Source organism: Labeo rohita, chromosome 3 (assembly GCF_022985175.1).
Source record: "Labeo rohita strain BAU-BD-2019 chromosome 3, IGBB_LRoh.1.0, whole genome shotgun sequence".
Taxonomy (NCBI): Eukaryota; Metazoa; Chordata; class Actinopteri; order Cypriniformes; family Cyprinidae; genus Labeo; species Labeo rohita.
The window spans coordinates 57173185-57245273 of NC_066871.1; the positions used below are offsets into that span (position 1 = coordinate 57173185).

Consider the following 72089-nt stretch of genomic DNA (forward strand, 5'->3'; position numbering starts at 1 on the left):
GTGTGTCATCAGTTTTGCTACTTAATGTTTAACTTAATTATTGTTAAACGTTTTGAGAAAGGTGTCTTTGTTTTTAGCACTGAATGAATGGTTTGGGAATATAAGCTAACTAACATCAGTGACATTGTGTTAACAATCGAGAAAACTCAACACGACCAGATTCTTACCTAACTCTGCTATTAGTTTCTGTGATCGGCATCTTCTTATTGATTTCATGCTATTATAGTTTCGTCGGATACAGCAAAAAGGTCTACAGTATATCCATGATGAACGTGGAGGGAACGGTCAGAGAATCCGATCACCAAACAATACGCGATGAATCTCAGACATATCCGGACGGGATTAGATTTCTCAGAGGATTTCTGAGTTAACCGAGAAGCAGTAATTATCTGATTCACGAACAAAAAGAAAAACAATTTCGTTAGTGAACTGGGCCGCGCTTTGTGTTTTTGACTCAAAATGAACCGGTGTTCTGACAATTTTTGCTACCCTGTCAGATTTTGCTACCTCCCATTAAAACAGATGGTAGCATAATTCAACAGCGAAAAATGCTACCTATCAGATTTTGCTTCCAGCATGATATTAATATTGTGTGAGGCTTTATTAACGTGTACACCTACCCCAACCCTAAACATAACATTACAGTATGAAAAACACAGTGCTGGTAGCACAATCTGACAGGTAGCATTATTTGTTAAAACACCGGTTCATAAGAGTCATTTGTTAATGACGTCGAATACACTGCAGCTATCGTGCACATTTTATTGAAAGACTGTTTTTTGCAGTTATTTTGCGTTACGCTGTCATCGCTGCGGCTGTAAAGTAGCACATGAAACACAGCTCACATTTATATTTTATTCTGTGATAATTCTGGGGTGGCAGGTGGGGTGCCACAGCTTTTTCTTAGGGTGGCAGTTGCCACCCCGTGCCACCCCGGTGGATCCGCCCCTGATTCTGCTACGTCATACTCCCAAGATTAAAATCTTCATATTTAGGGCCCTACCACCCTTCTCTTATGTCATTCTTATAGCAGATTTAAATAAAGCAGACCCTTACACAATATTCCATAAGCACATAGATGAGTAAAATGAATTTTTCTTCCGCAGTTGCGACTCTGTTAAATCGTGTTTGGCGTCGAGTGAGTTGCTCAATGTTGAGTTATAATGTGTTTATATTATGAGACCTGATTATGATCAGTTTTTTGTGTGTTCTCTTGTGTTTTATGTAGAAATGGTTTATTCCCTTACTGAATCAGTGAAACCCTATTTACTAGAGTTGGGGTACTGGGATTCGAGTTGGGTCTCGAGTAATTTTTAGGCGACTCGGACTTCGATGCATTTTTACTCGGACTTGACTCGGACTCGAGCCTTTCGGACTCGGAAAATATGCTGAGTCCGTCCGAGTCCAGAGACAGTTGACGGAAATGTCACTGACTCGATGCATTATCACAAAAGTCTTGTCCAGTAGCTACTTGAAAGCCGACGGGTTTATGCGCGCACACACTCAAAGCGCGCTCACAGAACGCGCCTCTCAGTCAGTGTGCGAATGCAGAGTTCTCTTTCGCTTTTAATAGGTTCTGTTATTGCTACACACATGCTCGTATTGGAGACTATTCATGTAAATGAAATCGGTTTTGTCTTAAGTAAACCTGAACAGCTGGGAGAAATACTGATGCATCAAAATATTTGATCTGTGCGTCAGATCTTAAAGTGACAGCAGCGTAAACCTGCAGCAGCAGACCACATCAAACAATAATCAAACAACAAAAGAAAAAGAGAAAATCACTCACTGTTCTTGACTGAATCACTTATTAACTGTAATTAGAATCATAATTAACATACATAATGACGATTTTGCAGTGTTTTATTTTAACATTTATTTCTTCAAGAAATGTCTGTAGTCTGTTTCTGTAATAGCCTTTAGATAGACCTACCTAAAAAAAAACAAAAAAAAAAACACGTGGACCTGGATTTTAAAAAGATACTATCTTTAAAAAAATATTATTTTTATTTGTATTTTTGATGAATATATTTATTTATCCTTCTGTTTGTAAGTAATTGGCCTACTTGGAGTGTTTACTTGCCTTCAGTAAGCTTGAGAGGGTTTTACTTACATTAGATGATTAGTTTTTTTCTTTATTGAAATAATAATTATTTTTTTTTAAACATGGTGGCATTTTCTAGCTTCAAAGAAAAAATATTTTTCTAACATCAGCAATAGTTTTAATGGGTCCAAAACCATCTTGGGTGTGCATGATTTTCTAGTAATTCAATGGTACATCATCAATTATTCCTTATATAATGTAATTTATTGTAATTAATGTAACTATAAATGCATTCAAAAATAAAACAGGTGTGAGTTTGCTGTGACTTATGGAAAGTACAGTACAGACCAAAAGTTTGGACACACCTTCTCATTCACTCATTCAAAGAGTTTTCTTTATTTTCATGACTATGAAAATTGTAAATTCACACTGAAGGCATCAAAACTATGAATTAACACATGTAGAAATTATATACATAACAAAAAAGTGTGAAACAACTGAAAATATGTCATATTCTAGGTTCTTCAAAGTAGCCACCTTTTGCTTTGATTACTGCTTTGCACACTCTTGGCATTCTCTTGAAGAGCTTCAAGAGGTAGTCACCTGAAATGGTTTTCACTTCACAGGTGTGCCCTGTCAGGTTTAATAAGTGGGATTTCTTGCCTTATAAATGTGGTTGGGACCATCAGTTGTGTTGTGCAGAAGTCAGGTGGATACACAGCTGATAGTCCTACTGAATAGACTGTTAGAATTTGTATTATGGCAAGAAAAAAGCAGCTAAGTAAAGAAAAACGAGTGGCCATCATTACTTTAAGAAATGAAGGTCAGTCAGTCCGAATTGGGAAAACTTTGAAAGTGTGAGAAGGTGTGTCCAAACTTTTGGTCTGTACTGTATATGTAGGGCTTTATACACAGTTTGTGTCATTGTAAAGACTAGGTTTATCCCTCACAGCCTCATTTTCATCCAAGAAAAAAAAAAAGTCATATAAAACCCAAAACAAATACAGCCACAATCAGAAATGAAAGAGGTGCATTTTCTGCTGTTGGCCCTTTAATTGTCACAGTTGTTTAATTGTCACTGTGGGAAGTTTAATTCATCATATTACAAATAAATCCTAATCTAATCATGACAAACTATACATCGTCGAAGAGGTCTAAGACTGCTAAATAGATATTTTACCATATTTTGTGTTACAAAGTATGTAGAAAAAGTAATAGATTAATATGTCAAGAGTGTAACTTAAAAAATCTACATCATAACATGAGTTCTGACCTAAAAAAGACTTTCTTCATTGGCTTTTCCCCTATCGCACTTTAGAAATCATATATCAGTTCAAAACTTAAAATCTTTGAAAGGCATTTTAAAATCAGAAATTACATTACCACAGAAAATGTACATCAAAATCATATTACAAAATGTTTTCATTCATGAATTATAAAAACTGGATAGTGCATTTTTATGTCTGTGTTCAAAAATGAAGTGACAGTTAAAGGGTTAAGGTCCCATTCACCAAGATACCTACTCCTTTACCCCCACCTTTGAATTTATACATTTACTATATCAATGAATAAAGTCAAGTCCCACCCTATAATTGATCACATTCTAAAACTGGTTTCACACTGAAATATGTCAGCATAATTCAGCCAAAACTTCTGTTGCATGTCTTTAAGTTTGCTAAGCAGAGCATGGACACTAATGAGATGTTGTGAAATCAAAAATCAAAATGGCAAGGTCCACTAGAGGTTTACATTTCTTACATTTCAACTGACATTGGATTTTTCCAGTTGTAAAGGTTAAAAACAGGGGTGCCCAAACTCAGTCCTGGTCCTTGGTTTAGCTCCAACTTGCCTCAACACACCTGCAAGGGGGTTTCTAGTATGCCTAGTAAGAGCTTGATTAGCTTGTTCAGGTGTGTTTAATTGGGGCTGGAGCTAAACATTGTAGGACCGGCCCTCTAGGACCGACTTTGGGCACCCCTGGGTTAAAACAATGTTAAGATACTGACAAACAGTAGTGTTTCCTTGGACTCGAACTCGACTCAGACTTGACTTAGGTGGACTTGAACCCAACACTACTATTTACACATGCTATCTCCATTGTGCAGGTATGTTGTGAAATGTGTTGTTAAATGTTTGTTAAAAAGTTTCTCAAGTTCTCCACTAGGTGGGGATGTTTCCCGTCACTGTGAGTTTTGGCTACCTGCAAGTTTGGCTACCTGGGGTGCGCCACTTCAAATGATGCCTTCCTAACAGCATTTCCTCTCTTTATTGCTTCACTGAATAAAGATTGCTGTTTTTGTAGTGTTGCTTTCAGCTGCTTCACCTTTTCAGTCCATAGCCCACTACCCACAGGAAAGTCTCGCACAAAGTTGCTGTGAACTTGAGTGAAATGGCGCTCCACATTACACGCTCCAGTCATTCTCAAACTCTGGGCGCCCTGGAGGCTCGTGCAGTGCAGACACAGTGTCACACCCCTGTGGACTGTTTTCTTTGGTTTTCTCCTGTGTATGCCCTTATTTGGTCTTTCCTGTTCCGTTTTCAATCATGACGTCATTGTGTAATCATTCACACCTGTCTCCCTCTGATTAGCCTGGCTATTTAAGTTTGGTTCTGTTCCCCGTTGGTTTGACGGTTCTTGAAATCATTCGTGTAAGTCATTCTATGTCATTTTACGTCTTTGTAGTTGTGTTGCGTGTGGATTCCCTGCTGTTCCTGTTCGTTCCTGTTCTGTTTTATGGATTATACAAATAAACTCTGTGTTCCTGATCTCCTCGTCCCTACTCATCATTCCCGCACACAACGCCTGTGACAAACAGGAGGGAGAGGAGAAACGCCTCCAGGGCAGAGTGGAGAGTTCAGGGATGGCATGGCGGGTCAGGGAGCTCGGGGAGCCACGGCGGAGCATACAGTCCAGGTGGCCATGGAGGATCAGGGAGCTTGGGGAGCCATGGCCGGGTACACAGTCCGGGCGGCCAAGGCGGAGATAAGGGTAACGCCGTTCATAAGGGTAACCCCCCCCCCAAAAAAAAATTTATTGGGGGAAATTAAGGTATTGTCAGTATTGTCAAAACCAACAAAATAGGCCACAGGGGTGTGACACATGCATACATACATACATATCTGGCATGAGAACAGAGAAAACATTTAAATAAAATAAAAACTTAAAATAAATGTGTATGAATCTGGAACAGAAGATTTATGTACAGACTTATAGTCCCTGTCTCTTTATACTTCACTAAAAAGTGTTTGGACGTGTATTTCTCCATTTTGGATGTCCAGTTTTTACGTTATTATTTGAATATTTCTAATAAAGAAACTAATATTAAACAATACTCTTACTGTTTGGATAAAGGTGTCAGCCAAACACACGATTGCATATGCACCGTGCTGAAACTACGTTATGATCTCTGCTATTATCAGCTGATTTTAGGTGTTTGGGTCTTTGTGTTGTTTCCCAGCAAATTAGGCAGGTCTCTTGGTGTTAACTGTATTTTTGGATGTATGATTTTTGTCTGGTTTTCATTCTCTGTTTTGCTGTTGTTTTTTAAAGATATGACGCATAGATTTGTGTGTTCTGATGTGTGCTGATGAAGTACACAGTGACCGATTTGTCTGTGACCAAGACAGTGAGTTTGCTTCTCTTATGGTGTCTCTGCTCATGTTTTCTGTCTCTGTGTGGATTTTAGAGTTTTTGTGTTGAGTGTATAATTGTGTATAATTTTGTTGCTTAAGTAAATGTTTACAAAAATGCTCAGGAAGAAATTCATATTTGCACTGTAAATATTTAGAATATAAAGGTGATTGTGATTGTGATTTGAAATTTGGCAACAGTGAATGAAAGAGCGTAACTGAGATGAAGATCAGCAGTCACACGTGAGATTGGATGAGTTTTGATGGGAGGAGCTGAGAAAGAGCATTAGAGAGACGGACAGATGATCAGATTGACACAAACTCATCAGAAATGGAGCTGGACACAGTGTTCATCACGCTTCTGCTCGCAGGTACGCATACGCGCCTTTACAAACACCCTTCAGAAGTTTGGGCTCTTTAGGATAAAGATGTTTCTGCTCACCAAGGCTGCATTTATTTGATCAAAAATACAGTGAAAATTGTGAAATATTACAGCAATTGAAAACAGCTGTTTTCTATGTGAATATCTGTTAAACTGTAATTTATTTCTGTGATGCGCAGCTGAATTTTCAGCATCATTACTCCAGTCTTCAGTGTCACATGATCTTTCAGAAATCATTCTAATGTGCTGATTTGCTGCTCAACAAACATTTATGATTATTAGCAATGTTGAAAACAGTTGTGCTGCACAATATTTTTTGTAAAAGCCCTGATACATTTTATTTTTTTAGGATGCACAGAATAGAAAGTTCAAAAGGACAGCACTTATCTGATCAGTTTAATGTATCCTAATGTATTAATAAAAAGTATTCATTTCACAGTGATGGTGAAGTTAATAAACATGAAAACGGTCTGAAACTAAACCTTGTCGTCCACAGCCATCTTCAGCTCACTGGCTCCTTATCAGTTTGAGTATGTTCAGACGAGCATGAACTGCACTGAAGCTCAGAAATACTGCCGTAACAACTACAGCGATCTGGCCTCCATCCGCAACAGCGCCGACGTGACCGAGCTGCTGAAGATCGTGAACGGAGCTAGTAGAGTCTGGATCGGGCTGGTGAAGACTGTCAGGAGTGAATGGAAGTGGTCTCTGGGTGACCCTGTGTTTTACACGGCCCGTGATTCACTGTATCGCAACTGGGCGTCGAATCAGCCGAACAACGATCAATATAACTGTGCTTACATGAGTCAGGACGGACTGTGGTGCAATGACAACTGTGCAACCCAAAGGTTTTTCATCTGCTACAATCGTGAGTCGATCAACTGATTTATTTTTCCCCAAAATTTAAGTTAATGCTATCGCTTTGGACTAAAATCTACTGACTTTGCTCACACAGGGTAGGACAACCTCACAAAAACCTGGAACTGACTGATCGTAGGCCTCACTGATCTGAGCTTATGCACAGTTTTGGTGCTCAGATCAATGAATCAGACAGTTTCAAACTTTTTTATCACGAGTGCATTTAAAGAATCGTTTGTAGAATTGTAATCCGTTTTGTCTTTTTGTCTAAGGTCAGTTTTTATATTATATTTTATAATATTGTTTTTATTATATTGCATTGTTTAATTTGTATTTGCCATGTAATATCCAGCGACGGGTCCAAATCATGACATTTCTTGTCAAGCTACTTTCACTGGATTCTAACGGCTGTGTGCAGCATTTACATCTGCTGCAGTGATTAAACCTCTCCAGTTTAGTTTGTTTACCAAAAAGATGAACTGTCTAGTGCACTATTTTCCATCCTAAGGCTAAAAAATGAACATTATGATAAAGTCTACAGTAGCACGTGTGCGATGCAGTTTTGCATATGTTTGAGTCTGTTTACAAACCTGTTGTCCAGCAAAGAGATCATTTATTGACATGCTTTTTCTCTATGTTAACTTCATAACATAGTTGAGTGTTTGAAATAATCTTTTGCGACCAGACGTGGCTTCATATCACAGAATGAGGCTGAAATCATACTATTTTATAGTATTGTAAAAGCTATATAGATTAGCATTGCATTATAAATATACTTTATCCTTATAAAAACATGCAAGATTGCTTAAAGAACACAGTCAAACCATATACTGTAGCAATCGTATGTTTATTGTCAAATTTCTTCAGTTAAAATTTCTCTACCTGCATTTTATTTAGCTACAGCGATAACTGGATTAGAGATTTCCCGTCCTATTACTTCTGCTATGAAGCATATGTGGAGTTTTTACCTCCGGCTTCCAGTGAATTAAACAGTCATTACATTGTATGTGTGTTCTGCTTTATTTAGCGTAAAAATAGGAAAGATAATACTTTTCTCTAAAGAAAAAGGATCTTTATCACAATAATACCAGAAACGATCGTGATACATTTTTAAGTCCATATTGTCCATCCCTAATTTCTATTGATGCAGTGTTGTTGATTTTCTCTTCACATGCAGACAGCAGTAAAGGATTCATCCTCGTGCAGCAGTCGATGAGCTGGAGATCTGCTCAGAGCTTTTGTAGATCAAATCACAGAGATCTGAGCAGTGTGAGGAACCAGAGTGAGAACCAGCAGATTCAGCAGCTCATGAACACTGGAGGAGTCACTGCCGCCTGGATCGGTCTGTTCAGAGACTCATGGGAATGGTCCGATAAGAGTAAGTCCTCGTTTAGAAACTGGGTATCCAATGAACCCAATAACATTGGAGGCATTGAAAATGCCACAGTGCTTGTAATAAGTGGAGACAGAAAGGAGCTGTGGGAGGACTGGCCTTGTGATTCACAATTTACCTTCATCTGTCAAGGTGAGAAGATGCTTGGACCGGCATGTGTAAAATGAGAGAACTTCATTATTACATGACACAAAAATTTTAAATTTCTCTTCCAGATCAGTTTGTACTCATCAAGCAGAACCTGAGCTGGAGTGAAGCCCTGACGTACTGCAGACAGAACCACGTGGACCTGGTGTCGGTTCCCAGCCCTCAGATTGAGCAGCGGGTGATGAGTGTGGCGAGAAGAGCCTCGACGGCGGCCGTGTGGATGGGTTTGCGTTACTCCTGCGGCGTGAACACGTGGCTGTGGTCGAACGGCGAAGTGGTCTGCTATCAAAACTGGGCCGCGGGGAACAGCACCGGATCGCACTACTGCCGCGAGCAGAGAGTCGGAGCCGTTCAGTCGGCTGGAGATCAGCGCTGGGTCAGCCTTCCTCCGACGCTCAGCCTCAACTTCATCTGCTCTGGGCCTTGATTGTGTGTCTCTCTTCTTTTCAATACAAATGTCTTCACTTCACCTTAACCCTCATACAGCATTTATATAACCATGTAAGACAAAAAATGATACACACACTTTTGGGGAAGAGTCGCTAAACATAGAATGTGATGAACGACTATTGACGAACCATTTCAACATTCAAACTTAATTCAAAGGGAAAACAAGGTTATTTTTCTGAGCACACTGACAGACATTTGTTCCTGTTATGAGCTTAAACTCGTTTCATTTTGATCACTTTCACAGAAGAATAAAAATCTTCTGACAGTTTGCCTTTCAAGTCAAAGTATCTTAATTCATGTAGTTCAGTGCGACAGTAACTTCATTCTCTCTTGCTCGGTTTTCAGTATTTTATTGGTTGTTTTTAGGGCTTAATCTGTGAGACTTTAAACAGCTTTGTGACATTTGTGATGTAGAAATCTGTAATAAAATGATTCATAATTAATGCGGTCATAATCAGTCATAGTTTGTGCATGCATTTCAGCACGACCTGTTGACGGCACTTTACTTTCTTAATATTTTAAAATTCTAAAAATAACGTTATTGGGTATTGTGCTCAGGTCAGTCTCTCCTGGCTGGCTCGCCAAATTGTTTGATTTTGCTGTATTTGGCCGAGCAGTGGATTGGGTGGCTTGCCATTGTATTCGATTTCTCTAATACATAAAATAAGCATGCTTGACCAGAGTTCTTGTGGGGAGAAGAATTTATTAAAGGTGGTAGTGAAGCAGTTCGTCAGTAGTGATGTTAGCATGAAAATTCTTAGAAATGTGGGTGCTACCTCTTAAAATTAAAGAAAAATCCTAGTAAAGAAAAAAGTAATTCAGAAAGCATCTTAATCCTTAAAAGATATCTTAAGGTCCAAAATTGTTAGGAGGACTTTTAAGAGGCTCAAGAGTTTCTTTAGCAGTGGAGAAAACTGACAAAACTTAAAGAAGCAGAAAAAAATATGTTGCACACAATGCATGACAGTGGGTTAATAAGACGCCACACATTAGTATATACAGCCTTCTATAATATACAAGCTTCAACCTTCTATAAGCAAAGAGATCACACAAACAATTACTTTATTGTGTCGTATTGTGTAATTTCCTATTAAATATGGAAAGTACAACATTATCAACATGGTAAATAAAAATAAAGACGTTCTTCAAAATATCTACTTTTGTGTTCCACTGAAGTAAGACAGTCATACTGTCACACTCCCGTGGACTGTTTGTGTTGGTTTCTCCCTTCTGTGCCCATATATGTTTTTTCCTGTTCCTGTCCTCGTTAAGTTCTTATTAGTTAATCACCCTCACCTGTCCTTGCATCATTAGCACCCCTGTATAAGTTGTATTCAGTTCAGTGTTGTTCGTCTGGATTTACCTATTGTGGATTTTATTAATGACTTGTTGTTATATTTTGTTATTTCTTTGTACGTCTCCTTCTACACACAATCGTGACACATGCACATGATTAAATGGTGATCGTCTCTGTACAAATGTGTCAAAGTTAGCTCATTAAGATATGCTTTAGTTGTTTTAAATACGTGACTGTGATTGGTCAGCGGTGTCATTCTGTGGTCTTATATTGATGCCTAATGACTCTAAAGCAGTGTTATCAAACCTGTCCTGCCGTTTTCAGTTTACCTGCACGCGTTTTCCCAGTGAGCAGCTTGGTTAGCTGGTTCAGGTGTGTTTGATCAGTCCTGGATCTCTGATATGAATTATGATTGTATGTTGATGTATGATTGACCTGTGTCTCTCTCATAGGTGGGATAGTGCAGTCGGCCTCCGCTTCACGGCAGGGTAGATCATGCGATTATTGGCGGTCTGACAGTACTTTCTCTCAGCAGATGTTGTCCAGAGACGTGATGAAAAGCAGCTTCAGATGAGCCACATTTGCACAGTTCCATGTAAATTTCTGGTGAAGATGGAGGGTCAGATGACGGGTTTAGCAGAAATGTGTTCAGGTATGTATTTACATACATTCATTTCCTTTCATTAGCATGACACAAAGGACTTTCTTTGTACTGATATCATCATTTGTATATCTCTCCTTTACATAAATGTAAAATGAATGGGTCTTTGTTAACGTGAAGACGCTCTCTGATGTGTGTTCTTGATAAATGTGGAAGGCCACTTCTTGCAAAACTAATCTCAGTTAGTTTCTTAATTTTTCTTCTATTACAAAGTCTTAAAAACACCAAAAACCTAAAACTTTTTTCTTGTTGTTTTGCAGTTTATATTTATTATTATATTTTGTAATATTACCTTATTGTAATTTTAAATTGTAAACTATATTTTGTTATATTGTTAATTAGAGTTTGTTTTTTAATATATTTACTTATTTTAAGGTTCAAGTTTTGTTTAGCCACTTCATGTTGTTGTTGTTGTTGTTGTTGTTTGTTGTTGTTGTTTTATTATTTTATTTTATTTTGTCTCCCATTTTAGGCTGGGCGCACACTAGACGATTTTCAAACCATGGGAGACCACAGACATGAAGACAGTTTCGACTAATTTTTAGCCATATAATCCTCTGAACGCGCACACTAGACGATTCGACCAGACCGCGAGACCACACGCTTGTTGACTGTAGAAACGACCAAAGTTGCATAGCCCTGGTGTAGAAAGTGGAGTGGGTTGAATAGGTGAGAGCTTATCACCACTGATGAACAGTGAATGTGAGAGTTCTGGAAAGTGATTTTGTGCCTCGTTGTGATAGGACAGTGAGCTCGTTCATCTCTAATGCCTCTAATTATCTTGCTCCAGACTAAAAGTCCACAAGGCAAGTGAAGATTCATGCAGAGCGACTGGAAGCACAGGTGGAGCTGCGTTTGAAACCTGTGGTGAAGGCGAAGATTCATCACGTACATTCATTTTGTTCTTCACAAACAATTACTGCAAGGCTCCACAAGACGGAATATAACACGCTTATGGATGTTCTGTTAACGTGCTGAAGATAGTCGTTGTTCATTGTGTTTATTTTTGACAAAACCACAGTTTTTTACTAGCATATATTATTTGCCATTTTGCCAGTTGCCACATTTGCCTACAAACCTACAAAGAAGTCACACTGACGTCAGTTCGATCTGCATGGCCTGCGTGTGCGGTCCCGATATCTGACGGTACGTGTAGGTCATATTTACCAGTTGAACACACATGAATACACCACCGTAATAAAATCATAATTGAAAATGCGTTCAAGTCCTTCAGGGAAGTTTGTATTTATGAGTTGGGAAGTCATAATTATGACATCAAGTGTGTTCAAGTCACTCTGGTGTACAGAGCAAGATGACAATTTACCAACTTTGCCTCTACAAATTATTATTATTATTTTTTTGCTTTTTTTTTTTTTAATTCAGTTTATAAAAGTGCTGTAAATTGAATCGTAATTTTACAATACTATAACGCTTTGTACATGCAACTGTATTGTAAATGGATATTTAAAAAAATAATTTAAACCAATTTTATATCAATCACAAGTCAATATTTTTTCTGATTAGCGTGTACTAACGATTAGTGTGTACTATTTTCTGCTTATTTTGATAAATAAAATAATTATTTTTGTGCAATAAATATACTGTCATTAAACTATGTTAATATAAAACATATTTTACAATACAGAAACAAAATTATTTTAAAATGTAAAGATTCCGAAAGCATTGAAGGAGAGCCCATAATAATACAATATTTATAGATTTATAGATTTTTAACAACAAATTATATTTTATTATATGATATGATTAACAGCATGTTTTTAAATAGGACGGTTTAATTCTAAACATGGGGATTATCTCTAAGATGAACGCCAGACATAATATATGATATTTACCATCGTCATATCAACAAATGCTAAAGTCAGCCTTCTATTAATGATCATGTTAATATTGTGCCGTTTAGCCCCAACAGAAGGGCTGCTTTTTACCCCAAATACCATACTTTTACATATTATTTTGTTATTTAAAAACTGCTGTTTTAATTATCTTAAACAAAACTGAAAATCATTAAGAAGGCCTTTTTCTAAAGATACGTTCAATAGTTTTAGCAATTCTCATTTGCTACTTAAATCTGCAACATTTTTAAAAACATCAAACATTAGATGAAGCAATCACAGAATCGATTTTGCGCTGCTGCTGCCCGCGATCGTGTCAAGGATCAGACAATTTTGCACGTGTATGTTGAAAAGCGGATGTTTGCAAAAGTGCTGCAACATGTTTTTCTGCCACCTAGTGATTTAGAGGAAAATAATATCAAAGGCGCCTTTAGCCCCGTTCTACGCTACAGTAATGACAAACCGCGATACAATATTTCATTTCAGTTCATCATATTAATAGAAACAGTCGAAAAGTTGAGTAACAGTTAAAAAAAAAACACTGAACAATTGCAAACAGGAATAATAATACAGATCAAATGCAAACAAAACCCCAATAAACATAATAACAATACACATAATAAATAAAAACTGTACCCCGCTGGCCACCTCGAACATTTCTCTAGATTTAACGATGACAAAAAGTCATGCAATAGGCCTATGTCAGTTTTTAGAGCACAGATTAAGGTTTACGAAAATGTAAGTTAACTTTAACAGTCGTGTAAGGATGAGAAGCTGTTCAATGTGGAATGGACGTGCTGAAGTAAAAAACTTTAGAAGAAAAAAAACTTTGGCCGATATCTTCGGACTGGACAAGCATATGTACTTGAAGTTTCCCACAATCGAAGAGGACGCTAATACGCATGTGCGAGAAAAAATATCACAGATCAGACTTATTTAAGGTGCTTCAAATGTACCCCTGTACCAGCTGTACCCGGTCTACCCTACTCCATACATACGTGAGTCAAAATGACCAGAATATGAAACCTTTAACCTGCCTGGTTTTATCTTTTCTTTTTTTTTAATAATTGTAAAATATGGAAATAATAATAATAATAATAATAATAATAACAATTAATAATTAAATAAATAATTGTGTATTTTAAGAGTATTAAAGCATTTGCAAAGTTTTGTTCCCTTACTATAAAACTAATAGAACTTTTTTTCTTTCTTTCTTTTTTTTTTTTCTTTGTAAATAAAACGTTATGTACCTCTTCCGGGTCACAAACGGAGCCGAACGCGTTATGAGGTTTAAAAACAAACTAATGTTGCCGAACGTCGCCATCCGTACAGCAGTGTGACGGTACGCTGGTCTGCCAGCAGAGGGAGACACAGTAGGTGTGATCTGTCCTCACAGCGCTGTCTGCCGGTGAATGCTGATAATCTGATGCCGACAGAGAGAGAGAGAGAGAGAGAGAGAGAGAGCGTTAGATGTGTCTGCTCTCTTACCGCCATCAGCGCTCGAGCGTGTGCGCGCGTGCGTGTGTGTGTGTTTGGCGCAGTCATACAGATGCAGCGTGTGTGTCCTGACAGAAGCATGTGAGTGAGCGAGTGTGAGTGTGTGTGTGTTGCGAGCAGGTGTTTTCGCGAGGCGTCAGAGGGAGGGACACACACACACCCTCCAAAAGAGCAGCAACACGGAGGCGGCCGGACTATTCGCCTTTTTCTTTCGTTTTTTGTTCTTCTTCTTCCTCATCGTGGTCGTGGGAGGCGCTTTCTCTTTTCATTTGCTCGCGCTGTCCGTCATCTGCCTGCTCGTCTATTTCTCCATCTATCTCATCTATAATTTCTTTGATTTGTGAGCGGCAGCCGGACTTTTTGGAGGGACTGTGTGTTCTTACCCTTTCTTCTTCTTCTTCTTCTTCTTCTTTTCTCCTCCTCATCCCGCGGCTGGTGTGATTGATTGTAGGTAGGTTGATTTGTGTTCACTGTATAGTGTGTGTGTGTGTGTGTGTGTGTTCTGTTTGCAAAAGCACACACATGAACACACACATGCAGTATGTGACGTAGAGAGAGAGAGAGACGTGTGTCTTGCCTCAGTCAGCTGTGTGTGTGTGTGTGTGTGTGTGTGTGTGTGCGCGCGTGATCACAAACACACATTATAATACACTCACCTGTCTCTCTCTCCCTCTCTCTCTCTCTCTCTCTGCCTGTCTCTCTCTCTCTCTTCATTCTACTGGTCTCTCACCTGTGTGTGTTTGCACACATCAGTCTAACACACATACACACACATCGTTCATAATCCGGCACAAACCATCATCTGTGGTGTTTCTGGTCATCTTTCCCTGTTTTTCATTCATTGATCTTCCGCTCTTTCTGATGTTATTTACGCACCAGCGCTCGTGTGGTTGTTTGTTAGTGAGTGTGAGTAATTAATCCGTTCATTAATGACAGAGTATCATCAGACCACGTAAAGTTGCATTGTTTCCGTGTGTGCGGCGCTTCACCCTTCATCATCCTCAGCCAAAGTCTCTCTCTGCGGGGTGTTGATTTGCTGAGAGGAATCGGGCTGGATGAGCCGTTTGGATGCAGCTCTTCTCTTCTGTTTCTCCTGAGGAGACTCGCTTCATTCATGAGTCTGGACTGCGACGCCTTTCCAGATGAGCAAACACACGCGCCTCTTTCTGCTCTTTTACAATTGGACTAAATGCGGAGTGGAGTCGTTTCAGCAGAGGTGAATGTGAACGGGACGCCGGAGCCGCCGGAGGACGTGTGCGCTGTTCGGTGAGTGTGTGTGTGTGTGTGTGTCGTTCTTATTGAGTGTGTGAAGGAGAGTGAGATTTATACCCAAACCACACACACACATTGTTCTGTTCTAGACGCTTCTCTAAATTTCTCTAAGCAGTGTGTGTTTATATTGTAATTGTTCATGTTTCATTCAGTACATACTGCAGAATTCATTCATGATGGAGCACATGTGTGTCTGTCTGTCTCTCTTCAGGGCTTTGTACACTGTATCATCAATAAATATCATGAAGGCATGTTTTTTTTTCCATTAATTTAAGTCGTCAAAATGATTACAAACTATATGTGATTAAAGACCTTAAGGTTTTAAGGACAGACATACAGGCAGAAACGTGTTTTTCGTGCACTGGCTAATATTTCAGCCTAGAAGGAAGAAAATATCCAAAACACAAGTCTTTATTTTATTACACTTTATCCATTTAGATCTATAAATGTGTTGTTTTTTTTTTTTTCCTCCACTTCAGTTTGTACAGCTTTATTCCTGTCTATAGGCTTTTATAGAGGGGTCTGTTCATGCATCTCTGGCCTGCTTTTATTATTGCCCTTTATATTTTCACGTCTGTAATTTTACAGATTAGACTTTCTTCACTTTAGAATATTCCAGTATCAGTGTTTTGTTTTTTGTGTTTCTGGAGTAATAAAAGGGAATCCAAATAACCTTCAAAATAAAACAAGAATTTATCCATTGCTCCGATTTATTTGTTGGTAATGTATGCAAATTAGTGCACATTTAATTAGGTAAAGTCTCATATGCATACTTGAACATTTCAGCAAACTTTTTTTTTTTTTCTGAAGCATTTACAGCTGCGTTCAGGTTAATTGTGCAAAACAATGTGCATAAACCAGGACAGAAAGCAAAGATGACAAAACATACAGAGTGGCTGACAGAGACATGGAAGGAATGATGTTGAAGAATTTTAATGCAGATTTGAAGGAAAGCAGCGATGACTAACGCTAATGCGTGTGACACGCCGCAGGAACCGCTGCCCCCGTCTCTTCCCGTTAGCGTTCACATTCACGTTACCGGAGCCGGTGTCCTGAACGACATTTTCTTTTCAGGATTCACAGATGGATAGAAAGTTCATAAGATTTACTCTCACTTACCTATTAATATGAATTGATTTATTGAATTACTTTTACTTCGTTGAATAGTAGTGTATCAAGATTTCCAGAAAAAAAGGGAAGCAGCGAACAAGAAATGTCTTTTAAAAGCATCTTAATATTTACAGTGTAAATTTTTACAAAAGGTCTGAAAATTAGGATATATTAAATACATAAATGGCTTGTTTCGCATTGTTTCATTTGTATGTTCTTACAGATGATTGATCAAAGATGACAGATGTAGCTAGTAAACTAGGTTTGCTAAGCTAGCTGTGCAGTTAAAGTAATGTTTCATTTCACAATCTATATCTTAGTTTTAATTTACCATTATAAGTAACAAATTTAGAAAAAGCTGTTCTAGTCATGCTGACAGATTAGACTGTGTGTGTGTGTGTGTGTGTGTGTGTGTGTGTGTGTGTTAGAGTTCACAGTAAAAGCCCTTTCAGCTAATGCAATCTATCACATTTCCACAGAAATATTGTGCAGCACAACCCTTTCCAACATTGCTAATAATCAAAAAATGCCATTTCTTGAGCAGCAAATCAGCATATTAGAATGATTTCCAAAGGATCATGGGACACTTGTGGCTAGAAGGGCTACAGCTCCGACTGGAAACTAACAATAAAATGAATTGTTCTGCCTATTAGATTTTGTTTTTTAATGTCTACACCACTCCAACCCTAAACGTAGCCCTTACTATAATACAAAAACAGTATTATTGTTGTACAGTGTGACAAAAATAACTGTGCGCACACCCAGTAGCCAGAGCTGTGTCCCTTCTAGCCCTGACCGAAAAGTTTTTGCATTTTGCTGCGTTCCAAAGTTCAAGCTAGGTGAACTCTGACCTGCAAATTGGCAACACGTCACACCGTGTGACCGACAGCGGACCGTTACATCACCTCGAAGCTGAATGAAAAGAACATACATTTAAAACTGTAGCGCTGCGGGAAAGTGTAGTAGATTGTATGTTTTTGCATTTTAGATGTATTATTATTTGTCATGTGTTGAATTTAAGTTTTTAAAAAGACGCTGAGCATCCGAGGGAATTTCACATGCTCACGTCTAGCGTGACCGCGGCAGAAAACTGGAGTAATGATGCTAAAATTTCACCTTTGAGCACAGCAATCAATTGCAGTTTAACAAATATTCACACAGAAAACAACTATTTAAAACTGTGACAAAATTTCACACTTTTTACTTTATTTTTGATCAAATAAATGCAGCCTTGGTAAAACAGAAATGCTCATTGTTATTCCAAACTTTTAGCAAGTAGTGTAATTTATAATATATTTATTGATATCATCTGTCACTCATAGCAGTTGAGCTACAGACGTCTGTCGCTGGAGTGCAGATGAGACCTGATGGTTCACGCCATCCGTCGGCTTTAGTTCATGAAGGTGTCTGTAATGTGAGCCGTCGCTCGTGAGCGGCAGCAGCAGAGCACTTCATGCTTTTAAGATCCTCAAAAATAATCCATCACTGATAAAACACCCGCTCCCATGAAATTCTTTGCTCTTTACCCGGTTTGCTCAGAATACGGGCTTGTGTCCTGCGTGTTGTTAGCATTTGGCCTCTCTCTCGCGCACACACACACACACACTCTCAGAGGAGAGCTCAGGTAGTGGAGCACAGTCCCACTTTAAGAAACTGGGCCGACCCAAATGGGCCGAACTCTCGCCTCTGGTCTCTGTTGTACCCCACAAACTCTGGATCCTCCAACCTACATATCACTGCCTACACACACACACACGGGCGGTGAATAACCCACTTTAGCGCCTCACACGCTCGCGCTGCTCCTAATAGCTCCTCAGATGAGTGGCGCTGCTCTTAAATTGATTGAAGTAATTAGAGATTACAGCGGCTCGTCACTCATCCAGCTGTAATTGGCTCAAGCTGATTTCTGACCGCCTCCTCATCATCCTCTCGCTCAACACTCGCTGATCCGGTGTCAGACCCGAGTGAAATCGGCCCATCAACCCCGGTGAAAAAACCAGCATATGCTGGTTAGGTAGGTTCTGATGCCTGTTTAAGCTGGTCCTTAGCTGGTCATGTTGCTGGTCAAGGACCAGGATAAACCAGCATCAAAACATACGAAGCGAATTACAGAAGAAAAAACGAATGCAGTTAATGTTTTACACTTTCGTTTATGCAAAACCAATTGAAGATGCAGCTGCATGTCGCTCAGAATCTCCTGACAGAATCCAGGTGTAGTTTGAGTCGAGTAGAATCGCACTGCTGGAATATGAAGAGCTGCTCATGTGTTTTGATGTTAATTGATTAATTCATTGAGAGTAACGCATGAGCTCACATATAATGAACGCATACAAACACAGGTCACTCAGGAACCACTAGTAAATTTCGCAGATGATTACAGTAAGTAGTAACACTTTGAACTAAACCTAAAGTTATGATAAATAGAATGACTGAAATAGTGTTTTCTTGTCAAGTCAGTGATCATTGATTTGTTTACCGCTACAGCAGAGCTGAATTGTCTTTGCATCCTCTTGATCACTGCGAAGCTTTTCTCCAGTGTGTGAAGGGCTGTAGCTGCCTTGACTTGACAGCTTAGAAAAGTCATCTTTACAGTGCACCTGTCCACACAGGGCCTGATCACAAACTTATATTGTTTTCGAAAGAAAGAGATAATTAATACTAACCGTAAATGTTCAGATGATTAGAATAAAAATATGTATTCCTTCGAGGACGATTGTTTACACTGATTTACCCGTTGACATTACATTCAAGCTCTACGTGCGTATTTCATTATTTTTAGCAGATTTGACCTGAATTTGTCCAAATGCACGGATATTTATTTATTCCTGATTTGGTGTACGAACGTGTTTTGTCCGATCAATTTAAACCCTGTAGAAAACGCCACTCTCAGTCATGAAGATATGCTGAGATTAGTCAAATAAAAATATGAATTACATGAATAAAGTTGTACTTTGAAGACACTGAAGTGCCTTACATTGCATTCTAGCGGTTTAATCTAGCTGCTGTGTGGTTCACATTTGACCTGAATGTGAGCCCGTTTAGCTTTTGCCTGATTTAAAACCTGTAGGTTTGACCAGAAACGTCTCTCCGCTCATACTCCTCCTTTACCGGTGCGCAGGGGAAGAAATGTGAGCGACCGAACGGGCAGATTTCGCCCTGCTGAACGGAGCGGTGCTGTAGCGGAGGAGACGCAGCGCTGCCCCCTACCGGCCGCGCCGTCACATTCACACCTGTTTATACCTGCCAGACGCTCCTGCCAGACGCGCGGCGAGCGACACTCCAGACACCTGAGAGACGCCAACACAGACAAACAAACAAACAAACAAACACCTCCGTACAGCCGTCGCGTCCTCACGCCGCCTCGCCCGTTTAGCGCGGAACGAGTGTCTTCACACGAACGCGCGCGCACACACACACACGCAGCGCATCCGCTGAGCTCGCGTTCTTTAGCGTTCGCCGTTCTGTCCATTTCTTGTGTCATTTCAATGTTTCAAACGTTTATCGCTTCAAAGGGTTAAGTTACGAGTAATTATTAGCAGTTGTTATAGTAAGATTAGCATTCTTCATCAGAAGAATCAGAATTAGCTTTATTCGCCAGGTGTGCGCAAACACACGAGGAATTTGTTGTGGTTTTTTAAGGTGCTCCTGGTACATACATGCATACATACATAACTGACATGAGAACAGCGAAAACATTTAAATAAAATAAAAATAAAAACTTAAAATAAATAATAATGTGCATGAATCTGGAACAGAAGATTTATGTACAGATTTGTGCATTATTTACAGCTGTATAAATAAGAGATGTGCATGTGTATTTACCTAATAATACTACAGAAAGAGACAATAATTAGAAATGGAGAAAGAAATACAGAAATGAATTGTAGAACCCAGGTAATGATTCATGTTTTATCTGTTTAAGCTGGAGATGGCATTTGGGAAGAAGCTGTTTTTATGCCTACAGTGTTTTATGCCATACAGTGAGTCACATAAAGCGTTATATACTAAACAGCAAATCTCAACTGCTTGATTTATATCACCACTGAATGTAAGTATATTATCGTCCAGCTGTGATCTGATAAACGCCACTGTAAGGCATCAAGATATAAAATACATGTATTATAAACATTAATATAATGACTGTCTGTAAAGGTGCTTTGAAACTCTATATTGTGTGAAGCGCTGTACAAATAATTTGGACTTGAATTTGACTTCATTTAGAGATAATTAGTTGTAATTGCACTGTTTATACTTACATATTTAATACTGTGCTTATATAGTCAGAATAGTCTTGTGCTTTAGATGATGTTCAGCTTTTTCTCAGTTTTAGGAGCCACAAGCGTGTGCGTCTTTCCGTGTGTGTCCTAAATTTTTTTCCTGTTGAATTTTGATAAAACCCATAAACCTGCAGAAAGAGAAAATAATTGAATAGAACATTTATAAAAATTACCTGCACTTTTGCAGTACATTTAAAAGTGTGTGTGTGTGAAAGAGAGATTGTTTATGTGAGTGTGTTTATGTGGTCCTGGTAAACCTTACGTAATGGAGACAAAATGTCCCCACAAAGATGGCAATATCTGAAATCCTCATCCTTGTGGGGACATTTTTTGGTCCCCATGAGAAAACAAGCTTATAAATCATACAAAATGAAGGTTTTTTTTTTTTTTTTTTTTGGAAATCTAAAAATGCAGAATGTTTCCTGTGAGGGGCAGGTTAGGTATAGGGTTGGTGTAGGGGTTTAGAAAATATAGTTTGTTCAGTAGAAAAACCATTGCACCTATGGAATGAACCCTTAAAGCATGGAAATCCAGCTTGTGTGTGAGTTTTGTCTGAAAATGAAGGTCTTTTCTCTCCCTGCAGACGCTCTGAAAACCAGGACGCTGAAGATCAGCAGGACACACACACACAAACACACACAAACAGAGAGAGATACTGCAGACTGGCTGCCATTAGTGTCCACAGGTAACACACATGTGCGCACACGCACACACACACAGTTTATTGATCATGAGGTGCATTAGTCAATCACTATTTAGAATATATAAATAATATTTCACATACGTTGCACTAATACTGTTACGTGTGTGTGTTTGCAGTAGGGTATGAGAGCGCTACAGCATCATGTGGTTTCTGAGATGGAGGAGTGAGAGTTTGGCTGAAAACACACGAGGTGAGACTCACAGACACACACACACACACCTGCTGCTGACCTCTTTTAGTATTTTCATCAGTTTCATTATTCAGTGTGTTTATGAGGCTGTTTTTTCTCACGGGCTCCATCGACTGCTGAGTTTTGACTCTCATTTTAGACATTTGATCACATAAAGATGGCAACACCTGACACACACACGCACACATGCGGTAATCTGTGATAATCTGTGATAAAGCTGCTGCTCTCATCAGCGTTTCACACAAATCAAATCAACACACACTTACTGTCATTCGGAGAAACACAGGTGTGTATGTGTGTGTTATCAAGGGATTGCTCAGCCAGAACTCATCATCATTTAGTCCTGGTCCAGGTCTCACGTCAGCGTTTCACTCTCTACCATCGTGCAGAACACAGCCTGGACTGTATGCTGGCTCATGAGTGATTTTTATTCTGGACATGTTTAACTGAAGTATCGTCCGTTACAGTCACGTGTGCTGAGCTAATTGTTCATACCAGGAACCATTACTGTAAACATCATTATAACCATAAAATGTTCATAACTGAGAATAAGAGCATAATGAATTATGCAGCACAACTATAACAATCACGGCAGGAACAATATCACTGAAACCACTTTCAGAATGACAACCGATCAGAATCCATCCAACTCGTATAGAGCGTTATATTTATTGTTACAGTTACAGTCATCGTTATTGTAATAGTTCTTGTCATTCGTGGTTAATGTTATTGTTATGTCATTATAAGTTATTGTTATAATTATCATTAGTTATCATCTTAATAACTCTTACAGTTGCCATTATGGTTATAGTCATCATTAGTTATTGTTATAGTCATTTCTTATCATTAGTTATGGCTATAGTTATCCCAATAAAGTTATTGTTACAATCATTATTGTTATCTTTGGTAATTATCATTAGTTATGGTTACGGTTATAGCTATTGGATACTTTTGGATTGTTATTGCTATTGTTATTGTTATAATCATTATAGTTGTCATTGGTAATTGTTATATTTATTAAAGTTATCATTAATTATGCTTATAGTTATTGTTATAGTAATTTTTCATGTTTAAGCCATTGTTATAGTTTTCTTTAAAGTTAATGTTATAATTGTTATTATTAGTTATCATTGTAGTTATGGTTACAGTTATGGTTACATGGTTATGTGGTTACAGTTTTGTTATGTTAGCATTATTGTTGTTGTTATAGTTATAACATAGTTACATGGTTATGTTTTGATTATCATTTTTGTATCGCTGAAGTTATTGTTATAATCGTTATAGTTATTGTTATAGTTATGGTTACGAAAATGGCTAAAGTCATCGTTCTGGTTATAATTCTAGTCATTGTTCTGTTTCTGGTTATTGTTCTAGTCCTTGTTCTGGTTACGGTTATAATCCTAGCCATTGTTCTGTTTCTGGTTGTCATTCTAGTCCTTGCTCTGGTTATCATTCAGTCATTGTTCTGTTTCTGGTTATTGTTCTAGACATTGTTCTGGTTGTCATTCTAGTCATTGTTCTGGTTCTGGTTATAATTCTAGTCATTGTTCTGGTTATGGTTATCATTCTAGTCCTTGTTCTGGTTATCATTCTAGAAGAGATGCTCACAAGTCTCTGAGCTAGAGTCCAAGTCAAGTCTCAAGTCTCTTTATTATATTAAGTCTCTGGTTATAATAAGTGTTGCATCACGTACAGCGACCCATCCAACACTGCATAGCTATATATAAGGAATTCAAAGCATGTAATATGTTATAATGACTCCTTTACCTATTAGCATACAGTATCAGCTTTGATTTTGGTATATAATCAGTGTAAACAGGCTATTGCAACATGACAAAAACACCAAGAATGCTTTACTTTTAAGTTAATGTTAAATGATTTGAATAACTGCCAGCAGGTGGCGGCAAGAGACTGATTTAATTACTGAATCATATCATTCATTTGATTCGTTCGAACTGCTGCTTCATTTAGGAATAAAGAGTGACTGTCTTTATGAATGGGAAATTGAATCATTTCACTAGATTCGTTTTAAAAACGAGTTCATTCATAAACGAAACACCGCTGTGTTTGAATGGAGATGCGCAGCAGCTCAGTTGTGACTTGTTTCAGACTACTTTTGACGACGAAATAGAGCAAAATCAGGCAATAGTGTTATAGTCAGACAATGTAAGTCACTTAATAATAACATCTTGTTTATTTAACTGCTGTATTAAATCAGTATCTCATTCACAAACTCCCTTAAAATTAGTAATTAGTTCGCGATATCACAAAGCTCTATTATAATCAACGACGCTGTCTATACTGTCACTAATTAGTCTCTTATTTACACTCTCTCTATGTAACACTCTACACTCTACACACACTCTACACTTTATGAAAGGATTCGTAAAATGTACGTGATACATTACTGAACGTTGCAAAAACACGTAGAAGCCTTTAAATCTCCCCTGAGCGCGAACACAAATATGCTGATCGGGTCAGTCACACATGATGCTCGTTCTTTGTTCGTTGTCCTCTCATGTGTGGCGGCCGCGCCTAAAATTAAAAAAAAAAAAAAAAAAAATGTGGCCGCGCCCGCGCGCAGCAGATACGCGTCACGTGTTACATGGGCAGGTTATAGGTAACGGAGGGAGCGGAATAACAGCGAGCTCATCAGTTGTTTCCTAAAAATAAACATTGTTCAGGAGTCCTGCAGCTCGAGTCCGAGTCGAGTCTAAAGTCTTTCGAGGACGAGTCTCAAGTCGAGTCTGAAGTCACTGTGTCTCAAACTTAAGTCCCCATCACTGCATTCCGAGTCTTGTTCTGTTTCTGGTCCCCATCACTGCATTCTAGTCATTGTTCTGGTTCTGGTTATCATTCTAGTCCTTCATCTGCTTATAGTTCTAGTCATTGTTCTGGTTCTGGTTATCATTCTAGTCCTTCATCTGCTTATAGTTCTAGTCATTGTTCTGGTTCTGGTTATCATTCTAGATATTTTTCTGGTTATGATTATAATTCTAGTCATTATTCTGGTTCTGGTTATCATTCTAGTCGTTGTTCTGTTTCTGGTTATCGTTCTAGTCATTGTTCTGGTTCTGTTATCATTCTAGTCCTTCATCTTGTTATAGTTCTAGTCATTGTTCTGGTTCTGGTTATCATTCTAGATATTTTTCTGGTTATGATTATAATTCTAGTCATTATTCTGGTTCTGGTTATCATTCTAGTCGTTGTTCTGTTTCTGGTTATCGTTCTAGTCATTGTTCTGGTTCTGTTATCATTCTAGTCCTTCATCTTGTTATAGTTCTAGTCATTGTTCTGGTTCTGGTTATCATTCTAGATATTTTTCTGGTTACGATTATAATTCTAGTCATTATTCTGGTTCTGGTTATCATTCTAGTTGTTGTTCTGTTTCTGGCTATAATTCTAGTCCTTGTTCTGGTTATCATTCTAGTCATTGTTCTGTTTCTGGTTATCATTCTAGTCCTTGTTTTGGTTATCATTCTAGTCATTGTTCTGTTTCTGGTTATCATTCTAGTCCTTGCTCTGGTTATCATTCTAGTCATTGTTCTGTTTACGGTTATAATTCTAGTCATTATTCTGGTTCTGGTTATCATTCTAGTTGTTGTTCTGTTTCTGGCTATAATTCTAGTCATTGTTCTGGTTATCATTCTAGTCATTGTTCTGTTTCTGGTTATTGTTCTAGTCAGTGTTCTGGTTGTCATTCTAGTCATTGTTCTGGTTACTGTTATAATTCTAGTCATTGTTCTGTTTCTGGTTATCATTCTAGTCCTTGCTCTGGTTATCATTCTAGTCATTGTTCTGTTTCATTCTAGATATTTTTCTGTTTAATTTATAATTCATTATTCTGGTTCTGGTTATCATTCTAGTTGTTGTTCTGTTTCTGGCTATAATTCTAGTCATTGTTCTGGTTATCATTCTAGTCATTGTTCTGTTTCTGGTTATCATTCTAGTCCTTGCTCTGGTTATCATTCTAGTCATTGTTCTGTTTACGGTTATAATTCTAGTCATTGTTCTGTTTCTGGTTATTGTTCTAGTCATTGTTCTGGTTGTCATTCTAGTCATTGTTCTGGTTACTGTTATAATTCTAGTCATTGTTCTGGTTATGGTTATCATTCTAGTCCTTGTTCTGTTTACAGTTATAAATCTAGTCCTTGTTCGGGTTATCATTCTAGTCATTGTTCTGTTTCTGGTTATCAATCTAGTCCTTGTTCTGGCTATAATTCTAGTCATTGGTCTGTTTCTGGTTATCGTTCTAGTCATTGTTCTGGTTCTGGTTATAATTCTAGTCATTGTTCTGGTTACGACTATAATTCTAGTCATTGTTCTGGTTCTGGTTATCATTCTAGTCCTTGTTCTGGTTATCATTCTAGTCATTGTTCTGGTTACGACTATAATTCTAGTCATTGTTCTGGTTCTGGTTATCATTCTAGTCATTGTTCTGGTTATCATTCTAGTCCTTGCTCTGGTTATCATTCTAGTCATTGTTCTGTTTCTGGTTATTGTTCTAGTCATTGTTCTGGGTGTCATTCTAGTCATTGTTCTGGTTACGGTCATAATTCTAGTCATTGTTCTGGTTATGGTTATCATTCTAGTCCTTGTTCTGGCTATAATTCTAGTCATTGTTCTGGTTCTGGTTATCATTTTAGTCATCGTTCTGGTTATGGTTATCATTCTAGTCCTTGTTCTGGTTACGGTTATAATTCTAGTCATTGTTCTGTTTCTGGTTATTGTTCTAGTCATTGTTCTGCTTACAGTTATAATTCTAGTCATTGTTCTGGTTATCGTTTTAGTCATTGTTCTGCTTACGGTTATAATTCTAGTCATTGTTCTGGTTAGCGTTCTAGTCATTGTTCTGCTTACGGTTATAATTCTAGTCATTGTTCTGGTTATCGTTCTAGTCATTGTTCTGCTTACGGTTATAATTCTAGTCATTGTTCTGTTTTTGGTTATCATTTTAGTCATCGTTCTGGTTATGGTTATCATTCTAGTCCTTGTTCTGGTTACGGTTATAATTCTAGTCATTGTTCTGTTTCTGGTTATTGTTCTAGTCATTGTTCTGCTTACGGTTATAATTCTAGTCATTGTTCTGGTTATCGTTCTAGTCATTGTTCTGCTTACGGTTATAATTCTAGTCATTGTTCTGGTTACGGTTATAATTCTAGTCATTGTTCTGGTTATCGTTCTAGTCATTGTTCTGGTTATAATTCTAGTCATTGTTCTGGTTACGGTTATCATTCTAGACATAGTTTTGGTTCTAGTTATAATTCTAGCCATTGTTCTGTTTTTGGTTATCATTCTAGTCATTGTTCTGGTTCTGGTTATCATTCTAGTCATTGTTCTGGTTATAATTCAAGTCGTTGTTTTGGTTATCATTCTGGTCTTTGCTCTGGTTCTAGTTGTCATTCTAGTCATTGTTCTGGTTCTGGATATTGTTCTAGTAATTTTTCTGAGGTGACTGGTGTTGGACGTCCTCATCCACAGACAGGTCGAAGATCAATTGATTTCTGTGATCACTAACCCTAACACTTTGATCAGTAATTACTGTGTTGTGATATGTCTAGATGATATTACAGAAAGCTTTTAATTCTCCTGTTTTATTTAATGTGTCCTGAAATATTTGGGTCTTGTTGTAATTGTGATTTAATTGTGCTAATTAAGTGAATGAAACCGTTTTATGGCTAGAGAGAAAGGCTGCAACAGGACTAGCAGAAATAAGTGTGTGTGACTTCAGCCCGACTCCCCACATGTTACTAACATCAGTCCATTAATCACAATCACAATCACACTCTCACACACACACACACACACACATGCACACAGACCTGTGCTGCTGCTGCGCATCAGCAGACGGTGTGTGAGCAGATGGGCCGCTGTTAATGTGTTATCTGTTTACCAACCCATTGATCTGATAATCTGTGTGTGTGTGTGTGTGATGGAGTGTTGTGGTTTATTTTCATTTCTAAAAGTGTAATTAGATCAGATTAATTTGAGATCATCATGTGTTGGCACTCATGATCACGCAGCGGCCGCACGTGTGCAGACTGACTGATTGATGAATAAATCAGTGTCATTTGACACACCTCACACCTGCACAACTTCAGTCTGTGTGTGTGTGTCAGTGGTTTTGTTAAGATGATAAAAATTGACTCGTGGGTCTTCTGTTCATAAACCTCCAGTACATGTTTGCAGCAATGTGTTCTGCTCTAGAGATGGTTTCTCATGAATACTTTAAAATCTTGTCATCATTTAGTCCTCATGTCGGTACAGACCTGTGCAACTAAAGGACCCGTTCAGATGGACCTCCTGGTCGAAACTCTTCATCTAAGTACAGTGAAGCTTCAGCAGGATCTCAGAAGCACCATGAGAGTGTCAGAACGTCACAGTGTTGTTGCTTCTGTGTTCCAAAGGTGAAAGAGTCTCACAAATATTTGTTAGAAACATCACAATAACACGTGTTCATTCTGGTTCCTGTAAGCCTCATCCGTGGTTTGTCTGCGGTCGCGTCTTTATGGCGTGTTATCATTCGTGGACCAGAGAAGAATGTTTTGTTAGGTGTATTGGTTCAGGGCTTTGGTGGTGAAGTGCTTACGGAATCAGCTGTTTCTTGAAGGTTGTGATGGTCTCAGCAGTTTGGGTGGAGGTCAGCAGCTCGTTCCACCAGAGCAGAACAGACACGGTGAGAGACTTCCACCTCATTGTGAAGGAACAAGAAAGCGTTGCTCATTTAGTGACCTGAAGTGACAGGTTTCTTTTCCATCGTCCTTCATTTTATTACATCCATGCACCATATTTTCTGCAATATAAGTCATGTTTTTCATTATCTGACGTCATTGTCATTGTTGGGACCTACATTCCAAATCAACGTATATAATGCAGTTAATGACAAGCGCACAAAACATTTGTACTTGTGTTGAATGAGAGAGGAACATGAGCACAAGTTTATTTGAAAAACCACAAACCAGTAGTTTTCAGTTTCTCTTTAAATCAATGCTTTAATAATTTATATATATATATATATATATATACACATGGGCGTCGGAACCATTGAATGTGGGTGGGACAGGACCCACCCACTTTTGAAGACCAATGATATCGGACCCACCCACTTTTACCGTCTCTAATTCAGCAAATGTGTCTGCACACTTTTTAGAGCGCCATCAGTGGAGGAGCGGACGGACCGTGGGTATAGGCTACGCAAAGCCGACTGATAAGGAAGTGGGTATACTAAGAGTACTTGGTTATACCCTGCATTACACCACTGTGTGTTAATTAAACTCCATTTTGTGTTTTGACTAGTTATTCACACCTGCTGCACTCCTGAAACACAGCTTCACGAGTTCGCGCTTACATTTAATAAACAGCGTAAAAGTTAAGCGTATTTGGCGTGCTGTCCGGGAGAGGGCTCCGAGCTCGGTAATCATTCCCGAGCCCGGGGCACTCCCCCTGCCCAGGGAGAGGGGTCCGAGCTCGGCATTTGGCCCGAACCCAATAAGCGCTCCCCCCGAGCTGAAGGTGAGGAGACGGGGAGGTGGAGGGATGCTGAAAAACTAGAGATAAATGAAGGTAGGACTGCTTGGCTATTTAAAGGGATTCTGTTGAGGTGCTTGGATAGGGAGTGTGATTGCTAATGGTGAATTGGCCGTGTTAATTATCTGTGCGAGCTCCTCCCGAAATTTGTTAATAAAACATCACTTCACGAGTTTGCGCTTACATATAATAAACAGCGTAAAAGTTAAGCGTATTTGGCGTGCTGTCCGGGAGAGGGCTCCGAGCTCGGTAATCATTCCCGAGCCTGGGGCACTCCCCCTGCCCAGGGAGAGGGGTCCGAGCTCGGCATTTGGCCCGAACCCAATAAGCGCTCCCCCGAAAGGCGAAATGATCGCAGGACAGCAGCCAGATAACCCCCCAAAATTTGCCTAGCTTGGGCTGAAGGGATGCTGGACGTTAGTAGTAGCGGACATAGGTGAAAATACGGGAGGAGCTCCTGCGGGCACTGCTGGGGAAAATATAGAAAGGAGCTTGTGACAGTGGGGAACTATAAATGACGCTCCTGTGGGTGTGGGCACTGCTGCGGCTTTAGGGAGGTAAGCGGGGGGCTCCAGCGGGAGCGGGCATTGCTGCGGCATTAGGGAGGTAAGCGGGGGGCTCCGGCAGGAGCAGGCATTGCAGCAGCATTAGGGAGGTAAGCGGGGGGCTCCGGCGGGAGCAGGCATTGCAGCAGCATTAGGGAGGTAAGCGGGGGGCTCCGGCTCCGGCGGAGGTTTGGTGGGCTTCCTTGATGAGGGAGCGATCTGATCGGATATAGCTCTTGAAAGCTTCTGATGACCAGCGACCAAGTGTTTGGATCTGCTGTTGGGAGAGGCCTTTTTGGGCAGCTGTGGTTGCTGCGCCTATTCGGAACGAATGGCTGGAAAAGTTGTCGGCTGGTGTACCAGAGAGAAGCAAGACAGACTTGAGGTGCTTTTGGAACCAGAAGCGAGTGGCGGGGCGGTTGAAGTCGTCTGTAAAAAGGGGGTCGGAAGGGAGTTTGGATTGGGATTTCCTGAGCTGGAGGAAAGCTAGGAGGGTTTGGAATGGTTGGATGGGCGATCGGAGGTTAAAAATATAAATAAAATGGCCTTTCTTTGTTTGGTCAGTCTTACTTTGTTTTATGAAGTAAGAGATGGTTTCACCGTCTAGCACTGCTAGATCGGAGATAGTTGGGTGGATGGCTGGGTTGAAGCCAGGATAAACATGGCGTCTAATGTGCGGGCAGTATGGATGGAATGGTAACCTTTACGGAGGGTAGAGATGCATTTGGTCAAAATTTTTAAAGAGATAGGTTGTCTGGGGTCTGGGCGGTTGGGCTGGGTTTTTTGGATACCTTTGATGAGAAGGGAGGTCTGTGAATTGGTTATATGGGGTGAAGGCGAGCCATATAACAGTTTGTGGAAAAACTGGATTGCGCTTAGGTATCCTTTAATGGAGCTGGCTTGGAGGTTTTTATTGGTGTTGAGATGGGAGATAAATGAGGTGACAGCGAGCAGGGAAAAATCAGGGAAGGGTAAACTATAGGCAGAGTGGAATATTTTAAAACATTTCCATGCTGTAAGGTAGGATTGGAGTGTCCTAGGGGAGACAGCTTGCAGAATGGAATTAATGGACGCTTCGAGGAGAGGTCTCAGAGGGTGGTTTACGGGAATATCAGTTCTGAATAAGGAGGAACTGGGGTTGGGAGCGGGTCCGCCTCTGGTGCCAGCGATCTGAATTTCTGAAAGGCAAAACGAGAGAGAGAGTCAGCAATTTGATTTTTTTGACCCGGGAATGTGTTTTGCGGTTATAATGAATTGGTCACAAGCCGAAATCCAAATCAAGCGTCTTAGCAAAGGCATTAGTGCGGGGGAATGGGAACGACCTTTGTTAATGCAGTGCACGGTAGCTTCGTTATCGCAGTGGACGATGATGTTGGTGGCGGACCACTCTTTGCCCGATAGGGAGGCTGCGGCCACTAACAGATAAAGCTCGAATAGCGCTGAGGATGAAAGCTGATGTGGCAAATGTGCCAGCTGGGGGGGCCATGTGGGAGCGAACCAGCGGCCTCTGAAAAAACCTCAGAACCCGACGGAGGGGGCAGCGTCGGTATATAATTGGATATTGTTTGGAGAAGAAATCAGGTTGCTATAGAAGAAAGATAAGCAGTTCCATTGTTTGAGGAAGGATATCCATAGACTGATCTCATTGCGGCACGAGTCAGTTATGGATAAGAGGTCCTCTAGAGCGTGGGCGGAGGATGCCAGGGAGAGGAGGTGGGAGATGAAGGGGCGGCCTTGCGGGATGATGCGCATCGCGAAATTTAGATGACCTAGAATAGATAATAGTTCGCGTTTGGAACAGCTAGATTTGGATAACAGAGTGGAGTCTGGGGGCGAGACGATTAGGAAATCGTCTAAAAGATGAATCAGATAGGGTATGTTGTAATTGTTGGAGAGGATCCAGCAAATTGCCTTTGACAATGTGTCAAAGATTTTAGGGCTGCTTCTGCAACCGAATGTGAGGCGGACAGCGAAGTAGAATTTATTCTTCCAGCGGATGCCGAATAAGTGCCAAAAATCTGGGTGAATGGGAATTACTTTAAAGGCAGAAGTAATGTCGACTTTGGCCAGCCAAGCCCCGCGACCAGCCTCTTTAATCAGGGTGATGGCTTGGTCGACATCGTGATAATGGAGAGAGAATTCTTTGAGCGGAATGAGGCTGTTAATGCTAGGGAACGAGGAATTATGTGGAGATGAGAGATTGAAAAAGGGACGGAAAAGGGGCCGATCATAAATTTTGCGTCTATTTCTTTTTTTATTAGGAGGTCAACTGTTTCGGGTTCGGTGCGGGCGGACTGGAGATTTGGGCAGATGAGACTTTGGGAGGGGAGACTTTCGACACCAGGGTGGAAGCCGTGTGCGAGACCTGAAAGAACATAATCTGTAAAATGAGAGTCAGGGTGGTGAAGCAATTCTGCAGACAAACGAGAAACATTTACAGGGGTCGATAAATAATTTTTAGAATTTTTATTTGCAGCTTTTTGGACAGGACAAACAAGACGTGCGTGAGCACCGCCATAAAAGTTGCACACGTGCATGAACCGGCAGCGTTGTCTTGTGCACCTGCCGCTATTAAAGTCGGTGCAGACCTGGCTGTCGGAGGAAGATGGGTGGCGGCGAAATGTGGGAGTGGGTGTGGCTGGGGTATCCATAAGGCGCGGGACATAGCTGGTGGATTTGGGTTGGGATGATTCGGGGCAGGGAGGAATGGATGGATTGATAAAAGGGCAGTTGATGGTGGAATGGGAAAAAGAACGGCAGACTGCGCAAGAAATGTTGCGGCAGCCCAGGAACACTCTGTTATGGAGCTCCGTGTCCAGAGCCCCCCAGTAAGGACACTGGTTCCACTGGGCTATGCGGATGGCACATTTGGCGGAAAACAACTTGTGGTACGTGTAAAAGTGGGAACCTCCGTATGATAGCGCGAGTTCGCGTCTCCTGTGGGGAAATGTGGCGCAGATGACTTCTGAATAGTGGGTGAAGGCAATGGTAAATTCGGCAAATGACAATATACGTGACTGGTTGTGCGCTGAATTTTTGAGGGTGACTGAAAAATCGCCGCAATTGATTTGGCGATCGGCGGGTGAGGGTGAAATTGGAGACAAGAGGGAAACAAGATCCACGTCTGCACCTGCCAGAATTTGGGTCCTGATGGAGTTGGGTACGGGGGGCGGTTCCAGCGCAAGAGCGTTTTGCGGGGCTGGAAGGGGCGTGGCTGAGGCTAGTGAGAAGGGAGAGCGGGTTTGAGGAGGAAAGGTAGCTGCCGTAACTGCTGGCGGGGGCATGCTCGCGCTGTGGGCATTTTGTGGGACGGAAGAAAAAGGAGGAAAAAGAGAGGGAATGGCGGGCATCGGAGCCTGTGTGGTAAGCGGCAGGCTCACGCTGGGGACAGCTCCTGGGGTGGAGGAGAGGGAAGGGAAGAGGGGGGGTATGAGGGGCACCGGTGCTTGTGCCATTAGCGGGGGAAGGCTCGTACTATGATTGGACGGCGGTGCTGCGGGCCATGGGTAGGGGACGGGGTTGGGAGAATAGCGGGGCAAAAGCTGCGAGCGGGATTTTTCCGCCGGTGGGGGCGGGCTCGCGCCACTAAGGCGGCTTGTGGAGGCGAAGAGCTCCCGCTCGGATGATCTAGGAGGAGGGCAGTGGCTGGCGGCCGCGGCCTTGGGGGCGTGGCCCAGGCTCGCTGACTGCCTATCGCTGCGTCCTGACGGCCGAGAAGCCGTCCTCTGAGGAGTGGTGGTTTGCTCGGGCCGTGAGTAGGGAGCGCTGTGGCCGTGCATGCTCTGCCCGAGGCTCTGGAGGGAGGAGTGGAATTTAGATTCTCCCCCGCTTGAGGAGAAGCGTAGAGATCAAAGAGATCCGCTTTTGTTGATCGGCGGGGGATGAAGACGCCGGAGCTGGCGAGCGCCTGGCGGAGTCCAACTACGGTCCATTTCCCCTTGGGTGGGGCGGAGGAGAGGGCTGAAGCGTAAGAAGACGCTGGGGAAGATGGCTGACGCTTGGAAGGTGGTGGTGATGGTGAGATACGGCGCCTAGAAGTATGAGCGGCTGTGGCGCGGGAAGGCCTGCGGCCCTGCAATGCAGCCACGGGCTCGGTTGGAGGATCCTGCGAAGCACTGGTGGCCTGAGAGGCGGCCTGGATAGAGGCTGGAGGAGCAGCAGGATCCTCGATATCCAAGGAATATTCCTCGATTTCGATCTCGGACATGTTTGAGGCTATTGGACGTGCCAATGCTGAAAAACTAGAGATAAATGAAGGTAGGACTGCTTGGCTATTTAAAGGGATTCTGTTGAGGTGCTTGGATAGGGAGTGTGATTGCTAATGGTGAATTGGCCGTGTTAATTATCTGTGCGAGCTCCTCCCGAAATTTGTTAATAAAACATCACAAAGTAAACAAAGCATCTGAGCGTATCTTCTGCTCAGATACATTTAACCCTACCCGATACTTTATTCAAACTTTTCGATTATTTCCTTCATTTTTATTGAATCAAATGCCTTTCCGATGTAAAATGAGATGTGAAAAGGCAGAACAACAATTTCAGCAAAAGGGGGACGTGAACTTGGGTCGCTTGCGTCAAAAAACACTAATTACTCACTTTACCACTTACGCCACTGGAGCCGTATTGAAAGTTTTTAAGGGCAGGACCATAGACTGTAAAAAACATGGACGTAGTGTCCGTGACGTCACCTGTAGATTTCACCCCCCTCACAGTTGACATGAAGGGCAAAATTAGCTATATAGACCAAAATCACTTTTTGCACCAGGTTGTAAACATATTTTTTTCTGCTGTGAAGTTGGGCATTTTAACATGGGGATTGACTCCCTTTTGCAGCCAGTCTCTAGCGGCCAGTCGATGAATTGCAGTTTTAGTCACTTCCATGTTGGCTTCAAGAGGGAGACCAGGAGGTTGCCACTTGGGCAGGACCCACCCACATTTACTTTGCTTCCGACGCCCATCTATATATATATATGTTACGGGAACTAAAACAGAGTCTATGATGTTTTTAAAATACTTTTATTTATTAATATTTTACATTATTTCAGAATGTAATAATGAAATGTGGTAATAATAAAATGCCATTTTGACCCTGTGTGACTCATTTTGCAACTCGTCCGGATAATTCGGTTTGTGGTTACAGACGTAAACAGTGAGTCACTCTGAATCTCGCTGTCCTGTCAAGACGTTTGAGCTCCGTTGACAGTCTTCACTCTTACTGGCTGTCACTCTTGAGAGTTGCTCTTCATTTGCATAGAACTGCACTTTTCTCATCTCTCGCTGGACACGCCCTCTTCCGCCTGCTCTGAGCTGCTGTTTCGCCGGCTCGACGAGGTTATCGCTGCGTGTGTGGATGGCCATGAGCCTGATTTTTTTTTTTTTAACGTACAATGAAAATGCTATGCTGTAAATGAATCTCACGTTATTATGGCTGACTCCATAGTGCAGGTTTTATTCCTCATTGAACACACAGTTTCACTTAGAAATTACTTAAGATGTGTGTTAATGGCTGAAGACCTGAGTTCAGTCTAAGATTACAGCACCGATAATTGATCGGAGCCGAACACACGCACACACACACACACACACACACACACACACACAGTCCTCATCCATGTAATGTGCTCCTGAAATAGCCAAGTGAGCTGAAGCTGTAATCTGTGAAAAGCATCAATCAATCTCATTTCACTGATTACAGTGTGGTGTGAATGTGTGTGTGTGTGTGTGTGTGTGTGTGTGTGTGTGTCTCATCTCATAACCAGGACTCTCTTATGCTAATTACAGTGACGTGAGTGGCTTCTGCAGAGGGGCGGAGCCTGAGTGTGCGTGTGTGTGTGTGTGTGTGTGAGGCCATCAACTGTATCGAGAGGTCTATTTTAATGGTTGCTATGGAAACTGAGTGGCCGAGAGAAGTGCAGACTCAGATCTCTGAACTGTGTGTCAGTCTCTGCATCACAAACGCTTTCCTCTCCTCCATCGTGTGCTTTCTGTCACTCCGTCTCTGAAGCGCAGCAGCATTCAGTACAAAATGCTCAAACGCCTCAAAATCATTTACTTTCCCTAGTGCCCATCCAAACCTGTATGACTGTATTCTGACATGTATCAAGACATATTGAAGATCATACGGGCTCAAACAACATTGGACCCCAATGACTTCCATTACATGGGCAGAAAGGCTGAGACAAAGAAAGTCAGTCATGTATGTGAGGAGTGAGATGAGTGAGAGTAAATGGCGTCTGTTCTCCTCATTCTGTGTCTGAACACTTCAGCGCTCTATAATCAGCCGCTGATCATTACAGCTGTTGTGTAACGCGGCTCCATGCGGTCGTACGGTGTGTAGGCGCCGGGTCGTCGCTCTCTCTCTGTTCGTCAGGGGAGAGTTTATCTCATCCATAATAAACAGGATGAAGATGCGCGACGCTCCCATCAAATATTGATCTGCCGAGCGTCTGCTGCTGCACTATTCATGTGTGTCACAGACACCGGCGGAGAACACAGCCGCTAACCGGACGCCAGTCTCTCTGGCCTACGAAGAGACTTCAGGTGTTCAGGGCTCGTGTTTGCTGAGCTCTGTCCAAGGGCAGGCTGAAGGCTCGTGTTGCTTGGATTTGGTCTTTTACTGTCGTTTTGTCTCTGTTGTTTTGTTCTTTTTTCCTCCTTTTTCATTCTTGCTGTTCCAGTAAAGTTTGAGGTGTAGTTTCTCCAGTTTTTGGATGCCCTCCAGTGTGGAAACATTGCAGTTTAGTGTTTTTCCCAAAATCCTATTAAGAGTGATTTTTTTTTTCTCCATGATTTTAATAAATAAATCAAAAAATTATATCTATCAATTAAAACTTCTATATACAGTACTGTGCAAAAGTTTTAGGCCACTATTTTCACCAGCTAAAAGATGGTTTAAAGTAAGTTATTTCTATCTTTTGCTGTAGTGTGTCAGTAAAAAATATTGGTTTACATTTCCAAGCATTCTGTTTGCCATTAATTGTAATAATCTAGTGAGATTTTTGTTTGCACAAGGAGTCTGACAACAGCCTGTGCTCCACACAAAAATCTCACTGGATTATTATAATTAATGGAAAAATTAATGTTTAGAAATGTAAACTGATATTTCCTACTGATACATTAAAGCAAAAGACCGACTTTAACTGACTTTAAAAAAACATTTTTTAGCTGATGAAAATACTAGTGGCCTAAGACTTTTGTACAGTACTGTATATATGTGTGTATATATATATACTCTATATTTTTATTGTGCATCCTAATTGTTATATTACACATTATTGATTATGATGCCGAATTTATGTAATGAATCAAACTAATGAACTGTATAATTTGGCTGTATTTGAATACATTCATGTGTAATGTAGAGTTGTTGATTTTTTTTTTTTTTTCAATGCGTTTATTGAATACTGATCTGTGGTTGTCAGATTGCTCCAAATCTTGCAGCTGTATCTGCACTTTTTTTTTTCTTGCTGTGAAATCTTTCAGTTGTGGTGCGGTTTTATTATTTTTTTTTTTAATTATTGGATAAATATTTTGTTCATTTTGGGCTGATCGCGATTCTGATGGTTTCAGTCTCTTTTTCTCTCTTGTGATGTTCAGTGGGAGTTTTGGGTCTGTGATGTTCAGTTTTGACAGGAACAGACTCTTTGGCCCAGAAACACTCAGTTTTTCCAACATCTTTTGAAGCGGATGATATTAATATCAGTCTGTCCAACGAATGCTGCAAAACTGCTTAAATTTAAGGGTCCACACAAGCGTTTCTCAACGGTTCTCCTCTGAAACCCATAAATTGTCTGTTGGGCGGTATTGTGAAAATCAGAATTCCAGGTGCTCGTCTGCTGATTTCCTTTCACAACGCTGATTAACGTGTCAGAAATATCCTCCCACTTCAGGAATAATAAATAACAAATATCTGCATTTAGGACATTTGCTCATGAACAGACGCGCTGTAATCTCCGTCTGTCTGTTTTCTTTTCTCGCAGGTTTTTCGCTCCTCCATCATGTCCGTGTGCATCTACCGTGGCTTAGCTCCACCCTCTCAGGAAAGGCGGGCGTGGCTTCACGCGTTGGCCCCGCCCCCGCGTCACTGGCCCTGCCCGTCGCTGCAGCAGCTGTTGGCCTTGTGTCTGCTGCTGCTGCTGCCGCTGGCCGTCCAGTCGCGGCGCGAGCGGGGCGGAGGGGGCGTGGCCCACTACATCCCGTCGTCGGTGGCGCAGTATCCGCCCGTCTCCAAGCTGCTGCAGGGCCTGAGCATCGCCGTGGTGCTGGTGGGAAACTCCAGTGAGGTGGTGCTCGCCGGCACCCGCGACAAAGACGACTTCGGCCACATGCCGCTGGCGCCCAACGTGGAGATGCTCACCATGAACGAGACGGACCCCAAGAGCATCATCAAGAGCATCTGCGACCTGATGACGGAGCACTGGCTGCAGGGCGTGGTGTTCGGAGACGACACCGACCAGGAGGCCATCGCACAGATCCTGGACTTCATCTCCGCGCAGACGCACATCCCCATCCTGGGCGTGAAGGGAGGCTCCTCCATGATCATGGCCGCTAAGGTATGCGCACTAATGTATTCTGAAGAGACGCATGATGGGAAACGGTGTGTGTGTGTGTGTGTGTGTGAGGATGATGATGAGCCGCTGGAAGCGTCAGACACTGAGAGAAAATGATCCAGTCGCCGTCGGATAGCTGTGAGTCAGAGCTGCGCCCACGTACGAGGCCACGCGCTCTAAACGCTGCGAAATCACACCGCGCTCGTCTCTCTCTCTCTAAACACGCAGATGAAGATGAAGATGAAGAACCGCTGCTCAGCCCACGCGTCCTGTCCAGCGCCAACCGCGCACAACCTTCACAATGTCAAACCGTGAGCTGAACAGAGCAACCGTTACATTCACTGCTAGTCAGGTCACGCATGTTTGTACAGCTCTTTTCATTTTGCTTTTTATTATTCAGAAAAATACAAAGAAAAACAAACATGCAACATCCAAACAGCACAGAAAATATTCACAAGAAAATTGAACAAATCACACGACAAAGGAAAGAGGGGAAAAATGTGGGGGAAAACACAATATGTAAAAGTTTATAAACATTCAACAATAAAGTTCACTAGGAAATATGATCATTCGGTCATTATTTACTCATTCGGACGTGTATGTCTTATGTTCTTCAGTGGAACAACGGAAGATATCTCAAGTGTTCTTCTAAGTCTCTTTTGTGAAGTCATTCAGGTTTGAAGTGACATGAAGAATGAGACATATTTTTGGGGTGAACCACCACTTTATTCTAGAATGATTCTCTGTATTGAGAATCCTGGCTGGTTTATGCTGGTTTGCACTGATTTATTGCTGGTTTCTGCAGGTGTATGCTGACTTGTGTTGGTTTAAGTTCATTTACGTTGGCTTATGCTGGTTTATGCTCTTTTGTGATGGTTTATGCTGGTTTATGTTGGCTTTTTGCATTATTACATGCTATATACATTTTTCCTATTTAACACTGTAAAGCTGCTTTGACACAATCTGTATTCTTAAAAGCGTTATACAAATAAAGGTGACTTGACCTGGCTTGTGCTGGTGTATGCCGTTTTATTTTGGTTCATACTGGTTTATGCTGGTTTGTGCTGCTTTATTTTGGTTTATACTTGTTCATGCTGGTTTGTGTTGTTTAGGCTTATTTATGTTGACCTACGCTGGTTTATGCTGGTTTATGCTGCTTTGTTTTGGTTTATGCTGGTCTAGTTGTGCCATTTGGACGGCATGCGAGTGCCGAATTGACTTCACTTTCCTGTCTTCCTGAGCAAATACATACAAATTGATGGGGCGAGGCGGGGGATTAGCCTAACTTTAGTGATGCAGTGCGGAGAACCACTTCAACAAACAGCAGCGCGGCGGATATAAACGCAAGCAATGATTCAGAGCTGTAACGCGCCGCAGACGTGTGCGGTGTGTGGTGAGAGATTTATTCATCATACAGTGTAGATAACGTTAGCTTCACTTATAACGCAAGTGTTTTTTAAAACACATAAACTTGCACTAGAATAGGCTAGGCTGATCGGTGATGATGTTCTTTGATAATGTTAGGCTGCTTTTAGTCTTATGCTGGAGCTGGTTTCGGGAAATGAAACCAAGTACGGAAATAATGAAATACATTAGCACGCTAATATCATGTATTGGTGATCTCGCAGGTTGACGATAGGACCCAACACTACTGTAGCGTATTATTTACTCACCCTCCATGCATCCTAGGTGTATATGACTTCCTTCTTTCAGACGAATGCAATCAGAATTATATTAAAATCTCCCAAATCACTCCCAAGCTTTATTAATTAGTTTATTTAATCTCCTTCATCACCTTTATTAGTTAATAAAGGCCTCCTGTAGCAAATCGATTCGTTTTTGTAAGAAAATATCCATATTTAAAACGTAAGAATCACTTTAATCTAGCTTGCAGTAACAGTTGTACACGGTACTTGCTTCTTTGACAAGGGGCGTGTCAGTACTGAAACACCGTCTAAGCTGTTTGCCAATCACAACGCAGCGGGACAGCTAACCAATCACAACACATTTTTTTTTTTCGGAAGGCAGGCCTTCATTAAACCCGGAACTAATCGAGCCTCATGTGCCAGGCTGGGAGACATGTATTGGGTAACACTTTACAATACGGGTGCACAAATATGCATTAATTCATGCTTAACTAATGCAGAGATAATCATGACTCAGTACCTGAAGTGCTCTTGAGCAAGGCACTGAACCCCCAGTTGGTCCCCCGGGCGCTGGAGCAATGGCTGCCCACTGCTCCGGGTGTGTGTTCACAGTGTGCGTGTGTGTTCACTTCTCACTGCTGTGTGTGTGCACTCGTGATGGGTTAAATGCAGAGGACCAATTTCGAGTATGGGTCACCATATTTGACAATACGTCGTCACTTTCACTTTCACTTTTCTTTCATTCATAGATTATTGATAAATTGTTATTAGTTAAATGTGTCATAATGAATTAATTCCCTAATAACGTATTTTATTAACAAATAGTGTAAATTGATGTGTTAATTAACACAATGGGTAAAAGCCATGCATTTCAACTTCCAGTTGTCTGCTTTAATGAATCATTAGCTAATGATTTTCAAATGTATCATTATGTTCTGACTTTACTCGTTGAGGCACAGAACTATTAACTAATTAAGTAACATGTCATTGTGGTTATGAATTTAGAATTAGTTAGTTAATCATGTGCCTCAACAAGTAAAGTCAGAACATAATGATACATTTGCAAATCATTAGCTAATGAGTAATTAAAGCAGACAACTGGAAGTTGCAGTACATAGCTTTGACTACTGTGGTAATTTACATATGAATTTACACTATTAGTTAATAAAATAAGTTATTAGGGAATTAATACATTATGACACATTTAACTAATAACAATTAATTGATTACTTAATCTATGAATCATATAGAATGTTCATTAGTTGCTGATGTAGTAATCATTAATAAATGGTTTAGTTCTTCATAAATTATACATTAACGTTTGATTATCTGTGCATTAATTAAGCATGAATTAATGCATATTTGTGCACACGTATTGTAAAGTGTTACCATGTATTGTAATAATGTAAATTATGTTAACCACCAAGCATGAATGCATGTTCTAGTACACCCCCAAAACAAAATCAAGACTCTGTAAAAGAGCATAATAGGACCCCTTTAATAGGTATTTGTGTATTTACTTCATACAGTAATACAATTTTCACAGGCACTAATTAGGTCATTTGTATCATTTGTATGAGGATGGAATCTAAAACCGCCCCATCTTGAGAGACGGACTGCATGAATCCAGATAAAACTGACGGTAAAGCTAGTGAGGGTCTCTGTGTAGGTTCTTCTTGTCTTAAACGAATCTTCTTAAACGAGTCGTAGTTGATCTGTAAAGGCCCCACGGTTCAACGCGTGTGTGATTTGTGGATTAACTGCAAAGTTTAACCATCATGGAGTACCACCAGAGGGCGCATATTCAAAAGAAACACAGAAACAAAAGCGTAGTTTGATGACACTATGATCGAGTGTGGAATCATGTAGTTGTCGTCTTCATCTCCACAGCCGATGCAATCTGCCGGGATACGGGCAGAAATCACGTCATGGATAAGCCAATGTTTTTAAGATTCATTAACGTCACTGTCGTATGAAACATAGTGGAAGTGGAGGCCGATGGAGCGAGTGCGACACGCGGCTTGAGAGCAGTAGAGCTTTTATTATGCCACAGTTGACCGCTTTCGCTCCTTCCGGTCGTGTGAAAGCGGGGTAAAGCAGTGCCGTTTTATCACACCAGATACATTTGAGTGTGTTGAAAATTCTGTTGTAATGTGACTTGCATTCGCTTGGCGCCAGCTATGAGACATTTGTTACACACTCAGAAACTCGTGATCCGAACCATGAGTTCTGCGTCCGGTCGAACCCCTACTTGTGATGTCTGTGATGTGCTGCTGGTCTTCTGCAGAGACAGTAGATACAGAGCCTGAGGGGTCAGAGGTCAGACAGGATGACCTTCAGCAGAGAGAGAGAGAGAGAGAGAGAGAGAGAGAGTCTCACCTGTTTCTCCATCTCTCTCTCTCTCTGTGGCCTGGTTTAGATAGTGACTGTATCATGTGTGCTCCCCTTTAAAGAGCACAGAACTAGGACGCATATTTAGGGCTCCTCCTGACTCTCTCTCTCTGTTCTAATGCCTCGACTTCTCGTTCAGACAACATTCTCTCTCTCTCTCTCTCTCTCTGTCACGCTGCTCCTCTTTGCGTCTCTCCTTCTGTTCGTCCTTGCTCTGTCCTGCTCGTCGTTCTCGCTGCTGATCATCACAGAGAGAGAGAGAGAGAGATACGGCTGAATGAGAGTATGAGTTGTGCTCAGTCAATTACACAGAGCTCTGTGCCAAAGATGCCTGCTGTCAGGATGCCACAATCTGTTACACACTCACTACACACACACACACACACACACACACACACACACACAACGGAGGACATACATTGACACAATGCAATCTCTAGCTCCTTACCCTAAATCCACTAATCAGAACTAAGTGCCTCACCCAACCCCTTACCCTAAACCTAACCTTTACCCAATTATAACCTGGTCCCTAAAACAAAGTCTTGACCCTCAAACAGGCCTTTAAAGAGGTCTCGGAAAGTGCGGACCGGCCAAAATGTCCTCACTTTACAATAATGTCCTCACTCCAGGGGTTTAAATTTCAAACCTGCCCTCACAAAAATAGCTATACAAGTGCACACACACACACACACACGTCTGGTTTATTATCCTTGTGGGGACTCTCCATAAGTGCAATGGTTTTTATACTCTCCACACTGTATTTTCTATCCCCTTACCCTTTGGTCCCCACAATGTAGCAAAAACAAGTAAACACACACACACACACATACTGTTGCTGTGTGTATTTCATGTTTGTAGCTCCTGCCATTCAGGTATCACAATCATTTTTCTGTTTTGTTACTTTTAATATGAATCAAACTCTCCACTTTCAAATTTCAAGCCCTTTTTTAAACAAAACAAAATAAATAAATGCATTTTTGTCACTCTTTAATGTGTGCTGATTGATGGCTGTAGTGAAGTGGTCATCTCTTCCTATTTACTACAGTTACAGTAGCAAATAAACATAAATAAACATCAGAATAAACAGAACAACTTACTGAAATGCTTACTTAACTTGTGAGTCATGGAATCCTCCAGTCAGTGTTTTACCCGCAGAAAGACATCAATAAAACTGTTTGAGATCAATGATGTCACATTTACCTCAGAAAGATATTCAGTGACCATAAACTTCATCAGCTAGAACAAAAAAAAATAAATAAATAAATAAAAACACACACACACACACACACACACTTAGAGAGGAGCATTTTGATGAATATTATATTACAAATTATTACAAATGAATATATGTTGTTTGTTGTTTTTTTTTTTTTTTTTTTTTTTAGAAACACCAGTTATTCAGTGAAAACACATTGAAGAACAATGCAATTACATGACATTCATTTAATGTATTCACATTGTATACCAGGAGTCTCTGAGAGAGACTCCAAACACTGCATCACAGAACTCAAGGGTGACATTTAGAGGATTTTATTTAATATCTAAGTTCAAATAAATAATAATAAAAAAAAACAGTCTGTTATAGTTCAGGAGCTTGTCAGAATGTGACTGAAATGAGTTATCATGAATGTGTGTGTGTGTGTTGATGTCAGGATAGTCAGAGAAGCACAGCTGCCAAAGCAGTGTGTAGCCACAGTGTGACAGCGGAAGAACCGCTTGTGTGTGTGTGTGTGTGTGTGTGTGAGAGAGAGAGAGAGATGAGGGGCTGTTACACACTCACATCACCTCAGACTGTCACCCTCTCTCTGATATCACATGATCTATTCTGTATTTGAACCATTTCATGTATTATGTTTGTGTTGGTAATTGTAATGTAATCACAGTGTACTGAAAATGTGCTCACGCTTAGCTCAGCTGAGATTAGGATGAGTTTGTTTCTTCATCAGATTTGTAGAAATGTGCCTTTTATCACTGTCTCATCAGTGGATTCTCTGCGGTGAATGGGTGCCGTCAGAATGAGAGTCCAAACAGCTGATAAAAACATCACAATAATCCACAAGTAATCCACACCACTCCAGTCCATCAGTTCACATCTCAAGAAGACAAAAGATGAAAAAAAAAAATCCATCAAGATGATTTTAACTAAAATAGTAAAATCCATAATAACGCTTCCTCTAGTATAAAACAAGTCTATCTCCTGTTGTCTCTCACATCAAAATCCAGCCACATATTTGTTTAGAGCTGTTTTGACTGTAAATAGTGCTTGATCTGTGCAGATTTATCGATTCAGACCAGACCGCGTTTCACCGGAGGAAGTGTTATTATGGATTATGGACTCGTATTTTAGCGCGATGATGTTCAGACCAGCGGCGCGCCTGTGAGTCTCATGTAGGTTCTCTGTGTTGGTCTGGTTTAGGCGCTAATAGCGTCTCTAATGGTCTTGTTAAAAGGAGCCAAATATTTAATTAAAAATGAGCGTTAGAAGGAGGTCAGCTCTAATTAAACTGTATGGACTAATTACATGTGTATGGGTTTAATTAGAGAATCCACAATACGTGACACAATACGAGCGACGGAAGGGTTGAACGAAGCTGATGAAGATGCTTGAATGTGAACGTCTGTAACGTGCGTGAATGTCTGGTCATGTGATCATTACCTGCTCAGTTTGGTCAAATTCAAATGTATTTATGTGGTGCCTTTTACATACTCACTGTTTCAAAGAAGCTGGACAGTCAATCATGATGTTAATGTTTATAATATCTTAAAGGTGCAATAGGAGATCTTGGAAAATGCTAACTTTAGCCCGATAGCACAGAAAGCGAACATTCCAGCCTCCCTGCAAATCGCCGTCCAAAGCCACGCCCCCTGAACGCATCTACGCACTCCGACCAGACGACCAGAGACAACATTACTACAATACACTGTGACATCGAGATGAAATATTCAACAGCCCAGACAGAAAAACTGTGTGGTGTTAATAATGCACGGGAGACGAGAAGATTGAGCATTTCCCAGAGTTTATTAAAACGCCTCACGCGTCGACGCGCTCGTCCACATACATGGGGATCGAGCAAGGATAAATGTACACAAGCATGCATTCAACTCAGGTCACAAACAGAAAGAAAATAAATATTAAAAAAAAAAACAGAGACAGACAGATGTCGGAAGAGTGACTCATCTCGTTATGCGCAGTTGTCAGTCTGCCAAAAAAACTACCGTAAATGTTCTAGTGGCGTTACAACATCATATGTCATTAACCGTGAGAACACTTTATAGTACAGTTAGTAAAAGTATTACAATACCGGGACGGAAGATCAGGTTGTTGATGTTTGCCTGCCGTTGTCGCTCTCTCTGCAAAGCGTACGTGAACGCGCTGATGACGTGTGCTGTCTGCGAGAACGGGGTGCGCAGAGCTATGCAAATACATATGTTCACGGGCAGGAACATCAGCCTGTCGTAATGTTCGGATATTTTGATTGAACAAACATTTCTTGGTCCTACGCCTTCCACAGAATATATATATTCATATAAATACATTTAGATCACTGAACTTAATGATTGCTATCAGGATGTGAAGGGACTTTCAACCAGCATAACAAAAAATGTTTCTTTAGACAATCACCTATTGCACCTTTAATATGTTCATGTAGTAGCGTTTAGCTGGTTAGTGCTGGACGATAATATGATATAAACAGTCATGAGTTTCACACCGACTCCTGTCCGTCTGTCTCTCGGCAGGACGATAACTCCATGTTCTTTCAGTTCGGACCCTCCATCGAGCAGCAGGCGTCCGTCATGCTCAACATCATGGAGGAGTACGACTGGTACATCTTTTCCATAGTTACCACATACTACCCCGGTTACCAGGACTTTGTTACCAAGGTAAGGCTGCTGCAGTGACTGTTTTGATGGGGGGGGGGTGCGTTTGACTCTCGCATGCGTGCGTGTGTGACCCTCGTGCCGTCGGCCCGTAGATCCGCAGCACCATCGAGAACAGTTTCGTGGGCTGGGAGCTGGAGGAGGTGCTGCTGCTGGACATGTCAGTGGACGACGGAGATGCCAAGATCCAGAACCAGCTGAAGAAGCTGCAGAGCCCCGTCATCCTGCTGTACTCCACCAAAGAGGAGGCCAACATCATCTTCGAGGTGGCGCACTCGGTGGGCCTGACCGGCTACGGCTACACCTGGATCGTCCCGTCTCTGGTGGCGGGAGACGCCGATCACATCCCGGCCGAGTTTCCCACAGGTGACGCGCCGTCTCAGTCTAGCGTCACTGTTGGAGTTTCTTCATATTTGGACTCGTATTCGGCAGTGTTAATTTAGTTGACAGAACATTTTCGTCAATGACGTTTTTTTCACTGACGGAAATGAGACGATAAACTAAAACTGGTTTTGAGTAACAAAACTATGCCGAAAATCTATTGATATTTTCGTCAACAAATAAAAACTTGACAAAAATGTTAGAAAGGGACCATTTGGGAAGAGATTCATTCAGAACGAATCTGCTGTGCGTTTCGGAGTTTAGATGTGTGCGTTTGACCCGAATCATAACCTGTTGATCTATCCGGCGGGACATAAGATAGCATGCATTCGCTCCACGTCTCATAAAGCGTGCAACATTTTCAATATCTGGGAGTAAGAGAAGAGCAGACATACGGATAAATTTGACGATACAAAAGAGAACTCAATTCGGTCTGGTTTTCTGAGCGCGGTCACTGAAGCATACGCACACAGGAATCAAGTCTCACACAGCGCACGAGTACTGTTTCAGAATCAGAATTAGCTTTATTTGCCAGTTGTGCGCAAACGCACGAGGAATGTGTATGAATCTGGAGCAGAAGACTTCTGTACAGATTTGTGCATTAATTACTCTACATACAACTGTATAAATAAAGAGATATGCATATGTGTTTACATACTACTAGAAAGAGGCAGTAACTAGAGATGAACAATAAATTACAACAGTGGTTCTCAAACTTTTTCCAGCGGCGTACCCCCTGGGGCATTTAACATTCTTCTGAGTACCCCCACTTAGACCGCAGTCACACCTTTTCCATTAAGGGATATTTTGCCCCCTTAAACACTGAAATTGATTTATAGGTGCATTTTGTACCTGTATAGAGGCAAAGTTTTTTCTAGATTTATTAATCGTATGTCATCTGTTATGTCTTAACATTCTATTAAGTGTACTATTAATATACTAAAGAAAGCAATAAATGATGGCAAAATTAAATGATACTTGTAGATTTAAACTAAAACCGGCAGTAGGTGGCGGTAAATCACTGTCTTAATGAGCGATGCGTCACGTCTTTCATTCATTCATTCATTCATTCATTCATTCATTCATTCAGTAAGGAAGCGGCTGTAGTTATGAATGGGTTATTAATCACTGACTCTCCGAATTGTTAAAGCTGCAGATTCCTTCCCTTTACAAAACAGCGCTGTTGCTTGGAGACGCACACCAGTTCTGTTGCAGATTTCATTGGAACTATGGTTTTGATGTAAAATATAACAAACAATATTGACAACATTGTGTTTAAAATGATGCTACATTTAAAATGTAAAATGTTCACTTAATATTACCTTTTTGTTGAACTGTTACATAGAATCAACATTCGCAATCGTTTAAATATTCGGAGAAAATTGCGTTTTTACTTGTATTTTAAACATGAATACAATAACTTGCACAGGGCATGAATCAATCTCTGTTTACAGTCCGTGTCAATATTCGTTCTTCATGATATTAAGTGCTACAAATCTACTTTAAAGATACAAAGAACAGCAGCGCAATTTGCTAAAGCAGCATATACTTTGCGGGCGTCCTATCACACGCACGCTGCTGGTGTGGATGCAGTCAGTTTTGAGGTAAAAAAAAAAAAAAAGATGAGGTAATTTGATATCATTTGACCATTTACGGCACTCAAATTTTCCTGTTTTATACTAAAAGCGGTATTTTGCTTGTCAGAAAGACATGCTCCGTTTTAATGTTACTTAAATTGGGGTAGAATTAAATGAATGGCAAAGCTCAGCATTTTGTTCGCGTACCCCCTCCGTCACCTCACGTACCACCAGGGGGTTCGCGTAGCCCAGTTTGAAAACCACTGAATTACAGAAATGAATTGCAGAACACAGGTAATGATTCATTTTTTAACCCATAGCGGAGAAATACACACAAAATGTGTCACGTCAGAGAAATACACACGTCATGTTGGAGAAATATACACAAAATGATGGAGAATTGTCCGTTTTGAGGAGTATTCACGTAGACACAGTCAATTACATCTTAAGTGAACGTAAACAGTTGGGAGAATGCCGGACGTGTGTCTGTGCATTACATCTGTGCATTTGGTTTTAAAGGGACAGCAGCCTAATTTAGTTGCTATTGTTCGAGTCACTGATGTTAATAAAGCAACAAAAGAAAGACAGAAAATCATTCACTGCATTTGAATGAATCACTTTAGTGCTAATAAAAATGAATCTAAAAATGTCTGTTTGAAAGAATGAAGAATGTGGTAAACAAGCTGTTATAAAGAATGCATAATTAACCTAAATAACCATTGGTATTTCATTAAAAAGAAGACCCTGTTCTTGTTTCTTTATGAGAAGTGGCTTTGTTTAACTTTTATATAAAGGCATGTTACATGTCACAAAAGTTAAATTGGTGTCTATCATGATAAAACCATCAATATCAACCCTATATAATGAGTTTGGTCATTTTAGAGTAAGGCTTAATAAATGCATTACACTGAAACTAAACTCATTCGATTTTATCTAAAACTAAATCTAAGACATATTTAGTTGACTAAAACTAGACTAAAACTACAACAATTCAGATGACTAAAATATGACTACAACTAAATGACATTTTAGTCAAAAGAATATGACTAAAGACTAAATCAAAATACTCAAAATTAACACTGTTATTCAGATTCCATTTGAAGTTTTGGCCTTTTTGTGTGTGTGAAGATGATTGCAGTTTTTATTCATTTTTATTTCAGTTTTAGCTGTTAGTACATCGAGTAAACAAGAGGCGAAATACAGTTCGTTTTATTTATTATTATTAATTTTTTTTTTTTAATTCAAGTTTTTCATTTATTTTTTTAATGGTTTTGATAAAGTGGCAGTTCTGAAGCGTCTGTCCGTCTGCGCAGGCATGATCTCGGTGTCGTACGACGAGTGGGATTATGGGTTGGAGGCGCGCGTGCGCGACGGCGTAGCTGTGATCGCGTCAGCGACGTCCACCATGATGATGGACCGCGGACCGCACACGCTACTGAAGTCTGAGTGCCACGGGGCCCCTGACAAGAAGAGCCCCATCACAGGAAACAACAACGAGGTGCTCAGGTGAGACACTCACGCACACACACACACGCATACAGTAAAGTGTGTGTGTGTGTGTGTTCTCAGATCTGTACAGTCAGAGATGTGATGCAGAGCAGCTTCTCTCTCTCTCTCTCATGATGATGGTTTCCATGGTAACACAGGGGAGGAGTTTGGAAGCTGCAGTGGTTGTGGTTGCCATAACAACACAATACATATTTTACACAGTGAAAGCATAAAAGCATCAGTAAATACCGACAACATATGACAGCGATCGTTGCGGTTTCTTTTTTTAACAGTTTGTTTTGCTTCTTATTGTTTGTTTTATATTATTATTTTTTCTTTTTGTGTTTTTTCTTTATTATTCCTCTTAAATTTTGTAACATTGTTTTCCCTTGTTAATTATAATCTTTATTATTATTTTAGAAGTAATTGTAGTGTTGTTTATTTTTCTTATTCTATGTAAGTTGTTTTTTTTTTACATTCTTATTATTACTTTCTTTTTTAAAATTTTGTCCTTCTGTTATTAACACACTCATTTCGCAGATTACTTTTTGTCTTTTTTTATCATTATTAATATTCATTTTTTATTCACTATAAGTATATTTTTTGTCGTGTGTTTCTCAGGTATCTGATGAACGTGACGTTCGAGGGCCGTAATCTGTCCTTCAGTGAGGACGGCTATCAGATGCACCCCAAACTGGTGATCATCCTGCTGAACAAGGACAGACAGTGGGACAGAGTGAGGCCCGAGACGTGAATCTGTGTTGGCGTTTGTGAATGTGAACGACCGGCAGATGCTCATGAGTTTGTTGTAATGGAGCACTGAAGCGTATGATATCCAACAGGGTTTGCTGTGAGTAATGTCAGTGTGTGTGTGTGCAGGTGGGTAAGTGGGAGAACGGCTCTCTGTCGATGAAGTATCACGTGTGGCCGCGTTTCGAGCTCTACTCCGGGACGGAGAGCCGTGAAGACGATCATCTGTCCATCGTCACGCTGGAGGAGGCGCCTTTCGTGATGGTGGAGGACGTGGATCCGCTCAGTGGCACCTGCATGAGGAACACGGTTCCCTGTCGAAAGCAGCTCAAATCAGTGTAAACACACACACGCACTCATTCTCTTTCGGTGGTCCCATCGCAAGCGTTCAGCCAATGCACACACACCATTTCCACTTGGTACTGACATCACATTAACGTCATCGTTTCTGACGACCTCCGTCTGCGGTTTCTGCGATCTGATCACAAGCGCTTGATGCATTAATACAGAAATCTGTCAAATCACTCACATGTCTCCATCTGTCTGTCAGTAATCAGACGGGGGATTCTGCCGTCTACATCAAGCGCTGCTGTAAAGGCTTCTGTATCGACATCTTGAAGAAGATCGCCAAGTCTGTGAAGTTCACGTACGACCTTTATCTGGTCACCAACGGCAAACACGGCAAGAAGATCAACGGCACGTGGAACGGGATGGTGGGAGAGGTACGGCTCGTGTCCTTTCTAATTAAAGTCAGGAACTTGTGATTGTTGTCTGCGATGGTTTGTGGGTGTTTGTGTTAGTTGATGGTGTTTATAATTAGCTGTCTATAAAAACAATCAAAGTCTTCGTGGCGTATGCGGTGTCCTCATTTAGACAGCTGTGTGAGTCTTTAAGCTAAAAAATGCCCGTGGATTCAATCTACATTTCTCACACTGCCATCCCATCGTAACACACACACACACACACATCGGTGCCCCAGTTTAGTCGTGTGAAGTGAAGTTCAGGTATTTAGAGCTAAAATTACCAACAGAGAGAGCGAGAGACAGACAGGCAGACAGACAGAGAGAGAGACAGTGTGATAACCCACTTACTGTTTGTTGTTGATCTAGAATCTCTCGTCTCATATGAATGCAGCTATGAATGCTGGGTACGAAGCTAACCTGCCTCGCCGAGCGCACTTGAACCGTATTGATGTGTTGTTTTCTTAGTGTTCAAATGTAGAGGTGGCTGATAAACCACTAGAAAATTGACAACTGCTGACATTTTGGATATCAATTTCAATTCAGTTCAATTAAGCTTTATTAGCATGACTGTGTCTATAAAAATAATAAAATAAATATAACATAATTAACAAATACATACAATCTAAGTCAGCTTAGTTAACCATGGCTAACCTCTAACCGTAACTATCTGCCTGTCTGTCTGTCTCTCACCTGTCTGTCCGCAGGTGGTTCTGAAGAACGCTCACATGGCCGTCGGCTCGCTGACCATCAATGAGGAGAGGTCAGAGGTCATCGATTTCTCCGTGCCCTTCATAGAGACGGGCATCAGCGTCATGGTCTCACGGAGCAACGGCACCGTGTCTCCGTCTGCGTTCCTCGGTGAGACGCTCTCCTCATTCCGTCCGCTCGTCTCCGCTGTCCTGCGTCTGCTGACCGGTGACACGTGTCTGCTTTCTGTCCATAGAGCCATTCAGTGCTGACGTCTGGATCATGATGTTCGTCATGCTGCTGCTGGTTTCTGCCATCGCCGTGTTTGTGTTCGAATACTTCAGTCCTGTGGGCTACAACCGCTGTCTCGCTGACGGCAGAGGTACAGAACGCATGAGCTCATCTCGGGTCCTTTGCTGACAAATACTGCAGCTATTTCCTGGGAATCATGTATTATTGAGTGTAATTTCAAGAACTTTAATGTCATGCAGTTCTACTTCTTATGATGATGATGAGCCCATGCTAATGGATCATGTCACACAGCCTGTCCATTAGGGCTGAACAATTTGAGGAATAAGGCTATTTTTTCTGATTAAAAATTGCAATTGCAATTTAAATGAAGTTTTTAAAAAGCTCCGGAGTATTTAAAACCATAGATCTTTTGTTTGGCCGCAAAACCTACGAGATTGTTATTGCAAATCCAGTGGTTGTTATGCTGGTGAATGTCGTGTTCCCAAAACGTTATAAGAGGATCCTTGTGGAGCGTGTGTTGCAAACCACTATAAAAACACTCTTGTCACAAGCTGAGCCAAAATATCATAGAGTTTGTTACATCAACAACAGAAGATACACAATTTGTATGGTGAGTTGCATTCACTGTTGTTTTTCCCTGCAGACCCATTAGAACAGATCTGGATCTCTTAGCTACTAAATTGCTCCTTCGCACTCGTCGTCTTCACTTCTCTCAGGCGTTAAGCGAGGGTGATGGAGTCTCTTGTCTTGTGTTTCTGTGCTCTCAGAGGCCGGAGGTCCGTCGTTCACCATTGGAAAGGCCATCTGGCTGCTCTGGGGTTTGGTCTTCAATAACTCCGTCCCAGTGCAAAACCCGAGAGGAACCACCAGCAAGATCATGGTGTCGGTCTGGGCCTTCTTTGCTGTGATTTTCTTGGCCAGCTATACTGCTAACCTGGCCGCGTTTATGATCCAGGAAGAGTACGTGGACCAGGTGTCGGGCCTCAGCGACAAAAAGGTGCTTAAATAGAAGACTTATTTAGGTACAGAGAAAATGAAATTCTGTTTTACGGTCAGTCTGTCTATTCGCTCACTCTTGTGCTGTTTGTTTGTCTTCAGTTTCAGAGACCCAACGACTTCTCCCCGCCGTTTCGCTTCGGGACGGTGCCGAACGGCAGCACGGAGAGAAACATCCGCAATAACTACAAAGAGATGCACTCCTACATGGTCAAATTCCACCAGCGCAACGTGGACGAGGCTCTGTACAGTCTGAAAACAGGGTGAGTGCGGGAAAACCACCTGAGGCGCTTCTCTGACCCGCCTCTCTGATCGGTCATTAATGAAGATATTGGCTGCGTCCGAAAGCCTAGTCAGCTGACTTGCTGCCTCGCTGCCTTATCAGCCAGCGACTTCGAAGGCTGCGAAGGCAACTCTAGAAACAGTTTCGGACGGACTTCAGAGGCAGCAGAACGTGACGCCGTTGCTAGGTTACCTAACGGTTAAGTTGTAGATTTTGGAGAAAAACGATCTTACACGGTTAAATATAAATGCTTTAATAACACATAAAGACCTCAATGTCATTACCCACCGAAGGTCTGTGCATCGGAGAAGACGACTGGCAGTTACTTTTTGCTTAAATAAATAAAGTAATGCAAGTAATATTGCAGAATGTTATTATTGGTTGTATATTGTAAATATTATTCTTATTCACTACTCATTTGAACCCTTTTAACATTTTATTAAATTCTATTATTACAAATAATATTATTAATTATGCTTTTTACACTATTACGATTCATAAAGTATATCATGGTCAAGATCTCATCTATTATATAAAGTAACAAGTCTAATTTCACCAGAATATCTTTATTTATATAGCCTATATGACGCACACGCACAGGATTGTGGGAAATCGAAGGCAGCGAAGGATACATCTATGCTGCCTTCAAAATTCCATCAGAAGAAGGTACCTCCGGAGACAGGAAGTGAAACAGAATTTGAATTCGGACGTGCCTTGATGCCTTCCTGCCTTGGAATGCTGCCTCCGAAGGCAGCATTTTAGAGCTTTCGGACGCAGCCATTATCTTATCTATGTTTTAAATCACAGGAAGCTGGATGCCTTTATTTACGACGCCCGCGGTGCTGAACTACATGGCGGGCAGAGATGAGGGTTGTAAGCTGGTCACCATCGGCTCTGGGAAAGTGTTCGCTTCCACTGGCTATGGCATCGCCATCCAGAAAGACTCGGGCTGGAAGAGACAGGTGGACCTCGCCATTCTGCAGCTCTTTGGAGACGGTACTGCTCATGTTGAGTCATTTACATCTGCCAGCTTGTTCACTAGTAAAAAAGAATCCATCAATCCTCAGTCACTAAGCTGTCATGCAGTGTACAAAACTGCACCCAATAAGAATGATGACATTCAAGTTTTATTTAAGGAGAAATGATGATGTTTGCATTTTGTAAGTCTTGTGAAATGTTGTTCTGTGATCTAGGGAGCTCATCACAAAGTCACTCTCTTCTGAAAGCGCCTTTACATTCATGATTGGCTGACTGTTGTTGCATTTTTGGAAATTTTTGTTTTGTTTTTCATGTGCTTTTGCTTCATGGTCTTGTATGGGAGTCGTTTCTATGTCCCCAGGTCCTATTTTCCACAGATTTATATGCCAATTAGTCAACATGACATGACAAAGGGTCTAACGTTCCCCATGTTTGGGTAATATAGCAGCAAAGGTCTAACCTTAGACATGCTCTGATCCCTCCCTGAGTGCTCAATTAATTCAGAAGGTCTTGTGTATGGATAGCCGTTACATTTTCCCATTGTTCTTGGTGGTGAGTTTCTGCTTTGTTCTGATGAGTCTTCTTGTTTCACCAGTGAATCCTGTTGAAATGAAGGACTTAATTTGTCTGCCAGCAGCTTTGAATTACCTGAGTCTTTGTTACAAATACAAACCAAACACGTTGTAAAGGACCCAGTGTGTAGGAGCGTTGCATCACCCCTTATAATATGTGTGTGTGTTTGCGTCTCAGGTGATATGGAGGAGTTTGAGGCTCTCTGGCTCACCGGGATCTGCCACCACGAGAAGAATGAAGTGATGAGCAGTCAGTTGGACGTGGACAATATGGCGGGTGTGTTCTACATGCTGGGTGCTGCCATGGCTCTCTCTCTCATCACCTTCATCGCTGAACACGTCTTCTACTGGCACTTGCGCTTCTGCTTCATGGGTGTGTGCTCTGGGAAACCAGGGCTCACCTTCACCATCAGCAGGGTAATGCACAGGCACACCTCAGAAAAACACACGGTTTATGCTAAACATTGGAGTAATACAGATTGAAGAGGTTATGATACTTGTGGCATCTCTCAACATTGAAACTTCTCTCTTCCTCTCTCAGGAGATTTATAGCTGTATTCATGGAGTTGAAATTGAAGATAAGAGTTCAGCGCTGAATTCACCCTCTGCTACCATGAACAACACCCACTCGAATATTCTGCGTCTGCTGCGCACCGCCAAGAACATGGCATCTCTTTCCGGGGTCAACGGTTCCCCGCACAGCGCGCTCGACTTCATCCGCAGAGAGTCCTCCGTGTACGACATCAGCGAGCACCGCCGCAGCCTGGCCGGACACTCGGACTGCAAAGCCCCATACCTGCCCGAGGACAACATGTTCAGCGACTACATCAGTGAGGTGGAGCGCACCTTTGGCAACCTGCACCTGAAGGACAGTAACCTGTACCAGGACCACTACCTGCACCACCACGGAGGCTCATCCCTGGGGCTGACGGGCCCATCCCCCAACCGGCCCCACAGCCTGGGCTCCAGCAGTTCTCTGGAGGGTGGCATGTTTGACTGCGATAGCCTCGGCGGCGGTGTGGCCCCCATCTTCACCACACAGCCACGTTCTGCCCTGACTCACAGGAACATGAGCAAATTCGACCTGCTGCAGAGCCAGACTCCTCCGTCTGGGCAAGGCTTGAAGCAGGGACTGGCCGACCTGTACGGAAAGTTCTCCTTTAAAGGCGGCGCGTCCAGTTCGGGATATATCGCGGGGCACGACCGGTTTTGCGGCGGTGCCGACGACGGAAACATTCGTTCTGACGTGTCCGACATTTCCACTCATACTGTGACCTACGGCAATCTGGAGGGCAATGCTAAGAAACGCAAGCAGTATAGAGACAGCCTGAAGAAGCGGCCTGCGTCGGCAAAGTCCCGCCGAGAACTCGACGAGATCGAGCTGGGTTACCGCCGCCGCCAGCACCACGGCCACCACCATCATCACCACGGGCACCGCTCGGCTTCACCTCCATCTGAGCGCAAACGAGGCGGTGGCGTTAGCTCAACCTCATATCTGTTACAGGACAAGGAAAGCCTGAGGGATTTCTACCTGGACCAGTTCCGGCCCAAAGAAGGCGTCCCGCAGTGGGAGCATGTGGATCTTACAGATGGTCCCAGTGGGGGAGGAGGAGGCAACTGCACCAGCCTGGTGTCTGTGGATGACTTCCTGAAGAGCAAACCCAAGAAGCCGGACAGCAAGAGTGTGAGCAGCGAGTGGGAATGTCGTAGTTGTCGTGCCAGCAGCGCGGGCAGTAAGCAGACGGCCCTGCCCGGCGGTGGAGTTCTGCACACGGGTGGGACGGGCTACGTCGGCAGTGGCTGTGTGGCATCGGGGGGTGGAGGAGGGGTTGGGAGCAGCCGCCCCAGTTCAGCCACTTGCATGCGGTGCGAAGCCTGCAAGAAGTCCGGCAACCTGTATGACATCAGCGAGGACAGCAACCACCTGTTGGAGCAACTGGGCGGCAGTAGGGGTCAGACGCCGGCGCAGCGCCGCAGGGCCTTCAGCGGGAAACCGCTACGCCGGCAGCATTCCTACGACACCTTCGTGGACCTGCAGAGAGAAGAGCTATGCGGGATGGGCGTGCCGCTGGGGTTCGGCGGCCCCGGGGCACTGCCGCCGCCGCGCAGCGTGAGCCTCAAGGAGAGGGAGCGCTGCATGGACGCCTCCAGTCCCTTCGCACACATATTCGAGCGTCCGGGAGGTCCTGAGCAGGACGCGGACCGAGACCCGCTGTTCTACGGAGCCGCCGAGAGGGGCGCGGGATCGCCGTTCGGGTTGTTCCGAGCGGGAGAGAACGCACCCCACCGGCGCTCGGTGGGCGAGAGGGACCTGAGAGACAGAGGACTCATGGAGGGGCCAGCTCACTCCTTATCCAAATCCCTCTATCCTGACCGAACCGACCACAACCCCTTCATCCCTACGTTTGGAGATGACCAGTGCCTGCTGCACGGTGCCAAGTCCTACTACGTCACCAAGCAGCAGCAGCACGGCGAACTACGCAGCCCCATGGGCGTGACCTCCTTCCTGCCGGCGTCGGCCACCTCAGGAGTCATGTCTAACTTGGCTCCGCGCTTCCCTGCGGAGTTGTGCATGGGGAACCACCACACCAGCAAGCTCAGTCTCGGTCCACCTCGACCTTTCAACGGCAGCAACGGACACGTGTACGAGAAACTCTCTAGCATAGAGTCTGACGTGTGAGAAAGAGCGAGGAGCGCGGTAAAGAACAGAGAAACTTTCTGTCGGCGCCAGATTTTAGCAGAACACGCAGAACTCGAGAGAATTGAAAATGTCATTTCCTGTGAAGTTCACGTTTACACCAATGGGTTCATCTCCAAGAGCTGGTGAGAACAAGAGCACGTCCATCTGCCGAGTGTGTGCAAGAAGAAGAACAGGAGAGCAGATGGCCCGTTTCACCTCCGTCCCTCGCCATCGCACCAGAACGGCCCAGTCCTGTACTCTTGTCTTTTGTGAAGATACAATCGTGAAAGCATAATAAATGCTCATTTATTTATTTATTTTTTTTTTTTTTTTTTGAAACAGGGTAATAACTGTACCTCAGAGATGTGGTGAAGACACTGCTGATTGGTAATCTGTTGTTGAAATTGGGTTTCATTTGTCTGTTGTTTTCCTGACCCTGCTCTAGAGGCCTTTGCTGAGCGTTAGGGATATTTGAATGTGTTGATCAATCCAGTCTCCGCATCGACCTAATGTATCCATGGCAACAGCCTCTCCCATGCTGTTTACTGCCGTGAAACACGCGTGCATTAGTGAAAGTGCACAAGCCTCTGCTGAGTTTTATGGCGTCATTTATATTCAAGTCTCTACTGCCGTGATATTTCATATCCAACGAGAAATCTTGTTGATACGCCTTTGGTTACGCTCACGTCACGTGACTCTTGCTTAGAAGGTGAAAAGTGGAGGATGAAATGACAGTATTAACGCCTCTGTTTGTTTTGGTTGTAAATACATTTCTCTTTATATAAGCCGACAAGGTCTACCTTTAATATAGCTTTTTTCAAGTATAACAAATAACCAAAATAAAGATAAAAACGGAACAAAAGAACAAAAACATAAAATATGCAAAAATTTAGCAAAAGCATTATAACTCATGATAAGTGATATTTTAAGCGATAGTTTGCTTTTAAAATCCATGTTTATAACTTAATTCTGATAGTTTACCGCCTCCTGACTGGCTTCATTTTAAGGATTTATTCGTTTATCTGCAGTGTAACAGAGCTGAACAGTGCTGTCGTGGACATGTTTAGTTTACTCGATTAGTTTACCGAATACTCCTTGCTAAGTTTTTCTTAAATTGTGTTTAGACGTCTGGTCGCCTGCTGGAGAAGGTTTCCAGGTTCTCTCTCTCTCTCTCTCTCTCTCTCTCTCTCTCTCTCTCACACACACACACACACACACACACGTTTACGTAGCTATGTAAATGAGGACATAATTGCTATAAACTCACCCAAACCCTAAAATGTATTTGTACCTTTCAGGATGTTTACAGAAGCTGATTTTGTCAGATTTAGCGAACAATCAGCCACAAAGTGTCCTCAAAGTGTAGCTGAGTAAACACACACATACACACACACACACACACACACACAGATCTCCAGCATCATCACAGAGTGTGTAAGCAGGACTTTTAACCCTTTCTAAGGACTGACTGGCTTTGTAAAGCTAATTCGTAAGCTGCTAGAGTGTCATGTTTTTAATTGTAACACTATCGTGAGGTCCTGTCCTCGCTTTAGGTCTGCTGCAGAATAACCTTTCATCTCCTCTTGTATTGTTTCTACAGTTAAAGTAACTCTAACCGTGTCTTTACACTTTTTTTTTTTTTTTAGAACGTTATTATTATTATTATTATATCAAAGCGTTTTAGGGTGTTTTCTTCTCGTATGTTGAAGCTGGCGGCGTTCCCGTCATAGCGCAGTAATCTATGTTTGAGTTTTCCTAAAAACATATAAATACTTTAGATTCAAACACACACACACACACACACGAGTTCCCTACGACCCCCATGCTTATAGCTTGAGCTCTATATGCTTGAAAATCACATTTTCTTATGTTCATAGAGAAATACGCCTATTACGCATAGCTGTAGTTATAATTTTTCTAGTGTATTCGCAATATATAAGCAACTTTTAACGTTCTGTTGACTACTATATTCTCATTATTCTAAAGTAAGTATAGCTGGTTTGAAGTATTCTACAGATAAGAAACGCCCTGTTGTTATTCACGTCGCTACGGTACTAACTCCATCTGTTATTTTCTCCACACAATCGATGAATTCGTCGCCCGTCAGGGGTGATAAAGGCGTGCGTGTGCGTGTGCGTGAGACACTGACTTCTATGTTAAATACTCTTGTTGCTATGGCACTGCCATGGTGTTACAATGCTGTTCCCATGGTAACTGCAGTGCAAGAGGATGCGGGCTGAATGAGTGAATTGTTTCACTATGGAATAAGAACTACATCCACTTTGATATGTTACCAAAATTTTTACGTCATTTACATCTCTGAAATGATTCTCAATGAATTCATGTACAGATTGTGTATATACTAATGAGAGAATTCCTCCTTTTGTATGACAATATGAACACAAACCTCTATGAGACTTTAATAGTGAGCGAGTGTTTTGATGACGATGATGGATCAGAATTCTTTCACATGCTGAATAAAGCGAATTAAACTAAGCTCTTCGGTTTGTCTGCTCTCGCGGCCTCGCGCCGCGGCTCTCTACTGTACTGTCTGATTACTGTACTACACCGTCTCGTGTTTTCTGCACGTATGCGATGCCTCACACGTGTGTTGCATACAAACGACCCATGGTATCCCGTGATGAAACGCTCCCAATGTTCGGCTTCATTTTAGTATGCGGTACTTCAAGACAAACGACTGCAAATTTAAGCACGGACGAGAACACGAGACCGTTCAAGTCCCTCATCAATGACAGCTTTCTTTTTGCTGGCTCGCAGCTGAGCGCGCGCAGCGGTTTCTGTCTGCTGTGCGCCGTGTAGTGTTGACAGAGCGAGCAGCGCCATACGCTTGCAGTATTAGCGTTTTCTAAACTACACGTGAAGAACCGCTCAGCTCGACTGTAATCCATCATTCCTCACACAACCGCCTTCCTCTTATTCATTTCTCACTCACGTAGGAGAAAGAGGCATATGAAATATTGATAGACAAAGAGAGACAGGCAGAGGAGGGAGGGAGGGACAGGAAGGACTTCCAGACAATAAAAGAGCAGAGAGAGAGAGAGACAGACTCCGGGCCGCTACCGTGCGGCAGTACAGATGACGGGAGCGCGCCGCTTGCTCTTGTTGACTGTGCTGCCGTTTAATGAACCTGCCGCGCCTCCCCCTCTCGACACCCCCACAGTCCCACAATCCTTTGTGAAGCCGCGGCCGCTCTTATTAACGGTCGCCTAGCAACAGAGCGACACGCGCAGGGGGGGTAAGAGCGTAATCATCTGAAGCTCCGCCCACTCCATTCACTCCAGCAAAGTTTCCTGAGCAATTACACGACGAGACGCGCCAGACTGCAACGCCGCACATGCTGATAACAAACAATGACCACTGCAGTGCCACACACGCTAACAAACGCACACATGTACGGCTACACCACAACACACTAACAATACACTAAATAACCACACAGCATCACACAGGCGAATAACTGCCCAAAATCACTGCTGCAGCGCCACACGCTAATAACAAACAAAATAACCACTACACCTTCACACACGCTGCCCAGCCATCACTAGCCGTCATTTCACCGTCTCGGTTACTATAGACCCGATATAGTCCGGCTGTGTGTGACCCCCTTCTAGCCCAAAAACCTTGCATTTGGACACATGTCATTTTTTGGCAAAATAACTTGTGAGATGTATCCATCACGTAAGCAAAGTGAACAGCGTTTACAATGTGTTTGATTTCATTGTAGCCTGTGTGTAGCCTGTTTGTAGCCGAGATTGAGCTCGTAGTCAGACCGGATATTTGTAGTCCACTCATAGTCAGATCTGACTGACTGTAGTTTTTGGCAGCGCATCAGATGGTTGATATACCATCATGTTTGCGGTGTCAATAGATGTAAGTGTCATTTTATGATTTGGTCAATATGTAGCCACGATTCAGCTCTGAGCTGGACGGGCTGTGTGTCGTCTGCTTTTAGCCCAACCGGTGAAATCGAGGCAGTCAGTGTCTCATTTTAACGGCTACAGACCAATATCAGACCAGCGATGAGCATGGCCAAAATAGTCTTAAAATCGTTTACATGTCATTTTTCCCCACACAGCTGATTATTAAATGCAAGTAAGCTTTTGAAACATTTAAATTAGCATTATTTTGTATTTTATTTCATTATTTTATAGCATTATTAAATATAGCGTTATTAATTATGCCAAAATAATGCTAATTTAAATGTTTCAAAAGTTTAATTGTATTTAATAATATGATGTCATGCATCCCACAAGCTGACTGAAATTTGACTGTCTTTCCATTTATAAATAAATATGCAATAACAATTCCCAACCGCTAGATGGCAATTGTCGCCCTACTGAGAAGTGACTACTGGCAACGCCAGACTTGAAAGTTAGTAGAGATCACTGTCGCAAGATCCCGCGATAATTCCGCCGTTTTGAATTTTGTTTTTACACGAGAGAACACTAAGTTTACCTGTGGGAAAACAACGGGCAACAACAAACGATAAAGGACATTCTTGCTTGGTCTTGTAAGTATGTGTGTTCATTGTTTATCTGTACTTTATTTGTTATTGTGTAGGAACCATGACATTTTAGTGAAGGGAGCAGATCACAGATGATAGTGATCCCTATGGACTAGGTCCATCAGAGGATTAATTGCACAATTTAATAGATGATAGAGTGAAAGTTTATCATTTGTATGTGTTTACAAACTCACACGATTTAAAAAAAAGCACAAGAAGAGGCGAAAGAGCAAACAACAGAACAAACAGCTTTGACAAAGATGAATCTATATGAATTTATACAGTGAACACACATTCAGAAGAACTGGACAAATCGAGGAGGAGTTTCTACATCTGGTAAAGCTGTTGGAAAAAGAGGAGATCCGAGCAGCAATGGTGTTAAAAAAAAAAAAAAAAAAAAAAAACCCTCTCCAAAACAACATTTCCTCACTAGAGCTCTCATCTTTGACAAAGTCAGTCATTTATTTTAACTATTATATTGAATTTATGACTGAATGTACGAGTAGAATAAGATTTAGTTTTAAACTTACAAATTGATACTAAAGCTCAAAAATACAAATTATTTCAAATTGCAATATAAAATTTTCCATTATAAAAAGTTTGCAGCAGTATTAAAATAGTGCAAATAGCTCAGATGTGCAATGCAGCATTAAAACCTAACCAGTACAATCAGAAGACATCATGTAATAAAAACGAGGGATGAGTTTATTATTCCATGTACATTTAAGGTTAATGTGTGTACCAGGCTACATTTTAGTTACAGCAGCTATCACCGTGTCATGAAATTAGTTGTGCCAGACAATTTTGGACATTTTTACACTGACACACATAATACTACCTGCCTGACATTGGCTTGTGTCATTCAGGTGTCAAAGTTGTGCAGAATTGAAGGAAGAAATCTCAAAGACAGTGCCAGAAGGATGCTGGAAAGGTAAAGTCTTCAAAGTGTGTCACATTAATCAAACATTGTGGTGTCAATACTGAAGTTACAGCGCAAATCAGAAATGTAAAAAATAATTCCTTTACTGGTCATTTTAAAATGTCAAACTTTGTCTGCAATTGTTAACCACCTCAATCTGTATTATATTTTAGGGTTTTAAAAAATTCCCTCATGTCCAAATTCAACATTAAGGGGGTGATCTGCTGCAGAAGGAGGCATTTGAAAAGACTGCACTGTTCTCAGTCATTAGAGGCATGAATATATACAACATTTACCAAAGAGATTCTCTCTTTTTTACACACTGAATGGTGATGCACAATATATACCTCGTTTTTGTTTTTAGTGTGCATCAAAGCAAAAGAGAATGACTCTCTGTCACAATTAGTGAAATTAAAGTAAAAAATTGTCAAAAAATCTTTTCTCATGCTTTTTTTTTTTTTTTTTTTTTTTTTTTTTGGCACATGCAGTGATGACCAACAGAGCTGTACTTGAGGAATGCAGTTGGGAAGCATTTTATACAAGAAAAAAAAAACAATAATTAATTTTTGCCTTTGAGTTCAGTTGTTTTATTTGTTAAAATAGGTAAACCAACAAAATGATATATTTTTTTTAAGTTGTCATTTATCCGCAATGTTTTAATGTTAAGTGTGATAACACACTCTTGATTTGCATTATTTATTTATTTTAAATATCTTAAGGTATTTTATATGTATATATATATATATATATATATATCTTTTTTATAATTTTTATCTTATCTTAAGTTGTTAAATTCCATATTTTTATCATAATATTTATATTTGAGTGTAATGTATTTATAATATTTTATTTTGTCATTATTTTGCATTTTTATAATTTTGTATTGTCTTAAGTTGTTCATGTTATTTTTCTTAATAAAAGCTGTATATGTAGTTTGTTTGGATGGATTTAGTTGTGTTTTAGATGTGTATATGTAGGCGTTCATTAGCTGTCTGTTTGATGTCTGGTCTATTCTTGGGCTGTGGTTAGACGTCTATTCAATTTTCACTGACAGCCCAAATTTCGCCTTGTTTTAGCCTTGACGTCAGGGCTGTGTTTGAACGGCTAATAGACGTCTTTTAAACACAAAATTGCTTGCTGGGTAATAACACATAAAATGACCACTGCAGTGCCACAAAAGCTAATAATGCACAGGCTAATAACACAACAAATCAGAAATCAGAATTCTTTTTCTGTTTCTATTGAAGAGCATCGATCTTCTGAAATGACAACAACATTTAACCCTGGTTAGTCTCACAGTTTCTGTTAAATACAAAGTTTGAACAGAACCAGCGTTTTCATAGTGACAGAGACGAGTTTCTTTATTTCGACATAAACAGTGGTGATTCTAAGTGCTTTACAATTGTAAGTGCTTTAAATTATGTGAAATAATACAATAAAATGTCAAAGTTTCATACTGGGGAATGGCCACATTCACTCTGATTTTCTTGTCCATTTTCCTATGTTTCCAGCTGCAGTATTACTGTACTTCTGAATAAATACTCTGGCCTTTATACTGACATCAATGCAGATACATATGATTTCCTGCACTGCACAATCCTGACGACTGCACCGGCGTTACATAATAAATATGTTTGAGTTCACAGATGTATTCTGAGCCAAGGGTCCACTCAGCGAGTGAAGTAATTCATCTCGAGATGTAAATGAGTGAATGAGGATGCTGATGGAGGCCTGAAGTGAGCGGTTGCCATGGCAACACCCCATCGCATCTCCGGCTCCGTGCGATCGCGCGGCTCTTTGTGTTTCAGAGGGCAATCGAACGCACGCAACGCGCCGAAGACACCAGATGAACCTGCGAAACGCTCTCCAGCCTCCGCTCAGATGCCAATACCGGTCCCCTCCAGGCAGGGTAACGGGGTTGCTAGGCGATACGAGTGCGCGCGATACGCGAGTGAGAACTGTGACACTGACCTCTGCAGGACGACACTGACCTCTGCAGGACTCACACTTACTGTACAGCAGCATTTCACACATGATTAACACTCTGTGTGTGCGCGTGTGTGTGTGTGTGTGTGGCCACATGGACACAGTCATCTGAACTGCAAGCTGCAAGAGTTTCCCAAAGGAGGACAGCTAATACTTTCTCATACACATTACAAGCTAAAAGAAACTTCATAAAATGGGAAAGATGCATATTTCCTGCGATTATCATAGAAAGTTCATATGAGGCTAAGAAAGACCCAGTATGCAACAATAAAAGCCTTTATGAAGCTTACATCTGTGAGAGATGCCTAGTTTAGATTTTAGCAGCTTATATCCTTCTCAGAATGTATAAATCTTGCGAGCCGATTAATGAAGAGAAACACAAGTGAAACTGATGAGTGAGTTCAAACAGGGGCGTTTCTAGGATTTTAAAACATCCAAGGCTGGTGCCAAAACATCAGGGGCTATTGGTGGTGGGTGGGAGCTTGAAACTGGATCCTTATAGGGGGTTCCGGGGGCATTAAACTGGGGGTTAAAGACCTTGTCACACTATGAACAATAGTAAATAGTAATCACTGCAAATAGCAAAGTATTATAACATTACAAAAATATGTCAAATAAAATAATAAATTTGAAAATGTATTTATAACTGTAACAAATATATAGTTGCATGCAAAAAAAATTTCCCCCAAATTCCGTTTTATTTTTATTTATTTTATTTTTTTCAAATTCTGTTTTCTGTTTTCATTTTTCTGGATCTTTTTAATGATTAAATTTAATTTTATTAATCAAAACGTAATTAATCATGTGTAATTAATTAAAACCATGAATCTTAAACAATTTACAGTCAATTTATCAAAAGTTAAGAAAAATGACATGTTTAGGACCCTATAAAATGTTTTATTTTCTCACTTACGTTTTATTGTTACCAAATATGTTTTGCATGTCTGTATTTTTCTGGTTATCAAATGAAGATATAAAATATTAATTTAATTGATCTTTTAATGAAAATTATATTTTATTTTTGACAAAAGGGGATTTACTATTAAGATTTAAAACGTGGAAGAAATATTGTGTGAAAAAACTGTATACATTTTATAAATTAATAGTAGTAGTAGTAGTGGTGGGCAAGTACATACTGAACCATTAATAAAATAAACCGAACTTTTACTTTGACGGGTTGCCGTGAATACCTTTAACTTTCTGTGTGTATTTTTGACACTTGTTTTACTCAGATGAAACAGTGAAATGCTCATGAAGTGAATCTCAGAGCAGTTCTGGAGATGTTGTCAAGATATTTATGTCCTCATTTAGTGAAAAGGCAGACGCTGAAATCACTGGGAGCGTCCGCGCCGTTCATTCATAAAAAGACACGCGGAACATGCAGGATTCATATTTAAATAGTATTTTGCGGCATAATATTTACAGATACGAGTCCATATCGCGACTTGATTTAAGTTTAATGACCAACTTTTGATTATTTGATTCAAGCTTTAACAAATTCCGTGAAAATCATAGGGCCATACAAAAAAAGTGATTAGCCCTAGCGACGCCCCTGAGTTCAAACACACGCAGATTTGAATGAATCAGCAGCGCTTGTGTTTGTGGTGCCGCTCCGCCCTCGTGTGGCGACAACAGGAACTGCAGCAGAGCGGATCCGCGCGTCCACTGAACCTCCTCACTTCTGTCTGACCTCACGGGAGAGATTCGCGTGAATTTGAACGTCCAGACAGTCTCAAATCATGTACTACTAAATCGTGTACTGCTACCACCATTTACGGCAATTATTACCACAATTAAGAACTCACTTGTAGACTAATGCTGAATTTGAAACGCATACTTGCAAAATACTCGTACTATTTCTGCCGCACAACAACATAGTAAGCCCTGGGCAAACCCCAAGTAATTCTTACAAAAATATCCACAGACCTCAAATAACAAGCTGTAAACGCGTGAACATGAGTGTTTGTTCACACACTGAGTTTCTGTCGGCTGAATCGGGCCTGCTCACCCTCTTTTGCTTACACTGTTCGGCTATGTTGAGACCCTGTTATGTTGAGTTTTCCAATACCTTCTCATTTTACCTTTAAACACAAAACTAAAACACTTTTTTTCATCCATCTGCATCAGCTTGCCGAGTTCTGAAGGAGAATGTTAAAGTTAAAACATAAAATATTTACCACAATAACGTATTTTCCAGAAACCAAAGCGACTCCTTGCGCCCCCTGCAGGACACACGCTCGTTTACAATTATGGCCAGAACATCAGGTCCCCTGACTGAAGCTGTTGACTGTTTAGCTCACAGTGTTTTACTGTTCAGAGCAAATGCAGCATCGTGTCCTTTCTGTGCTGTAAACTCACTGTTTTATATCTCACTCTCCCGCGCTCTGGGTCGTCTGATCATGTGATGCTGTTGTTGCCTAGTTACTACAGAAGCTTGATCTATCTGTCTATCTATTTTAATCTATCTACCTATCTTCCCCCAGTAAAAAAGTGGTCTGGTCTGAATCAGGAGAGAAATCTGCACAGATCAGGCACCATTTAGTCCAAAACAGCTCTAAACAAATATGTGGCTGGATTTTAATGTGAGACACAGCAGGAAATGGACTTTTTCCAGTGGATTACGGACTCATATTTTAGTTAAAAATGTCTTAACGATGGATTTGTTCCAGCTTTTGTCTTCTTGAGATGTGAACTGATGGACTGGAGTGGTGTGGATTACTTGTGGATTATTGTGATGTTTATATCATCTGTTTGGACTCTCATTCTGACGGCACCCATTCACCGCAGATGGTAAGACAGTGACGGAGTGGCACATTTCTACAAATCTAAAACTCACCTACGTTTGGGATGAGCTGAGGGTGAGCACATTTTCAGACATTTTTATGTTTGTGTTTTTTCAAACGATTTCTTAGCAAACAGGTATTTTATGGGGTGTGGCCAAAATAAGTCACATGTTTGTCATGTCCAACATTCATTGGCTAGGGGCAGTTTGAACATTTTTGGCTACAAAACATGACAAACACACATTTGCGTCCCATCAGGACCAGAGTAATCATACAAGACTAAGCACAGTAAATGCATTTACGTGTAATTTGCAGAAGCTTTCATCCAAAGGAGTGCTGCATTCAGATACACACGTTATCAGTTCATGCATCCACTGAGAATCAAAGACCTCGCACTGTGATCTAGTGTTTGAGCTACAGGAAAACACAAATCCAGAACGTTTCTCTATTTTAATCATTTCACTCCTAAACGAGCCTCGTTCCGGTGACCGTGTCCGTCGACTGCGCGACTAGTGTAGCATTTTAGAATGCATTTGACCATTACACAAGAACACACGTATAGTAGCCATCAGCATACTGTCATAAAAAACAACAACAATCCCCTTTTCAAGATGGAGAGACCAAACAAAGCCTTGATGTTTGCAACGTTTCAAACGCAACACACGCAGACACTAAAGCACAGTCCGGCCTAAACAGACAGACAGACCGACTGATATTTATCCGCGTATGGCGCGCGGATGTCTGTAAATGTGTGGCCTATAAATGATCCGCACTTAGGCCGCTGTGATTCAGTTGCTATGGTAACCATGATGGAAATAGCCGTGCATCTCCATAGGAGCGGAGCGCAGCGCAGCGCGGGGTTATTGTGGAGCTGGGGGTGGGGAGCGTGTTACAAAATGAACCGTTACTCCGATCGAACGATCGGCGTGACCGGAACACGCCGACACCTGTTACCGGGCCCCGTCCGACCCGTCGCTCCGCTCAGGGGCCGATCGGAGCGGCCCATCGAACGCCCGCAGATACGCCTTTAATTAGTTCATTAGCCAATATTTGTTAGGACTTTTGCACACTAGTCCAAGTACGCTACGCGAACCCGCTACAGAAGGGCCAGAAGTGTGCTCGGACAGAGGTGTTGGTACACATGCAGCTGTATGTTCTCATCCAGACCCCCCCAATCAAACACATGACGCCGAGCGATCAGATCGATCAACTTCTGTCAACAAGTGAGAGTGTGTGATTTCCCCATCACGACTGTAACGATGACTCGGGCCGTTAGTGTAGTGTAGCGCAGCGCCGTTGTGTGTGTCGGGTTGCGTTGTCGCGTCAGACGCGTGTGCGTGATGGATGCGGTGCGCGCGTGAGGGGGGCGGGAGCGCGTGGACCGCTCGAGCTCCTCTCGTTCGTTTCCTGACGTGAGAAAGACAAAAGGAAAAAAAAAACACGCCAGAAGAGAAACGAATTCGTGTTCGCGGAACATCAAGGCCCGCTCGGTTCCGTGAGGCGGCTGTGCGCGGCGCATGAGCCGCGGGTCGGTGCAGGCGGAGCAGCGGAACGCGGGACTCGAGCCCGGGGAGATCGGACGGGCCTGTCCGGTAAAAAAAACATCCTATTATCAGACGTTTGTGTTGGTTTTAATGTGGCGTTTTTGTCCGTTTCCAGCATCAGGCGTCGCTGCGTGTGTGCTGTGTTCACCGTGTTCGTGATTTGTCCTCAGAGTCGAGTTTATTTTCTTTGAATGTGAGTGTCGATGTGTGTCGCGTTCGCTCGGCTCTGTCTGACGCGTTCATAAATGAGCGGATTGTACGTGTAAATCCAGTATTTCTGCGCGAATCTGAGCCATGCTAAAGCGCTAATGCTAATGTGCGCTGGGAAACGGGTAAATGTGCCGCTGTGATGAGGCAGTTTGATTTCTAGATTGTTCCGAGTCAGTATCATGTCGGAGCTCCATCATTATTAATTCCAGATTTTGATTTCGTCTCATGAACACACACACACACACACACACACACACACACACAGTGCTAGTATCACTGCAAGCTCCTTCTCAACGTTATCATCATAATCGTCATCATCATCATCATCATCCTTGTTGTTGTTGTTGTTTGTTGTTATTGTAATTTCAGCATTTAAATAATTCTCAGGTGAGGACAAATTAAAGTAATGCTTAGACACTCCTGAAACTGTGAAGAGCATCATCAACTGTGACCACTCACACACACACACACACATTCCTGCACACACACTATTTGCACAACTGTGAAGATCATCTCGCTCGTTTTGTTTAGTTAACGGATCGGTTACAGGACTAGTCTGACTGTAGAAAGACAGCAGCCATAAACTCACTGCTATTGTGCGAGAGACAATAGACACGTGTCGACATGACTAATGATCCCATTAAAGTGCCCGGGACCCTCATTAAAGACTCGGCTAATTAAACACCCGTACCGTAGATGGATCGTGTCTGTCTGCTTTTGCGACACTTTCAGTTTATGACACTGTGTGTCCAGAGTCTCCGCAGACACGTGCGCCGCTCGGCCGAATACAGCAACTTTGCGAAAACTTGGTTTTATACGGTCAGATCGCACTTAGTCCGTGCGAAAGTGTAAATTCAGTCGCCGTGTGTTTAAGTGCAATATTTATGCCGTTTTCTTCCATGCAGTGAATAACGCTGCTAGCTAAAATCGACCTGTCCTTGCGAGTACGAAAGACTCGACGTGTAATCGAATATTCGAAGGATTCCTCACGGAGGACGACTGTAGCCTGATTAACGGTGGCGTAATCGAGGTCTGTTTACTCCACAAAACGTCACAAAAGCGGACCATTGCGATTTAGTTGTTGATATTACTTTTGAGAAAGACTAATTGCTGCTTTATTTCGACGGAAATTGAACATCGGGGATCAGGGAATGTCAATAAAAAGCCCAGCGTAACAGTTGTCCATATTAAGGAAACTGTGAAATCCATTTTATTTACTGCAAATTATGTTTTATTATCATTATTATTATTATTATTATTATTATTATTATTATTATATTTTAGTTTTCTGTTATATTTTTTTTTACTATTTTCAGTTTCAACTTTAGCATCGAAATATTTTAATTGATATAAAAAAAAGTATCAAAATGTGACAAGAACAGAATCCAGACAGTGACCGAGCTGCCCTGTGAACGTGTGAAGGTTCACTGTTGGCTTCGTTCATCAGGTCATCGTGCCTGAATCGAGGCCGAGACGCTGTTTGCCGAGGGTTAGTGGGAGCACATGCACGCGATCAGTTCGCTTTCGGGTTTTGTATTAAGATCCGTCGACACGGACGTGGTTCTGTAGCGCTGTGAACGGACGTACGGTGCCTCTGCAGCACGAGCACAAACACCTGATTGGCAGAAGCTTTTGCTGCTGGTGATACTCTGAACAGTCACAGGAAGTTGTGCCAGTTGTTGTGTAGCGTCTATCTGTGGTTCCCAACTGGTTTTCGGCGGGACCCGGCACTTACAGCGAAATTAATGTGGTGTTAATTATTTTGGCTTGTAGCCTTCGCTTGGGAAATAAGCATCGACGCTTCGCAGTAATGTGCACGGAAGTGTTTCGAGTCTGAACGATGGCGGCCGTGCGTTTGACCAGGAACGATTACAGACACTCCGCAGTCTGCACGCTTGAGTTCTGCACGCATTACACAGATGCAATTCCTGCTCTCGGGAGCAGAGGTTTGACGTTTGTAATGTTTAGAGCTGCTGAAAATAATCTGGATTACATACGTGAAGAGTTTGTGAATCTGTACCAGCAGATTATTATGAATACGGAATACTGAATTACAGCAGTCCACGCTGAAATGTGCTGAACGAGCACACAATGACGTGACACCACGGGGCTCTTCACCTGGTGCTTTTGCCCACGTCGTTCGTTTATCGTGTATCGGTGCAGTGTGTAGAAACAGTAGGATTAGTACTGAGTGCTGGTGTGTGATCCATAGACGCAGTGATGATGATGATGATGAGCATGCAAAAGTGTTGACGTGTATCTCGGTGTGAAGTTTCTCCTTCTTTCTGCTTCTACTATTTTTACTGCTTGGTTTCAAAAAAACACCCTGAAACCTGCAGTATGTTATTGTGCAGTGTGATTTGATGAAGAAACTGTCGATTCTTCGTGTCATGACTCATTTGAACACTTTTTTAATCTGTTACTTGTCACTGTA

At 41.6% G+C, this 72089-nt stretch overlaps 3 protein-coding genes across 3 annotated transcripts in view; all 3 read left to right on the forward strand.

Annotated features, from left to right (window-relative positions):
• The first annotated feature begins 5880 nt into the window (after positions 1-5880).
• Positions 5881-9940, forward strand: LOC127155700 (macrophage mannose receptor 1). The gene is made up of 4 exons (XM_051098114.1): positions 5881-6045; positions 6553-6924; positions 8092-8439; positions 8523-9940. The coding sequence occupies exons 1-4, from the start codon at positions 6006-6008 to the stop codon at positions 8879-8881; spliced, it is 1119 nt and encodes a 372-aa protein (XP_050954071.1). The 5' UTR covers positions 5881-6005; the 3' UTR covers positions 8882-9940.
• A 4209-nt stretch (positions 9941-14149) lies between these two features.
• On the forward strand, positions 14150-60175 carry grin2ba (glutamate receptor, ionotropic, N-methyl D-aspartate 2B, genome duplicate a). The gene is given in 18 exon segments (XM_051105750.1): positions 14150-15478; positions 21455-21556; positions 21691-21764; positions 37816-38388; positions 46161-46304; positions 46397-46667; positions 49573-49765; positions 50369-50483; positions 50627-50835; positions 51048-51219; positions 51945-52098; positions 52184-52309; positions 52947-53176; positions 53278-53438; positions 54266-54293; positions 54295-54454; positions 55187-55425; positions 55550-60175. Coding segments are annotated over 15 exon segments (4896 nt in total). The 5' UTR covers positions 14150-15478; positions 21455-21556; positions 21691-21764; positions 37816-37833; the 3' UTR covers positions 57689-60175.
• Positions 60176-69151: 8976 nt separating this feature from the next.
• Positions 69152-72089, forward strand: part of tcf20 (transcription factor 20) — a 20486-nt gene continuing 17548 nt past the window's right edge. Inside the window, 1 exon segment of the mRNA XM_051106754.1 lies at positions 69152-69493. The gene's annotated coding sequence lies outside the window, so the exon portion shown is untranslated.

Excerpts from the sequence above, each read along its gene's own strand:
- LOC127155700 (XM_051098114.1), top strand. The coding sequence starts at position 6,006 with ATGGAGCTGGACACAGTGTTCATCACGCTTCTGCTCGCAG. Across the intron at positions 6,046-6,552 it reads CATCACGCTTCTGCTCGCAG|CCATCTTCAGCTCACTGGCT; the intron begins GTACGCATACGC and ends TGTCGTCCACAG. Across the intron at positions 8,440-8,522 it reads ATTTACCTTCATCTGTCAAG|ATCAGTTTGTACTCATCAAG; the intron begins GTGAGAAGATGC and ends TTTCTCTTCCAG.